The sequence below is a fragment of the Triticum aestivum genome, chromosome 6D (genome assembly GCF_018294505.1).
Source record: "Triticum aestivum cultivar Chinese Spring chromosome 6D, IWGSC CS RefSeq v2.1, whole genome shotgun sequence".
Lineage (NCBI taxonomy): Eukaryota > Viridiplantae > Streptophyta > Magnoliopsida > Poales > Poaceae > Triticum > Triticum aestivum.
In genome coordinates this window covers 16,840,190-16,912,278 of record NC_057811.1, presented here as the reverse complement: position 1 = coordinate 16,912,278, position 72,089 = coordinate 16,840,190, and the positions used below count along the sequence as shown (strand labels likewise).

The 72,089-nt window shown below is 45.4% G+C and overlaps 1 protein-coding gene and 3 pseudogenes across 1 annotated transcript; all 4 read left to right on the top strand.

Moving 5' to 3' along the window:
• Positions 1-13,465: 13,465 nt before the first annotated feature.
• Positions 13,466-16,883, top strand: LOC123140809 (high-affinity nitrate transporter 2.1-like; annotated as a pseudogene).
• Positions 16,884-23,145: 6,262 nt separating this feature from the next.
• On the top strand, positions 23,146-25,166 carry LOC123140808 (high-affinity nitrate transporter 2.1-like). The gene is made up of 3 exons (XM_044560088.1): positions 23,146-24,664; positions 24,951-25,006; positions 25,101-25,166. The coding sequence occupies exons 1-3, from the start codon at positions 23,146-23,148 to the stop codon at positions 25,164-25,166; spliced, it is 1,641 nt and encodes a 546-aa protein (XP_044416023.1).
• Positions 25,167-38,310: 13,144 nt separating this feature from the next.
• LOC123142336 (high-affinity nitrate transporter 2.1-like) lies at positions 38,311-39,813 on the top strand (annotated as a pseudogene).
• A 31,834-nt stretch (positions 39,814-71,647) lies between these two features.
• LOC123140806 (high-affinity nitrate transporter 2.1-like) overlaps positions 71,648-72,089 on the top strand; it is a 4,306-nt pseudogene continuing 3,864 nt past the window's right edge.

The window sequence follows — 72,089 nt, the reverse complement described above, 5'->3', positions numbered from 1 at the left end:
TCTCTCAAGAAAAATGAAATACTTGATAGACTAACCGATGCTTCTAGGGACCACCTAGATAGTTGTGCTGGTTGTGTTTTCAGGGAACAAACTGTTGAACAAGCTGAAGAATTATTGAATAGTATATTGAGGAATGATAATGATTGGACTCTTCCTGAACCATCGCCTAAGCCAACTCCAAAGAAGAGAGGTATTCTATTTCTCAGTCTAGAAGATATGCAAGAGGCAAAGAAATCTATGAAAGAAAAATGTATTAAAGCTGAAGATGTTAATAATTTACCGCCTATTGAAGAAATACATGATCTTAATACCCTGACGTAGGTAGGTATTAGAGGTAATTTCTCTTTAGAGATTTGATGAAGGTGATATTCCTTATACTAAATCTGCTAGTCAATGCTTGGATGAATTTGATAACTTTATTGTTAAACAAGAAAACTTCAATGCATATGTTAGTAGACAATTGAAACAAAATGCTTATATGATTGAACGCTTGAGTGACTATATGTTTAGAACTGTTAATGATCTCAAGGTTGTTAGTAAACATGCTTCCATGGTAAAAACTCAAGTAGAACAAGTCCTCAAAGCACAAAATGATTTACTTAATGAGATGAATCATCATGTTGTTAGAGTTATGACTAGGGGAGGTAGAATGACTCAGGAACCCATGTATCCGGAAGGCCTCCTAAGAGAATTGAGAAAAATTCTCAAAGAATTAATATTGATGCACCTAGTCCATCTAAAAAGAAAAAGAAAGATGATAGGACCTTGAATGCTTCTAGTGAACCTACTATAGACACACCTCAGAATCCAAATGATATTTCTATCTCTGATGCTGAAACTCAATCTAGTGATGAACATGAACCTAGTAATAATGATAATTATGATGTTCATGTCGATGCTCAACCTAGTAATGATAATGATGTGGAGATAGAACCCGCCGTTGATCTTGATAACCCACAACCTAAGAATAAAAGATAAGATAAGAGAGACTTTATTACTAGGAAACATGGCAAAGAAAGAGAACCATGGGTTCAAAAACCCATGCCCTTTCCTCCTAAACCTTCAAAGAATAAAGATGATGAAGAATTTAAGCGCTTTGTTGAAATGCTTAGACCTGTCTTTTTGCGCTTACGCTTGACTTATATTCTAAAAATGTCTCCTTGTGCTAAGTATATGAAAGATATTGTTACCTATAAAAGAAAGATACCTGAAGCTGAAATTTCCACCATGCTTGCTAATTATACATTTAAAGGTCGAATACCAAAGAAACTAGGAGACCCTGGAATACCAACTATACCATGCTCCATTAAAAGAAACTATGTTAAAACTACTTTATGTGATCTTGGAGCCGGTGTTAGTGTTATGCCTTTCTCTTTGTACCGAAGACTTGATTTGAATATGTTGACACCAACTAAAATCTCTTTGCAAATGGCTGATAAATCAACTGCTATACCCATCGGTGTTTGTGAGGATGTACCTGTCGTAGTTGCAAATGTTACTATCTTAACGGACTTTGTTATTCTTGATATACCCGAGGACGACAGTATATCGATCATCCTTGGTAGACCTTTTCTGAATACTGCATGGGGTGTTATTGATTGCAATAAAGGAAATGTCACTTTTCACGTCAATGGTAATGAGCATAGGTATACTTTCCGAAGAAACAACCTCAAGTGAATAGTATCAACTCTATTGGAGAAATTCCAACAATTGTTATTTGAGGTTTTAAATTCCCTATTCCTACTGTAAAAAAGAAATATGATATTCTTATTGTTGGGGACATGCATATCCCCGTTTAGGTAACCTAGTGTTATTCAAAAAGTCTCCGGTTCATGTTAGTCGGAAGAAGTTTGTTAATAAGACTTCATCAACCTTATTAATGGATTCCTTTTGATGAGCATGTGATGGATGAATTTAGGAGACACAACCTTCTGTACCCACCTTTTACTTTCTGTTATTTAGAATTAATAAAGTTGAAATGCCATTATTTTACTATTTTCTCAATTATCCGTGCAATAGAAAAATGACCAGAAAATAAAAGTTCTCCAAATGCCCCGAAAATTTTATATGAATTTTTATGCATTATTTGAATTTTTTTGGCACTAACCACAACGCAGAGGGGTGCACCTGTGAGCCACAAGCTCACGGGGCGCGCCCATCCCCTGGGCGCGCCTAGCAGGCTTGTGGGGCCCACGTAGGCCCCCTCAGTTATTCCAGCCGCCCATGCACTTCGTCTTCCTCCAAAAAAAATCACACCATTGATCAAACCCGTGTTCTTGCTCATCTTGCTGCCATTTTTGATCACCTTGCTCGTAGCTCCATTTGCAAAACTGTTTTGGGGGATTGATCATCGGTATGTGACTCCTCCAATGATCCAATTAGTTTTTATTCTAGTGCTTCATATTGCAAATTTTTGTTGCTGTGGTGACCATGTTCTTGAGTTTGCATGTCAAATTTATATTGTACAAAGTAGTTTTGTTGCATGATATAGCCTCTAGACACTTGTAGGAGTAGTTGCTATCAATTTGGTTGAGTTTTGTTCACTTTTATTTTGAGTCACTAAAAATTTCAGAAATTTTCTGAGGAAGATAATGTTTAGGAAGATGTTCCAAGGTGGTTCCTCGAAGAAGAAATCCGCAAGGCTCCCTATACGGGAGCCAGACCTTGAACCACCGCGGGAAGCTCTAGTGCAACCTTGTGAATGGCCGTTGGATCACTTCATGACTCGTGCAGGTTTCAAATTAAAGTAGAGTTTGATATGTATGTGAACAACGCTTGCCTGAAAGACTTCGTGTCAGATAAGTGCTTGCAGTATTACAACCTTACTAAAATAATGTATATTGGGCCTCCCTGACCATGAGCGGGAATGGAACAAAAATGATGTATCAGGACCATCACACTGCTGCGCATGGAGGATGAGTGGCATCATAACATATGTATGTGCTCACGTGCATAGCATTTACCGATAATGTGGTGAGGCTCAAAAGCATGCTATAGTCGCTAAAATGGGATAACTTTTGAACCTAATATATGAAAATGTTGACAATCCGACTTTTATCTCTTTATGTACAAACTTTGTATCACAGTGTTACCTCAAATTAGTGTTTTAGTCCCACGAATTGAGTGTGTTGCTTTTGAGTTTATGCAACAAAACAACCATAAAAGAAAAAAGATATTTAGTCAGCCAATACAGTGACTCTGAGTTTGCTCCTTCCCTTGATTGTCTCAAAAGCACATAGAGCGCGCGCTACATATGCCTGAGTTGCTCTTAGAGACGAGCTTAGGGTTGGGCTGGGTTGAGACGATACGGGTGAGAACCTATTGGGTGCGTATAGATCCATGAAGACTATGTGTCCACTATTGCGAGCGCTAAGGAGCGGTCGTCTACAGGCGACCCGGCATGAGCAGTAACCCATTAACCATAGCGACTGGAGTTTTTATTCTGGTTTGAACCAATCAGACAAGCAACATATTGATTTAGCTCTTGTTTTCCCTTTCGACAATTTTGGCCGGTTTTTTCGTTTTCTACAGTGTATGGTAGTTTTTTGTTTGGTTCTATTTTCATTATTCCACTTTCTCTCTTCCATTCTTTTTCACCTTCTTTTTATTTTTAAAATACTTTTTTTATTTCATTCTTATAAGTTTTTACCCTTTCTTTTCTATCACTCTGCTTCTTTTTCTCCCCCCCCCCCCCCCCCCCCGCCCAAAAAAATTTCTACCAATTTGGCTATTTATAAGTATGGTTTATAGGAATATCTTTTCAAATATATGGTGAACATTTTTAGTTTTACGCGATGAATACTTTCTAAATACATGATGCACATTTTCTATTATATGATGAATATTTTTCTAATAAATGACAACCATTTTCAATACTCACTAAAACTATTTTGTCAATACATGTTGAAAAAATATTTAATACTATGTCACTTATTTTTTTAAATACATGACGAGCATCTCTATGTATTCTCATTTATTTCACATGTGAAGATTTTTTAATAAATGGTGGACATTTTTTAACATGTGATGATTTTTATACAACATGAAACTTTAACTAAACACGATGAACATTGTTTTAATGCGTGATAAACAATATTGTAATACGTGATGGAAATCTTTCATTTATATGAATATTTATATTTTGTTAAATACATGATGAACATTTCATAAATATATCTTATAATAAAAAACATTGAGCTTTTGTAAAACACGTTAAACTTTTCCACATAATATGGAATATTTATAATATATGATGAACCTTTATTAATTGCACATGAAAATTATTATAAATACATGTCAAACATTTTTATATAAGATGATCAACCACTTAAAAATAGTGTTGACTATTCAAATACACAATGGGCATTCTTAAATATAAGATTAAACAATTTCTACAATACTTGTGATTTTTTTAATTTGACAAACAATTTTATAATACATGACAAACATTTTTTAAATTATACATTGCATTTATTATAATCTTAAAAGGTAAATATTTTAATTTAAAATTTTATTGATTCAAAATCAACGAAACATTAGCTGGAAGTCAAAAATTAAATTGAGACCAAAAATAAGGAAAAATAAAAGGAAAGATTAGAAAATCTTATCGCATTTCCTATTCGCCGCTCTCAGCAGCAAATATACGCAGCTGTGCACAGGCGAGCGAGCGACCGAAGCTGACATGGGAGCCATACATGTGTGGGAACCTTCTGAAAGGTTCTTGATCATTTCGGGAATCCTTTCAAAAGGTTGCGAACTGTTTTTTTGTTTAACTTTTTCATTTTTATTTATTTTCTTTTTTTTTTGTTTTTTCGTACATTTTTTCTTCTCTTTTTATTTCTTTTGTCCTCCCAGTTTTTATATTTTCAAATATTCGGAATTTTAAAATATCTTCAAAATCTTCAAACATTATCCATATTTTCAGAAAAAAATGGATCAAACAAATTGCTCACATTTTCCAGAATTGTGCGTAGTCTTAAAAAAATCAATTATCAAAGTAGTTCCAAAAATTCAAATCATCATCTTCTTCTTCTTCTTCTTCTTCTTCTTCTTCTAAGCCTTTTGTCCCAAACAAGTTGGGATAGGCTAGATATGAAACCCTTTCATGAGGACTTTCCAGGAGATCACCCATCCTAGTACTACTCTCGCCCAAATGGGTTTCATACCCAAAGGAATGGCTAGTTTTTACATTGGCTCGCCAAGCCTATCACAACCCTTATATATGAAACCTTTCTTGAGGACTTCTCAGGAGGTCACCCATCCTAGTACAACTCTCGCTCAAATGGGTTTCATACCCATGGGACTGGCTAGTTTTTACGTTGGCTCGCCAAGCCTATCACAACCCTCCTCCTTTACCCGGGTTTGGGACCGGGTATGCCTAAATCCAAATAATGTTCATAATTTCAAAACAAGTCACAATTCCAAAACCACCCACATATTCCACAACAGTACTCCTGATTTTTCTAAGAAGTTCAAAATTTCAAAATTTGTGGTTTAAATTGCAATAATTAATAAAAACAAAATTTCAAAAAAGACATCTTTTCTAAATAAAATTTTATTGTTTTTCAAGTTCACGATTTACAAAAAGTTCGAAATTTCAAAATTTGTTCATGTTGTTCAAAAAATGCGTGTATTTTCAAATTCTATCCTCCTTTTAAAAAGTGTTCACTATATCCAAGAGATGGTCAAATTTTTACATCGCTCTGTTGCACACAGTATAAGTGCAGGGTGAGCCACTCACTACTACAGTGCCCGCCAACGGGCGAGCCTACTCGGGCCATGTGTGTGCATCAGGACCTTATTTGATGCAAAACAAGTTAAATAGGAGGTCCCAAAGCGCAATTGATATGTCTCGCTCTTTGCGGTAAAAATCATGTCGCTCGCCACGTCGTAGTATTATCACGCTGGCCCATTTTAGGACGGAGGACAACGATCCGTTTGAGACATGAAAATGCCAGGAAGGTTCCTGATCAGTATTGGGGACCTTCTAGAAAGTTCCTGAACCCCTTTTTTCTTTACTGATTTATTTTTTATTCATTTGAATTTTTATTTTTCCATATTATTTGTTTATTTTTTTCCTTGTATTCCTTTTGTTCCATGTTTTCAATTTCTAAACTTCAAGCTAAATCCAATTGTTTTCTAAATTTCATAAATTTTAGCTTTTTATAAATGTAGATTTAGGATTTATGTTCATTTTTTTGAAATTTTCGTTGACATTGCAAAAATAGTTCCAGAAGTCAAAAATTGATCACTTTTTCAAAAAATATTCGGGATTTTTAAGAATTAATCCATTTTTTAAAAGGTTGGTAGCCATTTCAAAAATGGTTTGATAGTATTACTTGTTGCTCGCTATTTGAAAGTTGCTCTTTTTACAAAGTTGTTCGGTATTGAATTTACTAGTATTTTTTAGATTTGGGAACTTTTTTCAAATTCATGAACAATTATTGAAATCAATGAACTTTTTTATTTTGCAAAAAAATGAATGTGCCAACATTTTTAAATTTTGTGAACGTATTTGAGAATTTGAGAAACTTTTTCAAATTCCTAACAAAAATGTGAATTCATGAATATTTTTTTGAAATTACCTTTTTTTTTGAATTCGTGAACAATTCTTGAATTCAAGAAACGTTAAAAAAGAAATTCAGAGGGAGCACCCATCACTTGGCGTGGTTCCAAGGCACCAGAAATGACCGCTAAAGGTCCCCCGTAAAGGGTAATCTCCAGTCTGTAGCATCGCCCGTCCTAAATCCTACTGCACACCTATGCCGGGGTAGCAACCAAACGGGTAGCCCCGCATATTAATGGGCTGGTCCACTTGGGCCTTAAGTGTTGTTTGGTTCCCACGAGTTTTAGAATGGTTATAGAACTAGTTTTTCCATTTTACTTTTAAATTTTTGCTTTTGGCCATTTTATCCCTATGCATAGTTTTTAATTCCATTTATTTTTTAATTTTGAGAATATTTTTTATTTTTGGAAGTTTTCAAATTCATGATCTTTATTTGAATTCACGAAAAATAGAAGCCGAAAATATGAATAGAAACAAAAAAATCTTTAAAAAACTTAAACAAAAAAGTAGCAACTGAATGCAAAGGAAAATGGATAAAAAATCAGAGCCGGAAGCACGGTTTTTTCTTCACTTTTCCCTTTTCGAGAAGCACATTTGTGCTTCTCACGGAAACAAATATGTGACTTGACGAGAAGCAAATAGGTGCTTCTCAGGCAAACACAATTTTTCTCCCTTTCTGAGCTGTGTTTCTCGCGAAAGCAAATCTGTGCCTCCACGAGAAGCAAATTTGTGGTTGTTGTGAAAGCACTGTTTCCTTTCCGATGAGTACAGCCGTGCTTGTGTAAGCAAATATGTGCCTTCACGAGAAAAAAAAAATCTTTGCTTGGAAGCACTTATTTTTCCCCTTTCGCACAATTGTGCTTCTTGCGGAAGCAAATATGTGCCACCACGAGGAAGCAAATATGTGTGCTTTCTCATGAAAGCACATAGTTTTTCTCTTTACGAGAAGCATAGTTCACTTCTCGTGGAACCAAATCTGTGCGTCTATGAGAACCAAGTATGTGCCTCTCGAGGAAGCATTTTTTGCCTTTCCGAGAAAAACATGTGTGCTCCTCGCGGAAGCAAATCTAAGCCTCCACAAGAAGCAAATATGTGCTTCTTGTGGAAGCGTAGTTTTTTTTTTCTTTTTGAGGAGCACAATAGGGATTCTCGCGAAAGCAAATTTGTCATGAAGCACATATTTTTTCCTGTTCCGAGAAGCATAACAATGCTTCTCCGAGAAGGATAGCAATACTTCTCGCGGAAGCAAATCTGTGCCTCCATGAGAAAGAAATCTGTTGTTTTCATGGAAGCATATGTTTTTCTTTTTTTGAGAAGGATAGTCGCGCTTCTCGCGAAAACAACTTTGTGCCTCCACCAGAAGAAAAATCTGAGCTTCTCGTGGAAGCAAAGAATTTTTCCTTTCTGAGAATCACATCTATGCTTCTCGCGGAAGCAAATCTATGCCTACATGAGAAGGAAATTTGTGGTTTTTGTGAAAGCAATTATTTTTTTCTCTTTCCGAGAAGTATACTTATGCTTCTTGCAGAAACAAATATGTGCCTTCACAAGAAGCAAATATGTGCTTCTCGTGGAAGTACAAATTTTCTCCCTTGCTGAGAGCACGTTTGTGCTTGTCGCGGAAGCAAATCTGTGCCTCCACGAGAAGCAAATATGTGCTTGTTGTGGAAGCATACCACGAAAAAGACCATGATTTTTTTTACAAGAACCTAGAAAAAAGGGCAAAAAATTGAAAAGACCTAAAACCCCCCATTTAAAACCAGAAAATGCGTAAAAAAACAGAGGGAGCGCCCAGTGCAACATGTGGCAAGAGCTTGACGTACTAGTTGGCGTGCTCCCAAGGCACCAAAAGTGACCCTTAAAGATCCACCGCAAGGGGTAACCTTCACTCTCTAGCATCGTCCGTCCCAAAACCTATTGCACAACTATGCCAGGTGTAGCAACCAAACCGGCACCCCCACATAGTAATGGGCCTGTCCACTTGGGCCTTAAGTACTTTTTGGGTCCCACTTGTTTTAGAATGGTTACAGAATCAGTTTTTTCATTTCCCCTTGTTTTGCTCGTAGCCATTTTATTACCTTTTCCTGTTTTTATTTTTATTTTACTTTTCGTTTTTTATCTTGTTCGTTTTCATTTTTCTTTAGTGAACATTTTTTACTTTAAGAAATAGTTTTCCAATTCTTCAACTTTCTTTGAATTCATTAATATTTTTTAAATTTCTGAACTGTTTCTTGAATTCCTCAATATATTTATATCTCTCAAACAAAAAAATTCAATTTCTCAAAAAGATATATTTAGTTCATCTTTTATTTCAAATTCTTAAACATTTTTCAAACTTGTGACCATTTTTTGATTTCGCAAACATTTTTCTAATTCAGGACCATCTATATACCAACATTGATAGAATCCATGAACATTTCTAAAATTGTAAAAAATAATTATATTCGATAACTCTCCTAATTCACGAACATTGCTAAAATCTAGAGAGTATTTTAATAGAAAGCAAAGAAAGTAAAAAAAAAGAGCGCAACGTTCATAGGTACAATAGTTGGGTCATGGTGATATGAACAACATCGCTAGCACTATGGTAGTGCTGGTTGCCCACCTATGAACCGCCCTACGCGAGCTTGCGCATGATGCGTGTTTTCTCACTTTCCAATGCATTTGGCACAGATTAGTGGAGGTGCTCGTTGTGGGCCAAGCAGAAGAAGCTGGATTACCGACAGGCTAGGTTGATATCAGAAGGGTGAGAATATGCTTGGTAGAATGTCGACACATTCTCAAATCTCGACATAAGCTAAGATAATCCTATTCTAAAAATTGTCTAAGATAATCTTGGCTAATTATAAAATACGGCTCTAGAGTGAACAGTTCGGCGCCATATTTTAACTATCATTTCAACTTTCAACCTTATTGACACACATATTAACACAGGTGTTGCAAGCATATGTTATCTTTTTTTATACGTCAGACGATATAAATTCATCAGAGCAAGTCCGAGTTAGTTGGAGGCTAGGAATATCCTTTTGCACATTCGATCCATGCTAATTGTAGTTTACATTGTAGGAAAGTACATGTGACAGTGTGAGCACTATTCTTCAAGCTTTGTTGTGGTCAGATGGCTACTATATATGTTCCTCTTCGTGCCAAATGGTCAAACCAATGTATATTACTAGCTAGTATGTTTCCATTGTAGAAATTAATTTCCTTAATATTTGCTAGCTTTTGGTCAAATGGTATTGTAGCTGGCTCTTATTCGGTTTCTTTTCATGGACGTTGATGCTGATATATGCTGAGTCGCTTTCTCATCCGTGTCTTTCCCTCCCAACTACCCGTACGTTCCCACTGCCAGGGAAATTAAAATGCTCCGTGGGCAACTACCGAGCACCTTATTCATAATTTCATTTTTTTGCAGATTCTTTCCAGATGCATTGTACTCCGTCCGAATTAATAGCATAAACCAACCAAAATTGAGCGTTTGTTACCGAAAACCACCATTTTTGAAAAAAAAAACTTGAGGATCCACGCTGCGAAAAACATAGATGGCTCTCTAACCACGGTATGGCGCTCATTGTGACGCGTGGGTCTAGCCATGGTATTTATCCAAACGTTGTATGGAGACGATGAGCAACATATATAATGAGTCTTTTTCTTGAAACAAAACAATTACACATATCATTGATTCAAGACTCTAGATGGTTTCTGCTCGATGTCAACTAATAACTAATCTGCGGACACCAACGTGCCTTTGCATGTGCAACCCTTGCAACTAGTCCATTCTAAATCTTGCATGGCTTTTGCAGTTGGCAAACGACAAAGTACGTCTGGAATATTGCACCGCGGCCGTGCGGGGTCAACTCTATGAAGTTTGAGCCGACGGCAATGAACTTAACGTGTCGCGCTCAAATATATAGCTTATCTCGTATAAGTGGTTCAGCAGCCCGATAAGTTAGTTAATGAACAAGAGCCTGACTTTTGAGGACAGTGATGACGAGGACCCGTCCACCATACAGTTGCATGTGCCGGTGTTTTGGGAGTCAACTCTTGGTACGGTTTTCTCTTCTTTGTTTTGGCGCTCATTTTTCTCCACCTGGGTAATTAATTAGTTACCGCTAGCTACTGCACTTTGGCCGACTAAGGAACAGGCAGTGCCAGTTATTAGTAGTGCTTCTAGCTATACTAGTACACTACTTTTATTTGGTACATATACATGGAAACTACTTCTACACAACGTACGGGAAGCTACCAAATTTTACTTATACTCTGCTAGCTTGGCGACGTGCAACACATGCAACACGTCGTGCTGACTAGTTTCCTGATAATCCTGAAAGGAAATACACAACGATCTTGTTGATCTCTACATAGATCTCAATCGATCGACATGCCAACTATTTAATGCGTCGGAGATCACATGATCTCTACATAGATCTCGATCGATCGACATGCATAACGCCGATGGGTCGATGACGAGGCAGCAACACTGATCCGTACCATTGCATGTGCAACGCCTGGGCTAGTGTTTTTGCTAATGGATGGAGAGTCAACTCTTCCATCTGTCGAACGGCCTTGGTTGTACCTGGACGTGTTATCGTGTAGTACATTGGAGTTATATGTTTGGATTGCAACTCTATAGCTAGCTTCGTGCACACCTTCCCACATACTCCTACATGCTATGCATTTAGTCTACCGATCATATATAAGCTCATCATAGGTACGGTATAAGTAGCTTGGCAACCCAGCTGACAAGTTCAACGTATGGGCACATATCAAGGTCCTTGTGAAATCGCAATTACTTGCAAGTAATTGTCACTTACGCTCCGTTGATTAAAAAACGCACAAGGCACACACATGAAAGAAACAATTAACAAAGAGATTTGTATAGCTAGCCTTTGGTTTCACCAACCGTCCATCATGTACAAATAGCACTGGTTAATTAACTTTGGTCAACTAGTCCCGATCTTAATTTGTTTAGGGCTGTCATAAACCTTAAACTAGCCCTGATCTTGATTAGGTGAGATAATATAGTACTACCTACGTCCTGGTTTATTGATCCTTATTTTTTTTTGTGCCAAATTTTGATCATAAATTTAACTAAAAATGTTCATGCATGTCGCTGAAAATTATATCAATGGAAACTATCTTCAAATACGAGTCTAACGATATAATTTTTGTTGACATGCATTAAGATTTTGTTAGTAAAATATTTGGTCAAAATTTGGCATAAATTACGAAGGGAACAAATAAACTAGGATGGAGGTAGTACATGCCAAGAATATTGCTGCCACCAGCTCCTGCATGTGCAACTGCAACATCAAGGCTAAATATTTCTCCACGGTCAACTCATTGCACGGTTTTCATGACACCATGAAAAAAAGTTTGCCCAAAAGAAAGCTGTAAAGAGTTGGAGCCAAGTAAATTATGGCGCCGACAAATTAGGACGGAATGGTATGTAGCGTGCTCTTAAAGTGTTCAATAAGTAAATTGAGAAGCATCTTTCTTATAGGAAATGTATCACTGATAAAGTCGGTTAGGAAGACGATGTTTAATAAGTACATGAAATTGCAAATCTAAAATAATATTTATTATGGACGCATGCAAAAATTAAATTAAATATGATAGTCACCTACTTTATTTTGCATTGAACTATGTGAGCTTTATTATGAAATCAACATCCGATTACAATCCACCAACAAGCTAGGAGCTAGGAAGCTAGGGCTTATATCTAGCCAACTATCCGTTCTTGCCAAAGTGCTAGCACGCTTCGCACAAATATCAGCAGGAACATTTTTAGATCTCTTAATATGCTGAACAGAAAAAGAAGCAAAAACAGCAGCTAACTCCCCAATTTCCTGAATGATAGGCGCAGCAACAGACCGGATATTGATAGTCATCTACTTTATTTACTCATGTTTGTCACTATTCATTACTGATTTTTTTCCATACTGCCCAAATTAATTTAAGTTTGAACATTTTTGTGAATAGTCTTATGTTTGAACTTGAAACGTTACATGTTTATGTAACATGAACTTAACAACATATTGTATTTTTGTGGAATGTCCTAAAGCTTTTAGAGATAGTTCTGTGCAGATTTTCATTGGCTTTCTTCATAATGTTTCCACTGGAAATTATCCCATAAAATAGGCAGCTAGTAAACACACACACACACACACACACACACACACACACACACACACACACACACAGAGAGAGAGAGAGAGAGAGAGAGAGAGTACCAGTTAGCAGCCTAATGACGCGTTAACTATGGTGTCAGAAGTAATTAATCAGGGATACTGTAACCTACAGACTACAGCTAGCTCTGCAGCTACCTAGAGTCAACTGTTAATTTGTACTTAGCGTAGGATCGAGTGCTTTTCCGGAATATCTCAACCTGCAAGTTTTGCAGTCAGATCGAATAAACCCTACAGCTAGTGTCAACTCTTTTGCACGCTCCTGTACGTACTTGCAACAGTTAATGCCCTGCCACTGCATATAAGTAGCTTGGAAGCCCTGATAAGTTCAACAAGACAGATGCACGATCCTTGTGAATCTCTTCATTAGTTTGACGATCTCACAAATTAAGAAACAGAGGAGAACGTCAAACATATAACTAATGGAGTAATGGTGGGCATTAATTTGAGCAGATCAAAGAAAAATTAATGGAATATTGGAACGATCTAGACAAAAGGAAACGCCTGGAGTATATGCCAAAGAATATGCCAAACTGAAGTGGTTCAAGCATGCTATAAATACATGCATCCTTCTCATCGTTTCGAGCACAAACACAACCATTACAAAGTAGAGAGTTAGCTAGCTAAGCACTTGTCTCTCAGAGCACATTGCAGCCCTGAGAGCTCCAAGGACCAAGGAAGAAGAAGCTTTTCTCCCTCTGCACAAGAGGATATGGAAATGGAGGTCGCCTCCACTCCCACCACCCCAGCGCCCATCAACTTCTTGCTGCCGGTGGACTCTGAGCACAAGGCCAAGTCCATCAAGATTTTCTCCTTCGGCAACCCACACATGCGCGCCTTCCATCTTGGATGGATGTCCTTCTTCACCTGCGTTGTCTCCACCTTCGCTGCCGCGCCGCTCATCCCCATCATTCGCGACAACCTCAACCTCACAAAAGCCGACATCGGCAACGCCGGGGTCGCCTCTGTATCCGGCGCCATCTTCTCAAGGCTGGCCATGGGTGCCATCTGCGATCTTCTAGGCCCGCGATACGGATGTGCATTCCTCGTCATGCTCTCGGCACCAGCGGTGTTTTGCATGTCCGTCATCGATGGTCCTAGCGGATACATCACTATCCGCTTCCTCATTGGAGTCTCACTTGCCACCTTTGTGTCATGCCAGTACTGGGTGAGCACCATGTTTAACAGCAAGATCATCGGGACTGTTGGCGGCTTGACGGCGGGGTGGGGAGACATGGGTGGCGGTGCCACACAACTCATCATGCCTCTCGTCTTCGATGCCATTTTGGCATGTGGTGCAACGCCTTTCACAGCATGGCGCCTCGCCTACTTCGTACCAGGAATGATGTTGGTAGTGATGGGGTTACTCGTGCTCACCATGGGTCAAGACCTTCCTGATGGCAACTTGAGGAGCCTGCAGAAGAATGGAGACATGAACAAGGATAAGTTCTCCAATGTTCTGCGTGGCGCTGTCACCAACTACCGCACGTGGATCTTCGTCTTCATCTATGGCTATTGCATGGGCGTCGAGCTCACCACCAACAACGTGATCGCCGAGTACTACTACGACAGCTTCCACCTCGACCTTCGGGCTGCTGGCACCATAGCCGCGTGCTTTGGCTTGGCCAATGTCTTCGCGCGCCCCATGGGTGGCTACCTCTCCGACCTTGGTGCCCGGTACTTCGGCATGCGCGCCCGCCTCTGGAACATCTGGATCCTCCAGACCGCCGGCGGAGCCTTCTGCCTCTGTCTCGGTCGCGCAACTACCCTTCCCACCTCAATCACATGCATGGTCCTCTACTCTATCTGTGTCGAGGCAGCGTGTGGTGCCGTCTACGGTGTCATCCCCTTCGTCTCTCGGCGCTCCCTCGGCCTCATCTCCGGCATGAGCGGCGCGGGCGGTAATGTGGGCGGCGGCCTTACACAGTTCCTCTTCTTCACGTCGTCGCAGTACTCCACCGGCAAAGGGCTCCAGTACATGGGGATCATGGTCATGGCGTGCACCCTCCCTGTCGCGCTTGTGCACTTCCCGCAGTGGGGATCCATGCTCCTCCCACCCACCGCTGGTGCCACCGAGGAGGAATATTATGCCGCCGAGTGGACGGAGGAGGAGAAGAGCAAGGGCCTCCACAACGCGGGCATTAAGTTTGCCGAGAACAGCGTCTCCGAGCGTGGCAGACGCAACGCCATCCTCGCCGTTCCTGCCACCCCATCTCACGACACGCCCCAGCAAGTATAAGACTCAACGTTTTTTTACCTCCCTACGGTACACGTATATATGCGTATGTATATACACTGCATATGTACGTGTACGTCCCCCTGGGGCCTAGGTGTGTGGTGCCCTATTAAGACGGTGTGATTTTCCACGCCACGTGACTTTGTGGGCGCTTACCCATCCCCTGGAGGAGGGATGTTGTCTGTAATTACAGTCTTGTAATATGTTAGGACATGATGAGATATATGAGAAAATGTATCGTGCCTTCATCTTCCTCGGAACGTGTCTCCTTCATTTTCAACATTGTATTGTACTACTAGTACTTTTGCTAATTAAAAAAAGGAAGATGATGCGACGGTGGCTTACAGATATAAGCTCGCTAGTATAACTTGTGCTTGTGACTTCCTCGGAAGGTACTGGCGCTCCGTACATGTTGTAGCATAACTGTTAGAGTATAACTTGGCCTTGTCCTTGTCCTCCAACTACTTGTCCGATCCGGTAGCATGCAGCTGGCGAGCGACGAAGAGGACATGCAGACAACTAAACATATTTGTTGCTAGCAATCGTTTTCGCAACCTGCTGGTTATGTAGCTAGCTAGAACAATCGGCTACATGCTGAAATAAGACCAGAAAAAGCATGGAGTAGCTAGGGTCAGACTTTAGCTTATCGATGATGATCGATGCAAAAAAGCCAGAAAATAAGCAACCACCCTACTCCGTACCCGATGATCTTGCATGCGTACGGCCGCAATGCCAGGGGCGATTTAGTGTTTATATTTGATGCGAAACATTTATATTCTTCTTCTAGACCCCCAGTCGTATATATCTAGACTAGAGTTGTGCAAGTAGATACTCCCTCGTGTAAAAAACGCTCTTATATTATGAGACGGAGGGAGTGGTAATTGATGAGTTGATGCCAACTAATAGAGGCTTAGGACTTGGGACCACGAATTCGTACGGTCTTTCAAACTCATCAAAAGATGCGTCTACGATCATCTCTTTCGCTTGCGTGTCCTGATACCCAGGCACGTTACAAGGCGCTCATCTAAACCCGGTTGCTTAATGAGCGATTAATTGCTTTGTCTAACTAACGAGCTCTCCAAAACAAAAAAACAAAACAGTTATGAGATCTCAGGCTATAGATCACCCATCAATCGATGTTCGCAGCCAGAATAGCATATCATATACTAGCTCGCATATATAGCAACTACCGTACTCCGATCTTGCATGTGTACGCAGCCGTAGGGTCAACTCTTTGTGCAGAGTCTTCAAACTTCTGTACCGTGGAAGAAGTACTTTAATTAGACGCTACGAATTAGCGCGCAAAAGCAGGATTGACGGTAGCCCACAAGGTATGGAAAATCAGACGTGTGCACAGAAATGCATCAGAATTTGCACAACATATGCTATTACGCAGTCAATGAGTCTCAATGGACTCTTTTCCAAGATATCAGTCGTTTCATCTTGTGAACCAGACGAAGTATAAACCTACGGAGAGAAAAGTGCCACACAAACAAAGGAACTTATACCTGTAACTATAATTAGCGCTCACCAAACTTGCATCAGCTCCTAACTTTCAGGGGGTCAAATCGTAGTGGAGTAGCATACAAGTACACGCTATCTTTGGAGTGAGAAATAACGTTTTTCCTATTTAGCACCGGAGTCAAAATTTTGAAACCTTTAGTGGATTCTGCCTAGAGGTCCAGGCCGAAGGCGGCTGCAGTGAGCGCTAGCGAGGTACGGGACACCCGCAATGCCTTGAGCAGGAACGACCCAGAGCCGGCAACGAAGCGGCAACTTAGAGGAGGAAAAAGGTAGGATAACACTTAGATCTCAATCGGGCGGCTGTGAAGAAACTGATTGACACTGTTTTTTTTTTCTTTTCAGACGCTTGTGGCATAGTCGACGGTCCTGAAAAATAACCATGCTGTGCACTCAACAATCTTGATCATATGTTATATAGCTTGTCAATCCAAAAACATTTTTGGTTTGCATCCCTATAAGTTTCAAGAGGAGACACCCCGTCTCCGCGTAATCTCCGCGTTAGAATCCCCGTATCTAGTTAAGAAAGATACACAAGCTTCGTAAGCGAAAGCAAATGTCCACTAAGTAACTAAACGTCACTTCATGCCGACGCTTAATTTTGTCTTAGCGAAGACACAACGTTTGTCCTCTTTTCGACTGGACAGTCCTGTTCACATAAATTATATTATGTCAGACTACTCGTTCCTGGTGATTGCTAAATTCCACCAATCTTTAAGAGGCAAATTGGAAGGCTCTAACACGCCACTTACAGATTTTGAAAGTAGCCCCTGCGCGCTTCTAGTGATTCAGCAAACTGACCAATAGTGAGAAGTATGTACGATAAATTTAATTTTTGAGTCTAATTTTGGCATACGTGAGATTGAGTTTTTTGAAATTTGGAAAACGCACTTACGGTGGTGGCGTGCCTAACAGACCAACATAAAATGAAAGCTTGGACTCGTGTGCACTGATAGTGATCAATGCATGAATACGGCCATAATCCATGATTTAGAGCTTGTCTTAGAATGAGACCCCTGTCCCACCTCCAAAAGCGGCTTGTCGACGTAGCATACCAATCCGTTAGCTCTTGATGTGGATTTACAGATAGTAGATCATATACAAGATGCAGTCTGAGTGATCATATACAAATGCAACCTGTTGTTGGGATAGGTCTTGATTCTCCGTGTCATCTCCGCGTTTGGACGGTATGCATGGAGGAGTGTCGTAGTAGTAGGGGCAGACCATCCACGTTGCTGCAACGGTCGATGAACCATGAACCTCACATGCGTGTCTTTTGTTGCAAGAAGGGTTTTTTACAAAATCTTATATTTACTAATTGGAAGCACCATACGACGCTCCAGGTTAATCCTAAAAATTAAGAAATTACGTCCATCAGATTAAAACATAATATATTTGTAGCCGTTGATGAAGCATATAGATTGAAAAAAAAGTGCCCCACGCCCTGGTATGGGGATCCTCCCGATTCAAGTCACCAAGGGCTTTCTGATAAGTGTCAAGGCAGCGCCCAAAGCTGGCCCCCGATTTGTGCTGCTGGCTGGTGCTTTTGCCCCTGACAAACTAACGTAGATGAAGCTAGGATGAAGCAGGAGAAGCAAATTCCGGCGGCTGGATGCATACGTATACGATGCACGGGCACACTGATTAATCCTGGAGCGATCCACGTCACCGACTACGTCCATGCTTTTCAGCTGTGCATATGCTTCTGCCTTTCCAAATTGATGCATCTTGCCTCTTTGCTTCATTTTCTAATCTTTCTGATGTTTGCGGCTTGCCGGCACATCACGTTCCGTCCCCATGACCGTTACCAGAAGCTTGCTTGATCGTGGAGGCAACAATCAAGAGGTGGCACAACCTTCACACAAGAAGTCTGCTTTGGTCTTCCGGTAAGCCATTGTGCTATTGTCAATTAAAAGAACACGATCTTGATATTTGCCAATACTGCAAGATTTTAGGACAACAATGCGAATATTCTCAAAAGAAAAACAATGTAAAAATAAATTTACAAGTTGATCTGAAAGGTTTGTTTGTTTGACGAGGTGTTCAATGATCTCTCAATATTAGAACAGAGTGGTGTACATTCATCTGTATGATTTGATAGACATGTATATATGTGCAAACCTTAGTTCAGCTTCCGTTGCAAACACATACATGCATACACCTAAACTGCAATGATATCCAGAAAATTAGCATGCATTGATCGACCTCCATTAATTCTACATCATGATAAAATAACATGAGCCCATAGTCTCTTTTTCTTCGTTTTTTTTGTTTTTCATTACTTAACTGTAGAACCTTTGTTATAATTAGTAGAAAACAGAGAGAAAAGTCTTTTTCAGAGAAAGATAGAATGGTCCCCTTGCTTGCTTAAGAGCATAACTTTTTAATCCGGACCGGACTATCTGCCATAGAAACAGGGAATAGCTAAGTCTGGTGGATCGTCGGACCGGGCAAAAAGGAAAACCGGTAAACCTGGTGGTTTATTAAGCTTCAATGACTGTTCCGCCACATAGCAAAACATGCTCTTAAATATATATCCACTTTCTTTGTACTGAAGTAAAGCATATAATGCTGTTATATGTTTAGCACATATGGAATAGGGGCAAATCCCAATCCGAGTACTGTTTTTTTTACTAGTTTTGGAACCGATTTTTTAAAGGCATTTTGCCAAAAAAAATATTTGTCTTGTTTTCCTGTTTTTTCTTTTCTTTATTTCGTTTTACCATGTTTTTTTCCATTTTAAAATTCATGAATATTTTAGAAATTAGTGATTTTTTTAAAAATCTGGAATATATTTTCAATTCAGAACTGTTTTTCAAATTTTTGAATATTTTTTGAATTCAGGAACTGTTTTTCAATTCGTGCATAGTAACCTAAGTTTGCAAGAATATGTTATTTCTTTTATACTCGCACGATAGGAAGTCAATCAGAGCTTGTACCATTTAGTTGGAGGTTAGGAATATCCTTTTGTACATTCGCACATGCTGATTCTGGTACACATTTGTATGAAGGTACGTGTGGGCACCTTTTTTTCAAACTTTGTTCTGGTCAGATGGCTACAATATATGTTCGTCTTCGTGCCAAATGGTCAAACCATATATAATGCTATGTTTTGTGTGTTCAACGTTGTTTACTTTTTGCTAGCTTTTGGTCAAAAGGTATTATATCACTTACTATTTGGTTTATTTTACATGGATGTTGATGCTGATGCGAGTCGTTCTCCCGTCCGTTTCTTTCCTTCCCAACTACGCGTACGTTCACACCACTAGGGAAATAAAAAAGCTCTGTAGGAAACTACAGAGAGCACCTTATTCATAATTTCATTGTTTTTGCAAGTTTCTTTCTGAAAAACTGCATTGTACTCCCTCCAAATTAAATAGCATAAACCCACCAAAATTGAGACATTCACTACCGAAAACCTTCATTTTAGAAAATAAATATTCAGAAACCTACCTATGGACATTAATCACGTTGCCAAAAAAAACACTGATGACTCTCTATCCACGGTATGGCGCTCATTCTGACGTGTGGGGCTAGCCGGGGCGTTTTTCCAAACGCCATATGGTGGGTACTTTAACTTTAGACGATGATCAACATAATGATTCTTTTTTCTTGAAACAAAACAGTACACAAATCATTGATTCAAGTCTCTAGATGCTTTTGCTCGATGTCAACTAATAACTGATTATGAACAGAAATCTGCGGACACCAACGTATCACTGCATGTGCAACCCTTGCAACTAGTCCATTCTTAATCTTGCACGGCTTTTGTAGTTAGTGAAGGACAAAGTACATTTGGAATAAACCCTCTACGTACGGGTCAACTCTTTGAGGCTTGAACCGACGGCAATGAACCTAACGTGTCGCACTCAAATATATAGCTTATCTCATATAAGTCGTTCAGCAGCCCAGATAGGTTATTTTTTGACGGGGACAGATTGATGCAACTTGATTCTACCAACCGCTTAGTTAATGAACAAGAGCCTGACTTTTGAACACAGTGATGACGACGACCCGTCCACCGTACAGTTGCATGTGCCGGTGTTTTTGGAGCCAACTCTTCGTACGGTTTTCTCTTCTTAGTTTTAGGGCTTGTTTTTCACCACCTGGCTACTTAATTAGGTACCGCTAGTTACTGCACTTTGGCTGATTAACCGTACATGTAAACTTGTCTAACAATTAATAAACCTTAAGCAACAGGCAGTGCAAGTTAGTGGTACTTCTGGTTAATTACATCCTTTGCAGACTTTACTTCAATTTACGTATATGTTCTCATATATTGAAGCTAACAAATTTGACTTCCGCACAACGTACTACGTGGAAGCTAACTAATTTGAGTTACACTCAGCTAGCTAGGCGACGTGCAACACGTCGTGCTGACTAGATCGGAAACAAAATACACATCGATCTTGTCGATCTCTACATAGATCTCGATCGGTCGACATGCCAACTATTTAGCGTGTCGGAGATCAATTATATAGTTTACGCTGATGGATCGATGACGAGGCAGCAACACTGATCTCGTACGGTTGCATGTGCAACGCCTGGGTTAGTGTTTGTGCTGATGGATGGAGAGTCAACTCTTCCATCCATCGAATGGCCTTGGTTGTACCTGGTCGTGTTATTGTGTACTCCCTCCGTTCCTAAATATAAGTCTTTAGAGAAATTTCACTATGAACCACATACGGATGTATGTAGATGCATTTTAGAGTGTAGATTCACTCATTTTGCTTCGTATGTAGTCCATAGTGAAATCTCTACAAAGACTTATATTTAGGAACGGAGGGAGTACATTGGAGTTATACGTTTGGATTGCAACTCTATAGCTAGCTTCATGTATACCTTCCCACATACTCCTACATGCCATGCACTTAGTCTACCGATCATATATAAGCTCATCATAGGTATAAGTAGCTTCGCAACCGAGCTGATAAGTTCAACGTATGGGGACACATATCAAGCTCCTTGTGATCTCTTCAAGTTGCGAAGCTGACAACTAAATCGCCATTACTCGCAAGTACTCACTAGTGTCCAAAAAACGCCTTACATTATGGTACAGAGTGAGTAATTCTCACTTAGGCTCTGTTGATTGAAATGCACAAGGTACACACATGAATGAAAAGAATTAACGAAATAAGATTTATACAGCTACCCTTTGGTTTCAGCAACTGGCCAGCAGATACATATAGCACTGGTTAGTTAACTTTGGTCAACTATCCCGATCTTAACTTGTTTAGTCCTGTGATAAAACGTTAAATCAGACCTGATCTTGATTATAGAGATAGCATAGTACACGCCCCGAATATTACTGCTACCAGCCCCTGCATGTGCAACTGCAACATCGAGGCTAAATATTTCTCCACAGTCAACTCTTTGCACGGTTCTCATAAGACCATGAAAAAATGTTTGCCAAAAGTAAACTATGGCGCCGACAAATTAGGACATAATGGTGTTTAGAGTGCTCTTAAAGTGTTTAATATCTAAATTTAGCAGCATATTTCTAATAGGAAATGTACCACTGATAAAGTCTGTTAGGAAGATGATGTTCAATAAAATACATGAAATTGCAAATCTAAAATAACATTTATTATGGAGGCATGTAAAAAATAAATTAAATATGATAGTCATCTACTTTATGTACTCATGTTTGTCACTATTCATTACTGATTTTTTTCACACCGACCAAATTATTTATTTTTGTGAAAAGTCGAACTTGAAATTTGACATGTTTACATAAGATGAACTTAACCACATATGCATTTCTGTGGAACCTCCTAAAGCTTTTAAAGATAGTTTTCATGCAGATTTTCACTGTCTTTCTTCATAATGTTTCCAATGGAAATTATCCCATTAAATAAGCAGCTAGTAACATGCATTCTATTTTTGACAGACACACACACACACCCAGAGGGGGAGAGAGAGAGAGAGAGAGAGAGAGAGAGAGAGAGAGTAGCACTTAGCAGCCTAATGACGCGTTAACTGTGGTGTCAGAAGTAATTAATCACGGATACTGTAACCTGCAGACTACAGCTAGCTCTGCAGCTACCTAGAGTCAACTCTTAATTTGTACTTAGCATAGGATCAAGTACGTTTCCGGAATATCTCAACCTGCAAGTTTTGCAGTCAGATCGAATAAACCCTACAGCTAGTGTCAACTCTTTTGCACGGCCCTGTACGTACTTGCAGCAGCTAATGCCCTGCCACTGCATATATATTATCTCCATATAAGTAGCTTGGCAGCCCTGATAAGTTCAACAAGACAGATGTAGGATCCTTGTGAATCTCTTCATTAGTTGGACAAACACACAAATTAAGAATCAGAGGAGAACGTCAAACATATAACTAATGGAATAATGGTGTGCATTAATTTGAGGAGCTCAAGGAAAAATGAATGGAATACTAGAACGATCTAGACGAAAGGAAACGTCGGGAGCATATGCCAAAGAATATGCCAAACTGAAGTGGTTCAAGCATGCTATAAATACAGGTATCCTTCTCATCTTTTCGAGCACAAACACAACGATTACAAACTAGAGAGTTAGCTAGCTAAGCACTTGTCTCTCAGAACACATTGCAGCTCTGAGAGCTCCAAGGAGCAAGGAAGAAGAAGCTTTCCTCCCTCAGCACAAGAGGATATGGAAATGGAGGTCGCCTCCACTCCCACCACCCCAGCGCCCATCAACTTCTTGCTGCCGGTGGACTCTGAGCACAAGGCCAAGTCCATCAAGATCTTCTCCTTCGGCAACCCACACATGCGTGCCTTCCATCTCGGATGGATGTCCTTCTTCACCTGCGTTGTCTCCACCTTCGCTGCTGCGCCGCTCATCCCCATCATCCGCGACAACCTCAACCTCACCAAGGCCGACATCGGCAACGCCGGGGTCGCCTCCGTCTCCGGAGCCATCTTCTCAAGGCTGGCCATGGGCGCCATCTGCGACCTCCTTGGCCCACGTTATGGCTGCGCCTTCTTGGTCATGCTCTCCGCGCCAGCGGTGTTTTGCATGTCCGTCATTGATGGCCCCGGTGGATACATCACAATCCGTTTCCTCATTGGTATCTCACTTGCCACTTTCGTCTCCTGCCAGTATTGGGTGAGCACCATGTTCAATAGCAAGATCATCGGGACCGTCGGTGGCTTGACGGCGGGATGGGGAGACATGGGTGGCGGTGCCACACAGCTCATCATGCCTCTCGTCTTCGATGCCATTTTGGCATGTGGTGCAACGCCTTTCACTGCATGGCGCCTCGCATACTTCGTACCAGGAATGATGTTGGTGGTGATGGGATTACTCGTCCTCACCATGGGGCAAGACCTTCCTGATGGCAACTTGAGGAGTCTGCAGAAGAATGGAGACATGAACAAGGATAAGTTCTCCAATGTTCTGCGTGGCGCCGTCACCAACTACCGCACGTGGATCTTCGTCTTCATCTATGGCTACTGCATGGGCGTCGAGCTCACCACCAACAACGTGATCGCTGAGTACTACTACGACAGCTTCCACCTCGACCTTCGGGCCGCTGGCACCATAGCCGCGTGCTTTGGCTTGGCCAATGTCTTCGCACGTCCGATGGGTGGCTACCTCTCCGACCTCGGTGCTCGGTACTTCGGCATGCGTGCCCGGCTCTGGAACATCTGGATCCTCCAGACCGCCGGCGGAGCCTTCTGCCTCTGTCTCGGTCGCGCAACTACCCTTCCCACCTCAATCACATGCATGGTCCTCTACTCCATCTGTGTCGAGGCTGCTTGTGGTGCCGTCTATGGTGTCATCCCCTTCGTCTCTCGGCGCTCTCTCGGCCTCATTTCCGGCATGAGCGGCGCGGGCGGTAATGTGGGCGGCGGGCTCACACAGTTCCTCTTTTTCACGTCGTCGCAATACTCCACAGGCAAAGGGCTCCAGTACATGGGAATCATGGTCATGGCGTGCACCCTCCCAGTCGCGCTCGTGCACTTCCCGCAGTGGGGCTCCATGCTCCTCCCACCCACCGCAGGTGCGACCGAGGAGGACTACTACGCCGCCGAGTGGACCGAGGAGGAGAAGAGCAAGGGCCTACACAACGCGGGCATCAAGTTCGCCGAGAACAGTGTCTCTGAGCGTGGCAGACGCAACGCCATCCTCGCCGTACCTGGTACCCCACCTCACGTAACCCCCCAACACGTATAAGACTCGAGTTTTTTCTACCTCCCTACCGTGCACGTATATATGCATATGTATATACACTGTGTATGTACATGCACGTTCCTCTAGGGTCTAGGTGTTTGATGCCCTATTAAGACGGTGTAATTTTCCACACCACGTGACTTTGTGGGCGCTTACCCAACCCCTTGGAGGCGGTTTGTAGAATGTTTTTAGGGTCTTGTAATATGTTACGAGATGGGATATAAGAAAAAATGTATCGTACCTACACATTCCTCGTGGATCCATTTCCATCGTTGTTTTGTACTTCTGCACATGTTTGATGCTTCAAGCAAGCAACAATGGAAACCGACTGCCTTCAGTCAGTCGACCTCGGGAAACATCATGCTCTGTGGTGGCGCTGCTCTCAGATGAACTAAGAGCTAGCTTCTGAGTTTAAATCTTTTGTAATTCAGCATGTGTACAGATCGGCCAACCTTCCAACTCGTCTTTGTGCAAAGTCTGCTTGCGTATTTTACTGAGAACTGGCTCGATGAGACCCCAGCTTCCTGCTCAGCAGCCTCTTGGCTGTCCGGAAAAGGAATGCATTAGTTGAATAAAGCTCTCAAGTTTCCCGCGGAAATTAAAATAAATGGAAGATGATTCCACGGTGCGTGTGACTTCCTCAGAAGGTACTAGTGCTCCCTGCATGTTGTAGCATAACTGTTCAAGTAGAACTTGCCCTTGTGCGGTAGCATGCAGCTGGCGTCGAAGGCGATGGATGAATAGGACATGCATACAACTACATATTTGTAGAATAGCAATCATTTTCGCAAGCTTCTGGTTATGTAGCTAGCTAGCAAAAGTAGCTAAAAACTGAAATATTAGCATGAAATATACATGAAGTAGGGTCAGACTTTAGGTTATCAATGATGATCGGCGCAGCCCGAATATAAGCAACCACCCTACTCCGTACTAACTCGATGTTCTTGCATGTGTATGGGCCATAATGCTGAAGACTTGTTATTATATTTTCTCTATAATATTCAAGACATTAATATTTTTCTTCTAGACCCCAGTTATATACTATATAGCTAGACTAGAGTCGTTGTAGAGATGGTTGTTGGTGTGTCGATGCCAATTAATGGAGGGTTTAAACTTTAGACTTTAAAGAACCGATGTCTGCAGCACGAATAGCGTAGCACTCCAACTGATTAAACTTCTACAGCAACCACGTACCCAACCGTACAGTTTGATCAAAAGATGCGTTTGTAGCTACGGTCAACTCTTTTGCATGCGTGTCCTGACAGCCATGAAGGCATCTAGACCTGTTTACCAGTAACGAAAGGTTGCTTAAGGCGCGATTAATTGCTGATCCCAGTCTTGATGTCTAACTAATGAGCTCTTCATTTCAAGAAACAGAAACAAAAACTAATGAGATCTCAGGCTATAGATCACCCATCCATCTTTGTTTGCTTCCAGAATATCATAAACAGGATGTACTACCGTACTCAATATCTTGCATGTGTTCGCAGCCACAGGGTCAACTCTTTTCGCAGTCTTCAAACTTCTGTAACGTAGAAGAAGTACTTTAACTAGATGCTACGAATTAGCGTGCAAAAACAGGATCTGCGGTAGATCTCATATATAGTTGCTAGCAATTTATGTAAAATCAGACGTTCCCAGAAAAATGCATCAGAATTTTCACAACACACACTATTACGCAGCCAAAGAGTTTAAATGGACTCTTTTCCAAGATATCATTTGTTTCATCTTGTGAAGCAGACGAGGAAGAAGATGAATAGGGAAAACCGTTAGAGGAAGAAGGAGGTAGGAGACCACTTAGATCTCGATTGGGCGGCTCTGAAGGGACTGATTGCCATTGTTTTCTTTTTCTCGATGCTTGTGGCATATGCGGCCTGAAAAATAACCATGCAGTGCGCTCAACAATCCCGATCATATGTTATGATCATATATAGCTTGTCGATCTAAAAACATTTTAGGTTTGCAGCCCTAAGATTCAACGGACAACACCTCGTCTCCGTGTGATCTCCGCGTTAGAATCCCCGTATAGGTAAGAAAGATATACAAGCTTCGTAAGCAAAAGCGAACGTCCACTAATTAAGTAAACGTCACTTCATGCAAACGCTTGATTGTATCTTAGGGGGGGGGGGGGGGCAACTTTGTCCTCTTTTCGCTGGAAGTGACCATTTCACTTGTACGTGACAGTGACGCCTTGAGATACGGGAGATGTACACCATTAATTTGAAAAGCCCGCTACCGATCGTTTTCACAAACATGGATAGTTACCACGAATTATTTATGTTTGTCAATTTGTCATATGTAAGATTGTTTGAGACACACTTACAACCGCCGCTTCCAAGAACTTGCTTGCCTGCCGACTGAGGACTTTTGGGAGCACTGGTGATGCATGTACGGCCATAATCCACATATGACAAGGCAACTGGTACGCCAATTGCTTTCACCAACGTTTATCAATATATGCTGAGCTATTAGCACCTAAGTAAACTAGCTAAGCAACAAAACATGAAGCAAAACGCTAACATCAATGCATAAAGTACCGTACTACATCGGCCGTACTTGCAAACTCTTTGCATGCTAGCTGCCCATGAGTGATGCTAGCTGCCCATGACTGGAGGTTTAGAATACCCGGTCCATATCAAGCACTGTAGGTGACCAATCTGTACACTTGCTACTGAATGGCGTGGCTGATGTCAGCTCTCTGGACTTGCTTAAGACAAAATGCACTTGTCATGCCGGATCTCGATGCCAGCTAATGAGATTTCAGGTTATACTAGATCACCCACCTTAATTTGAAGCCAGAACATTGCACTCCGTACGCTTCCGTAGCAACCACCGTACGTTTGCTGTGTATAAGATGGAATATTAGAGATTAGCAACCTGTCATTGGCAGCCTAGCAAATTTATTTGGGACAGGTCACAAATCTCCGTGTCATCTCCGCGTTTGAAGACTTTTTTGTTTTATATAAACAAGTTTCTGATCACACTGCGTAATTAGAGCCTGGTAACTTAGAAACGTGAGATACATAAACTAAATCCTACACCAGAAAATCAACGTACGGAGCGGGGTGGTTGCATGCTATGCATCAAATTCCCGTCAAATCCTTCCATAGGGTTCATGACGAGATCATAAGTACCAGGATGGAGTCTACACACACAGTTTATCCAGGTTCGGGCCTCCGAAGAGTAATACCTTACATCTTGCTTCTTGTTATATTCATGGTGAGGGGATACCTCATGCAGAGGATTACAATGGTGTATGGGATATCTAACGATAGTTGGATCTAAGATTGGATGATGAATGAGGACCTAGGACTCCCTTTATTTAGACATGAGAGGTTGTGAAACAGATGAGGAAGAAGATGAATAGAGAAATCAGTTAGTGGAAGAAGGTACGAGACCACATAGATCTCGATTGGATGGCTCTGATGGGACTGATTCCACTTTTTTGTTGTTGCAATGCTTGTGGCATATGCAGTCCTGAAATATAACCATGCAATGCACTCAGCAATCCCGATCATATACTACTCCTATTATATAGCTGGTTGATCTAAAATCATTTTAGTTTTGAAACCCTATAAAATTCAACGGAGGACACCTCGTCTCCGTGTGATCTATGCATTACAATCCCTGTATAGTTAAGAAAGATATACAAGGTTCGTAAGCAAAACCAAACGTCCACTGATCAACGTACTAAATGTCACTTCATGCAAACGCTTGATTGTATCTCAGCGGAGACACAACTTTGTCCTTTTTTTGGCTGGAAGTGGCCTTTTCACCATAGTTCTATCTGTACGAGAAGATGATGCTTAAGACATCGAAGACGTCACAACACTAATTTGAAAAGCCCGTTGCCGATCGTTTTCACAAACATGGATAGTTAGCACGAATTAATTAAGTTGGTCAATTTGGCATATGTAACATTTTATTAAACACACTTACAACCGTGCTTCCAAGAACTTGCTTGCCTGTCGAATGAGGACTTTCGAGAGCACCGGTGATGCATGTACGGCCAGAATCCACATATGACAAGGCAACCGGTACACCAATTGCTTTCACCAACGTTTGTCAATACTAAGCTATGCCACCTAAGTAAACTAGGTAAGCAGCAAAACGCGAAGCAAAACGCCCCTCCTGTCGCTAACACCAATGCATATAGTACGGGCATTAGGTTGCTGATGATGATGCAGGTACCGTACTACACTGGCCGTACTTGCAACTAGCTGGAGCAAACTCTTTCCATGCTAGCTGCCCAAGAGTGATGGTAGCTGCCCATGACTGGAGGTTTAGAATACCCGGTCCATGTCAACCACCGTATGTGACCAATCCGTACTCTTGCTCCTGTAGGGCAGTGCCTAATGTCAACTCTCTAGAGTCTGGACTCCTAAAGACAAAATGTATTTGTCATGCCAGATCTCGATGCCAGCTAATGAGAGCTCAGGCTATAGATCACCCAACTTAATTTGAAGCCAGAATATTGCACTCCGTACGCTTCCGTGGCAACCACCGTACGTTTGCTATGTATAAGATGGAAGATAGAGACTAGCAACCTGTCATTGGAAGCCTAGCAAAATTTATTTGGGATAGGTCACGAATCTCCGTGTCATCTCCGCGTTTGAACATTTTTTGTTTTCTATAAACATGTTTCTGATCGCATTGCATAATCAAAGCCTATTAACTTGGAAACACGAGATACATAAACAAAGTCCTACGCCACAAAATCATTGCGTACGGAGCGGGGTGGTTGCATGCTACGTGCATCAAAATTCTAACTTCGTAACCTAAAGTTTGATTGTATCCTTATATGATTATCCACATCCACATCGGAGTATGGTGTAATTTGTCTCTGGCATATTTGCTTACTAGAGAAGTAAACCAGTTGAGAGGCCAGTCACTCGCTGACAAATTTGTAGCACTCCTGCCAACCAGCAGATGGTTGGATCTCTCTGAGGAGGTTACATATGTCCTCCTTGTCGGCTTCGACCTTGCCAGCAATGTGAGAAAGGACAACTTGTACTACTACATGTACGACATATCGAGGCACTTCCACAGTTCAATACGACACAGTTGGCTATAAGCACATAGAAATCAAGGTTGGACGACAAAAGATCGTGAACCACCGGTAGAGAGCTGACCATCCGACCCGACCTGCGTCCATTCGAGAGTGTAGAAGGCGATCTCCATATACCAAGGCTGAAAAGCAACCCCTTCTATCCCGTATTGCCTCTCTCTCGGGCGGCGCCCACCCCGCCGCAGCAAATGCCCCCCTTTTCCCAGGTCCATTTCCTTCGCTGTCTTTAGTCAGTATCGCTAAGCCAGAGCTCCTTGCGGCTCGGTGGTGATGAGTCCACAATGTCCCTCGCGCTCCTCCTTATGGCCCGCCTAGCGTAAAACCTAGCTCTCACTGTGAATTTTCCCCAATCATCATATCAGATGATGTGTCTTCACTAGGCTAGTGATCAAGCTCCAACACTGGGCCCCGATGCTGTGGCTAGGGGGTTGCAAGGTACTCCATGCCTACTGGCGGGCTGACGATTGCTGCCATAAGCTTGTCCCTGCCCAAATCCAGCCGATACTGGTTAGGGATGTCAGTGTGGACGATTCTTCACTAGATTCTCCATGGTCACATGACTACTATCGTGCCACGGTGTAGAAGGAGAACCTTATCATCGTACATCTACTCGACCACACCCATGAAGTCATGTGGTGGAGTTGGGGCTCACGACCTTGGACGGGCGGGCGGTGGCCCTGGAAGGTTTGTACTCCAGCAAGCATCCGTGAAGTGATTGTTGGCGACTCCCCTTGTCCATGTAGTTGGCTATGGGAACTATAGTGGGGTCCTGATGAGGGTGGTACCTGTGGCAGCGGATAAGCTCTGATATCGATCTGGAGACCATGATTTAGCATGGTGGGCCCATCCTCGTGGTGAGCCCTAGTGGCTTCGGAGGTGTGAGGAAGGTGGCGAGCAAAAGTTTCGTTCTTTGGCGTTGGCATCGTTGAAGCATTCAAGCGTTGCATTCTTCTCAGGGGCGTCACCTTAGATTTCCTCCCTCCCACTCTTCAATGCCTGAGTGAAAACCGATGTCTGTTCTGGCAGACGCGATGATGGTGGCGCTTTGAGTCTTGACTCTATTAGGAGTGTCATTAGTTTGTATATCTCCTCTAGTCGTGTGGCATAGGCTTGGATCGTTACCTAGAGCAACCTTTGCTATGGCATGTAGTGGTCACGCTTACCTACTATCTATTACACGTGGCCATGTTGGCTTACCTGTTGGTCCTGCATGCTTGCCTGTAGGGTCGGTGCTCCTCTGTATAGAGTGAGAGGGTAGCTAGATGGCATTCTCTAGTGGCAGTCTTGTGGAGACGTTAAGCTAAAGTATGGTGGTTTCTTTCAGGAGACACGGGTTGGTGAGCCGTCGGTGGCCGTGGGTACTTCTAATTGTGGTCCATCCACTCATGCAACTTTGCTCAGCGGCAAGATGGTCAAATTCATTCGTGCACCAAGTGCTTCATGGCAGTGCTCGCCTTGTGTATTCTAGATTTTTTTATCAGCCTAAAGAGGATTTTCTCAACAACGTGGGTCATTTGTTTGTTTTCTCTATATAGTAGGGGAAAATCCTACTCTCTCAAGTATTGCAAACCTCTATTGGTGCAACGGTGGCCGAAGGCATCCTCATCATTCAATACTTGGGCAACATACCGTGATAAAATCTCTTCACCATTCATGGGGGTATAGACTGCCTTGCAGTTCTCCAAGTCTGTGTGATCATTGGCTTGCTTTTTATGAGTAAGTCTCAACTCGGGGGGGATTGCAAGGCGCATTAATGCCTAAAAAATACCGCATCAAGTCAAGGTCCTTCAATGGGAAGGACTAAACGAGTTGGTCAGTGAAACGACGGCACCATTTCAATAGGAACAAGTGAGTCATGAGTACCATGCACGTGGTAATTGTTGAAGTTTGGAGACATAGCTTGGGCAACGAGCATCTTCAAAGCCATCCAGTTGATGCATATAGGCCGCCTTAGCATGTCAAAAAGTATTGTTGATGTCAATTTGATGAAGCCACGCAAGACATCAAGGGCTTGGACAAGTCGGACATTCATTGGTCTGATGACCAGACTTAAAGTATCAAGATTGTCGCCATCAAAGCATAGAGAAAACCCTTTGGAAAAAGAATTTTAGTTATTTACGTTATCATCGGCCTTCTCTTTCACCTTGAATACCAATTTTCTACTGACGACATTACGTTATGCAGTCGAGGGAAGAGCGTCCAAGTGTTGTCCTTCTCGAGAGCAGGGAACTAAGCAACATCTGCAACCATGGTTGATCATTCATATTGGAGCAAGAGGAGGTAGGTTTCATGAGATATGGACGACGACACGGGTCGTAGAGAACCCTGCCGTTAGTAGGCACCTAAGGATTGGCGATGTTATTACAGAGGTAGGCAGTCACACGGTGTATCACGGTCGGCCAAGGAAGTCAGCAGGCGATGACTTCTATTTCTCTCCTCCAAGCTCTCATTTTCCGCAGGTAGAAACATTAAAAACCATATGTTGCAATTGTTGGTATCATGTTGGGAGGCGGTACCACCATCGTACTTTCTATACTGCACTTTCCCGCGGCTCTATTGCTTTGAGAGTGTCGATCATGCTCGACCCTCCTCTATAATTGATATGATTGACATCGGTTAAGTCGACAATCGAAGGCCTCTGGATTTTTTGTTGCCGCTGAGATGCTTGGAGTTGGTTCTTGGTCGATCGTCAGGATGTTCACCACCCTTGGTCCGAAGCAGTGGGCACACATGGTGCACATCGGAGGTGAGGTGATTCGTGTGTCGTTTAAGCCTCCAATTCCTAGTAATTTAATTTTTTTAAAGGGTTTTCCATGCAAAATCAGCATTACATTAACTTTTGTCTCTAGCACCTTCATCCAGGACACTTGCTTGAGGAAAGCCGGCCCTCGCGGTGCGCCCATATGGCCAGACTTGATGATGGTCCTTTTGCCACATACTCTCCTTTGTGTATGGCAAGGTCGAACAGAAACACTAGTGCAAGTTGCAGCCTGGCTACCTTCGTGTTGCAGTACTACTTGGCTACTTTTGTTGGAGTACTCCTACTTTCTTCAATTTTGCTCAATGATCGAGCATACAACTAAACTAGTTCTTGAGCCAACTGAACAAACTGGAAAACGGAGAATTAAACCTGCTGGCACCACCGACCGTGCTCTTGCATGTGCAACCGCCGCAACTAGCAAGTTGTTAATTTGTACGATTTTTGTAGTTAGATCAAATAAGAGAATAAGCCTCCAATATGCAGTGTCAATTCTTTGAACGGCTCTGTACCTGCAACAACTGTGCAGGTGCAGTCCCATTCAAATACTCCATCAGTTCATAAAAATAAGTCTTTTTAGAGATTCCACTATAGAGACTATATTCTGATGTATATAGACGCTTTTTTAGAGTATATGTTCACTTATTTTGCTTCGTATGTAGTCTATAGTTAAATTTCTTAAAAGACTTATATTTAAAAACGAAGAGAGTATATAACTTATCCCATATAAGTGGTTGAGCAGCGTAGAGATAGGCTCGACGGCGGAGGACAGAGAGACGCAACTTAACGCCGCCAACTAATAATTTGTCTATGAACGATGAAGACGCAGTCAGCCACCGTTCAGTTGCATCCATGTGCTGGTGCTTTTCAAGAGCCAACTGATGATCTTGTACGGTGCACCTACAATTATAAACGTCCACTTGATCAATAGCTCTCACTTTCACCGCCAGGATATTTTAGTTACCACTTACTCAATTTGTGTTCCCTAAACTCTTTTGGCGATTGGCTTACTGTACGTAAGTAAAATCCACGGCAAGTTACTGCTAAGGACACCCTTTTTTTTGCTAGTTAGTGACACTTTTACATCGTCGTTTTACAATCCGCCGGCATGGACTGAACTATCGGCTATAAAACCCGGAATTGGTATGCTTGGTGGATCGTCGGACCGGACAAACCGTAAGCCTGTTGGTTTATTATAAGGTTCAAGGACTGTTCCGCCACATAGCAAAACATCACCCAACTCTTTTTCTGCAAGGAGGACCCAAAGTTTCAACCAGATAATAAAGTGTTCAACTTGCTATCAAATATATATCCACTTCTTTTTGTACTGAAGTAACACACATATAATGTTGTTCTCGTATCTTTAGCACATATCGAATATGGGCAAATCTAATTTGCTGCCCGAGCACTGTTTCTTTGACCAGTTTTGGAACCAAATTTCTTTCCAAAAAATAATATTTTCGCCTTTTGCTGATTTTAATCCATTTGTCCTGTTTTTTTATTTATTTCTTTTTACCATGTTTGTTATATTTTTTCCATTTTAAAATTCATGAATATTAAAAAAACAGTGAACCTTTTTAAAAATCAGGAATACTTAAGTTCAGAAATGTTTTTCAAATTCCTGAATATTTTTTAATTCAGGATCTCTTTTGTAAATTTGTGGCTTACATATTAATCCAAGTGTTGCAAGAATATGTTATATCTTTTTATACTTCACGCGTTGAAGAGTCATCAGAGCAAGTCCCAGCTAGTTGGAGGTTAGGAATATCCTTTTGTATATTCGCACATGCTGATTCTGGTTTACATTTGTCGTACGTACGTGTGACGGTGTGAGCACTATTCTTCAAACTTTGTCGTGGCCAGATGGCTACTATATATGTTCCTCTTCGTGCCAAATGGTCAAACTATATATACTGCTATATTTTGTGTGTAGAACTTTGTTTCCTTTTTTTTGCTAGCATTGGGTCAAAAGGTATTATAGCACTTCCCCGGCATAAAAAGGTATTATAGCACTTAGTATTTGGTTTCTTTTACATGGACGTTGATGCTGATGCGAGTCGTTCTCCTGTCCGTTTCTTTCCTTCACAACTACCCATACGTTCCCACCGCTAGGGAAATTAAAAGGCACTGTAGGCAACTACAGAGCACCTTATTCATAATATTTTCGCAAGTTTTGTCTGCAAAACCTGCATTGTACTTCGTCCAAATTAATAGCATAAACCCATCAAAATTGAGACGTTCATAACCGAAAACCATCATTCTAGAAAAGAAATCTTCAGAAAACCACATATATCCACTTCAATCACGTAGCGAAAAAGCAAAAAACCACTGATGGCACTCTGCCCGCGCTACAGCGCTCATTCCGACGCGTGGAGCTGGCCGGGGTATTTGTGCAAACGTTGTATGCTGTGTACTTTAACTTCAGATTTAGACGATGAGCATCATAATGAGTTTTCTTTCTTGAAACAAAACAACACACATATCATTCATTATTATGTCAACTAATAACTAATAACTGATTATTATGGTTCTGCTCGATGTCAACTAATAACTGATTATTATGTATCGCCGAAAACTGCCGACACCAACGTACCTTTGCATGTACAACCCTTGCAACTAGTCCATTATTAATCTTGAACGGCTTTTGTAGGTAGCGAAGGACAAAGTACGTTTGGAATACTGCACCATGGCCAGATCGAATAAACCCTCTATACGTACGGGGTCAACTCTCTGAGGTCTGAACCGACGGCAGTGAACTTAACGTGTCCCGCTCAAATATATAGCTTATCTCGTAGTATAAGTGGTTCAGCAGCCCAGATAGGTTATTTTTTGACGGGGGGCAGATCGATGCAGCTTGATTCTGCCAACCGCTTAGTTAATGAACAAGAGCCTGACTTTTGAACACAGTGATGACGACGACGCATCCACCGTACAGTTACATGTGCCGGTGATTTCGGAGTCAACTCTTTGTAGGGCCGGGGTTTCTCTTCTCAATTTTAGAGCATGTACAATGATTGACAAGATATCTTATCTTAAATCTTGTATGTAATTTAGAGATGACAAAAAAAACATGTCTACAATGGGTCATTTCTTAGCCTTGTCTACAATAATTAGCTATTCATAAAAACATGGTGAGACATATTATGCTAGGAGATCATTTCTTAAATAAGAGAAGACAAACCTTTCTTTATAATTTCTTTCTCCTTCACTTCATCATTTATTTTACATGGCACTCCTAAGATAGCACCATTGTACATGCCCTTAGCGCTTGTTTTTCATCACCTGGCTAACAATTAGTTAAGGCTGGTCATAGTGGGGAGTAACATATACTAGTATCATGCATATGATACTAGTGTATGATAATACATCCATAGTGCATAGTATCATAAAGTAATATTATAGGTGGTCTCATTTATTGCCATGTATGACACATAGTAGCATAACATTTATTATGTTACGGTATCTACCTATGTTACTATGACCCTCTCTCTCTTCTTTAATTTTCTGTCACGTAAGCATGTTTGCGAGTCCCAAGTACATGATACTAGTTATGTTACCCCCACTATGGCCAGCCTAACGCTAGCGACTGCACTTTTGCCGATTAACCATGCATTTAATAAACCATAAGCAACAGGCAGTGCCAGTTATTAGTAGTGCTTCTAGCTAATTACTAGTACTACTTTAATTTGGTATACATATACATTGAAACTAACAAATTGGACTTCCACACAACTCTCGGGAAGCTACCAAATTTGACTTATACTCTGCTAGCTTGGCGACGTGCAACACATGCAACACGTCGTGCTGACTAGATCGGCGAGCTTGTCCTGATAATCCTGAAACGAAATACACAACGATCTTGTCGATCTCTACATAGATCTCGATCGGTCGACATGACAACTATTTAATTAGCGCGTCGGAGATCAATTTATATAGTTTACGTTGATGGATCGATGACGAGGAAGCAACACTGATCCGTACTGTTGCATGTGCAACGCCTGGGCAAGTGTTTGAGCAGTCTTGGTTGTACCTGGTCGTGTTATCGTGTACATTGGAGTTATCGTGTACATTGGAACAGTCTTGGTTGTACCTGCTCGTGTTATCGTGTACATTGGAGTTATACGTTTGGATGGCAACTATGTAGCTAGCTTTGTGTACACCTTCTCACATACTTCTTAACTTCTAAGTATAAGCCTTTTTTTGAGATTTCAATACAAACTACATACAAATGTATATAGACGTATTTCAGAGTGTAGGTTAATATATTTTGCTTCATATGTAGTTCATATTGGAATCTCGAAAATGACTTATATTTATGAAACGGAGGGTGTACATTTTATGCACTTAGTCTAATGATGATATATAAGATTTTCATAGATATAAGTAGCTTGGCAACCCAGTTGATAAGTTCAACGTATGGGGACACAGATCGAGCTCCTTGTGATATCTTAAGTAGCCAAGCTGACAACTAAGTCGCCATTACTTGCAAGTAATTCTCAGTTAGGCTCTGTTGATGCAGAAACGCAGAAGGTACACACATGAATGAAACAATTAACGAAATGAGATTTGCACAGCGCTAGCCTTTGGTTTCACCAACCGTTAAGCAGGTACATAAAGCATTGGTTAATTAACCTTGGTCAATTAGTCTGGATCTTAATTTTTTTAGGGCTGTCATAAACCTTAAATTAGCCCTGATCTTGATTAGGTGAGATAATATAGTACACGCCCAGAATATTACTGCCACCAGCTCCTGCATGTGCAACTGCAACATCGAGTCAAAAATTTCTCCACAGTCAACGCTTTGGACGGTTTTCATTAACACAAGGAAAAAAAAGTTTGCCAAAAAGGAAACTGTTCACTGCTGGAGCAAAATAAATTTTTCATGCGGTTTTTCACTGCTTTCTTCATAATGTTTTAATTTGAAATTATCCATAAAATAAGCAGCTAGTAACATGCATTCTACTTTTGACACGGAGGGAGTATCAATTTAGCAACCTAATGACGCGTTAAATGTGGAGTCAGAAGTAATTAATCTTGGATGCTGTAACCTGCAGACTACAGCTAGCTCTGCAGCTACCTAAAGTCAACTTTTAGTTTGTACTTAGTGTACAATCAAGTTCGCTTCAGGAATATCTCAACCTGCAAGTTTTGCAGTCAGATCGAATAAACCCTACCGCTAGTGTCAACTCTTTTGCACGGTCCTGTACGAACTTGCAACAGTTAATGTACTGGCACTGCATATATATTATCTCATATAAGTAGCTTGGCATCCCTGATAAGTTCAACAAAGACAGATGTACGATCCTTGTGAATCTCTTCGTTAGTTGGAGAACCTCACAAATTAAGAAACAGAGGACAACGTCAAACATATAACTAATGGAGTAATGGTGTGCATTAATTTGAGCAACTCAAGGAAAATGAATACTGGAACGATCTAGACGAAAGGATATGCCAAAGAATATGCCAAACTGAAGTGGTTGAAGCATGCTATAAATACATGTATCCTTCTCATTGTTTCGAGCACAAACACAACCATTACAAACTAGAGAGTTAGCTAGCTAAGCACTTGTCTCGCGGAGCACATTGCATCTCTGAGAGCTCCAAGGAGCAAGGAAGAAGAAGCTTTCCTCCCTCAGCACAAGAGGATATGGAAATGGAGGTCGCCTCCACTCCCACCACCCCACCACCCATCAACTTCTTGCGAGTATTTAACAAGAAACTGCCACATTTCGCGAAACCGTGCCTACAAAGTATCACTTTACAAATTTGTGTCAAAAACTACCACTTTTTGACTAATCTTTGACTAAAAACTACCATGTCGGGAAAGTGCCCATCAACTCCCACCACCCCAGCGCCCATCAACTTCTTGCTGCCAGTGGACTCGGAGCACAAGGCCAAGTCTATCAAGATCTTCTCCTTCGGAAACCCACATATGCGCGCCTTCCATCTTGGATGGATGTCATTCTTCACCTGCGTTGTCTCCACCTTCGCTGCTGCGCCCCTCGTCCCCATCATTCGTGACAACCTCAACCTTACCAAGCCCGACATCGGCAACGCCGGGGTCGCCTCTGTATCAGGCGCCATCTTCTCAAGGCCTCCTTGGCCCGCATTACGGCTACGCCTTCTTGGTCATGCTCTCCGCACCAGCGGTGTTCTGCATGTCCGTCATCGATGGTCCTAGCGGATACATCACCATCCGCTTCCTCATTGGTGTCTCACTTGCCACTTTTGTATCATGTCAGTACCGGATCAGTACCATGTTCAATAGCAAGATCATCGTGACAGTTGGCGGCTTGACGGCAGGATGGGGTGACATGGGTGGTGGTGCCACACAACTCATCATGCCTCTCGTCTTTGATGGCATCTTAGCAAGTGGTGCAACATCTTTCACGGCATGGCGCATCGCCTACTTTGTGCCAGGAATGATGTTGGTGGTGATGGGCCTACTTGTGCTCACCATGGGACAAGACCTTCCTGATGGCAACTTGAGGAGCCTGCAGAAAAATGGAGACATGAACAAGGACAAGTTCTCAAATGTTCTGAGTGGCGCCGTCACCAACTACCGAACGTGGATCTTCATATTCATCTATGGCTACTGCATGGGTGTCGAGCTCACCACCAACAATGTGATCGCCGAGTTCTACTACGATAGCTTCCACCTTGATCTCCGGTCTGCTGGCATCATAGCGGCATGCTTCGGATTGGCTAACATCTTTGCACGCCCCATGGGCGGATACCTCTCCGATCTTGGTGCCCGCTACTTTGGCATGCGTGCCCGCCTCTGGAACATATGGATCCTCCAAACCGCTGGCGGAGCCTTCTGCCTCTGTCTCGGTCGCGCAACTACCCTTCCCACCTCAATCACATGCATGGTCCTCTACTCCATCTGCGTCGAGGCTGCATGTGGTGCCGTTTACGGTGTCATCCCCTTTGTCTCCCGTCGCTCCCTCAGCCTCATCTCTGGGATGAGCGGTGCTGGGGTAATGTGGGCGGCGGGCTCACACAGTTCCTCTTCTTCACGTCGTCCCAGTACTCCACTGGCAAAGGGCTTCACTACATGGGCATCATGGTCATGGCATGCACGCTCCCTGTCACACTCGTGCATTTCCCACAGTGGGGCTCCATGCTCCTCCTTCCCACGGCTGGAGCCACTGAGGAGGAGTATTACGCCGCCGAGTGGACGGAGGAGGAGAAGAGCAAGGGCCTCCACAGCGCGGGTGTCAAAATCGCCGAGAACAACGTCTCTGAGCGTGGCCGACGCAACGCTATCCTCGCGTTGCCTACCACCCCACCCCATGGCACGCCCCAGCATGTATAAGCCTGTCCCTACTGTGCACGTGTATATGCATACGTATATACACTGTATATATACGTGTACGTCCCCCGGGGTCTAGCCGTCTAGGTGTGTGGTGCCCTATTAGGACGGTGTGATTTTACGCACGCCAAGTGACTTTGTGGGCACTTACCCAACCCCTTTGAGGAGGGCTTTAGTCTATAGTAGAGGCTTGTAATATGTTACGAGAAGTGATATATGAGAAAATGTATCATGCCTGCGCATTTCTTGTGTGTCTCCTTCATTTTTATGGTTTTAGCTAATAGGGCATAAGAGCATCTACAGGCAGACATTTGGTCTCTCAAGCGCGCCGGTGAATAATGCCCGGACAGGTCTTGGATTTTATCATTTGCAATCAAAAACCCTATTTACAAAACACCAAATACATGCAAACACATGCACGTCGATCATTTTAGATTTGGATGTCAGTTTCAGTGTAGACAACCCCAACTGACAGTCCATGTTGAGCCAGTGGGGTTGTTCGTACATAAATTTCGAGTGTATGACCAGATTTGTGTTGGCCCATCGAGGTTGGGGGTTTAGTCCCACCTCTCCACGCGAGGAGTGAGATGACCGGCTCAAATAGCCGCGTCGTCCAAAAATGAGAAGTATCGGTCATCATTGAAACCTTTCTAAAGCTTATTGACTGTCATCATCAATTTTCTCTGCTTACAACTAGAGAAGATTCATAATCATTGTGAATATCTCTCACAAAAGGAGCATTGACTCTTTTTTGCTTCTTAGGTGCAGTGTGTAGTCTGGCAGTAGAGGGCATGGTCCGGCGCATGGGCGGCGGCGGAGGTAGCGTCCGGCGCAGAGGAGCAGATGATTTGGTCACCTTCTGTTGGGGTCAAGCTGTCAATTTTGACCTGGCGGACGTGTCCGGTCGCGCCTGGACCACCCCATATCCTCACTAGATTTGGGCTGGATATGAGATGCGCTGGTCAGTCCATGCGTTTGAGACTGCTTTGAGACACCTGTTTGAGTCGCTTTATTGGTTACTGACCGGACCGTCTGCCTGTAGATGGTCTAATTGTTTAAGTAAAACTTTTTTTTAGAACGAAGACGCCAAATGCGTCCGGTTTTAACTTAATAAAGCCCCAACAGGCAATGTATCCAGACACAAATCTTAGTACAGCACCAAAAGCCATTCAGGCCCTCGCAAGCATGAAATCGATGAAGTTACGACGAAAGCCAAAAGCCAAACAGGCTGCTAGCAGTTTTACAAGGCAAAGGCCCGTATAGAGCACGCAGGCTCGTCAAGCAGCAAAAGGCACCATGTCCTAGACCGTGGTCGGAGGCTCCCTAGCCAACACATACACCTGCTTCAGACGTTCTTCGGCAGTCTTGAATAATTCAGCATCCTTGCGCCTCCCCAACGGACTCCACTGCTGCAAGAAAAGGTTGCAGTTGTAGATAATGTTAGCCGAATGTGTTGGAAAACATCCCTCGATAGTAAGCTTGTTCCTAGTTAACCAGAAAGCCCAGAGGAGTGCCCCTACGCAGCTCCACATAACACGCTTTACAGGCCCCTGAATCGCATCTAATAGGTGAGTTAGCTCTGTCGCAGATCTAGGGTCCCACTGGACGCCTGCCGCGGTCCGGACTGCGCTCCACGCAAACCGCGCTAGTGAGCACAGAAAGAAGACGTGATTGGCCTCTTCTGGTGCGCCGCAAAGCGCGCAAAGGCCGGTGGCAGGGCCATTGCGTTTGGCCACGTTCAGGGAGGTGGGCAGTTTGTTGCGGAACATTTGCCAGAGGAAGAGTTTGATCTTCAAAGGCAGCCGCGCTTTCCACAACCCTTTGATCACCAGCTGCGCCGGCCCTTGGCACATCTTGTGATATAACGACTTAACCGTGAACTTGCCCGAGTTGGTAAGCGCCCAGCTCACCGTGTCTGGCTGGCCCGATAGGCCTATAGGGCTAATCATCTGAAGCAATGCCGCTCGGCTAGTTTGCTCTTGCCCACTAAGTTCCTGTTTAAAGTGTATTTCCGGTGGGGATGACGCCAACGCATCCGCCACCGCCATTGCCGGGTCGACGGCAATGTCATACAGGTCATGAAATTCGGCCCAAAGGGGCTGGGCATCAATCCAGTGATCTATCCAAAAGCGAGCGGACCGGCCATTCCCAATCGAGAATTTTTCCCCCATGGCAAATGCTGGTTTGATCGCCTGCAGGTCGTTCTAGAAGGGGGATCCCCTCGTCCTCCCTTCGAAAAAATTCCCGTTTGGGAAGTATTTTACCCTTAGGAGATCGACCCACAACCCCGCGGCCCCCTGGGAAATCTTCCAGATCCATTTACACATCAACGCAATGTTGAGGATCCTTGTGTTGGTGATCCCTAGGCCCCCCAAGGCTTTGGGTCGACACACCCAAGCCCACTTGACCATATGGTATTTACGGTTAGGTCCCGTTCCTTCCCAAAAGAACTTGGATCGGGGTGTGTCCATCTTTGCATGGACCCCTTCTGCGAGCAGGAAGAGGCCCATGGCAAACATGGGCAAGGAGGAGAGGCTCGAGTTTGTGAGGACGAGTCTTGCTGCTTTCGAAAGAAATTTCCCCGTCCAAGGGCAAACTCTTCCCCTCACCTTGGCACAAAGAGGTTCCCAATCCTCTATAGTGGGCCGTTTGGTGTCCACCGGGAGGCCGAGGTACGTGAACGAAATTTACCCACTTTGCAATTGAGCAAATCCGCTATGCGCTTTCCCTCCTCCGGCTCTACCCCCATGGAGAGCACCTCACATTTATGGAAGTTAATTTTGAGCCCGACATGAGCTCAAAACTAAGGAGAATCGCCTTGACCGTTGCAATGCATGTTGGTCCAGACGAAACAATAGTAACGTGTCATCCGTGTACTGCAAGTGAGTCACTCTCCCTGGAATGAGGTGGCCTACCGACCCTTTGATATGGCCAGCCGCGGCCGCCTTCCGGAGCATAGCGGACAGCGCATCCACGACAAAGTTGAACAAAAGCGGAGACATCGGGTCACCCTGCCTGAGCCCGCGTTTGTTCCGGAAGAAGTGCCCTACTTCTCCGTTCACCGAGACTGCAGTCTGGCCACCCGAGACCAACTGCATTACTCGGTGAACCCATACAGCCGAAAAACTGCGGCTAAGAAGCACCTGACGCAGGAAATCCCAATTTACCCGGTCCTAAGCCTTCTCGAAGTCTAGCTTCAACAGAATGGCCGGTTCCTTCATGCGTTTGAGTTCGTGTACAATTTCCTGCAGGGCTAGTGGACCCTCCAGTATATTGCGACCACGGATAAACGCGGATTGGTTGCGATGAATTGTGTGGTGGGCAATCGGTCCTAGGCGCGTGGCACACGCTTTTGCACATATTTTGAAAGGGACATTAATGAGTGCGATAGGGCGAAATTGTCTAATGTTGTCGGCCCCGTGGACCTTCAGAATAAGCGATAAGACACCAAAATTAAGACGCGCTATATCTACCGTCCCTCGCATAAACCCGTTGCAAATCGCAAAGATTGGGCCTCTGAGAATTGGCCAGAAACGCTTGAACATGACCACCGGCCACCCATCCGGGCCCGGAGCCGTGTCCGATTTCATGTCCAGCAAGGCATCATCAATTTCTTTAGGGAGAAAAGCGAGTCCCAACTCGTAATTCTCATAGTCCAGAACGCGTTGGGAGGCTTCCCACACGTCCGTGCGAAGGCCAGCCCTCTGGGCCTCGCATGACCCCATCAAATTGATGTAGAAGTCATAAATGTGGCGCATGATGTCCTCTTGACGCAACAAGAACCCTTGTTCCGATTGCAGCCTGAGGATTGCGGACTTCCTATGACGACCGTTGGCGTAGGCGTGGAAATACTTGGTATTGTTATCACCTTTAAGTGTCCATTTTAGACACCCACGACGGCGCCAATACTCTTCCTCCACGCGTAGTAACATCTCGACCTGCCCCTCAAGGGCGTAGCGGTGAGCCCATTCCTGCTCCGAGAAGGTTCGAGCATTAGCCTCAGCATCAATCCTCGCTATCTCCTCGAGGATCGCCGCCCTGAGCACTTTGTCGTCCTATGACGCCCCCGATTTGACCGTACACTAATCATGCACGCAAACGTGTACGATCAAGATCAGGGACTCACGGGAAGATATCACAACACAACTCTAAAACATAAATAAGTCATACAAGCATCATAATACAAGCCAGGGGCCTCGAGGGCTCGAATACAAGTGCTCGATCATAGACGAGTCAGCGGAAGCAACAATATCTGAGTACAGACATAAGTTAAACAAGTTAGCCTTAAGAAGGCTAGCACAAAAGTAACAACGATCGAAAAGGCAAGGCCTCCTGCCTGGGACCTCCTAACTACTCCTCGAAGCCGAACTCCATGTAGAATCATCCTCGGGATCTCTAGCTCCTGGACTCCAGCATCTGGTTGCGACAACCAGGTAGAATGGAAAGGGGGAAAAGAGGGAGAAAAGCAACCGTGAGTACTCATCCAAAGTACTCGCAAGCAAGGAGCTACACTACATATACATGGGCATATGTGTAAAGGGCCATATCGGTGGACTGAACTGCAGAATGCCAGAATAAGAGGGGGATAGCTAATCCTGTCGAAGACTACGCTTCTGGCCACCTCCATCTTGCAGCATGTAGGAGAGAGTAGATGGTAAGTTCACCAAGTAACATCGTATAGCATAATCCTACCCGGCGATCCCCTCCTCGTCGCCCTGTTAGAGAGCGATCACCGGGTTGTATCTGGCACTTGGAAGGGTGTGTTTTATTAAGTATCCAGTTCTAGTTGTCATAAGGTCAAGGTACAACTCCGGGTCGTCCTTTTACCGAGGGACACGGCTATTCGAATAGATAAACTTCCCTGCAGGGGTGCACCACATAACCCAACACGCTCGATCCCATTTGGCCGGACACACTTTTCTGGGTCATGCCCGGCCGCGGAAGATCAACACGTCGCAGCCCCACCTAGGCTCAACAGAGAGGTCAACACGCCGGTCTAAATCCTATGCGCGCAGGGGTCTGGGCCCATCGCCCATTGCACACTTGCACGTTGCGTGCACGGCCGGAAGCAGACCTAGCCTAGCAGGCGTTCCAGTCCAATCCGGCGCGCGCCGCTCCGTCGCTGACGTCAAGAAGAGCTTCGGCTGATACCACGACGTCGAGTGCCCATAACTGTTCCCGCGTAGTTGGTTAGTGCGTATAGACCAAATGGCCAGACTCAGATCAAATACCAAGATCTCGTTAAGCGTGTTAAGTATCCGCGAATGCCGACCAGGGCCAGGCCCACCTCTCTCCTAGGTGGTCTCAACCTGCCCTGTCGCTCCGCCACAAAGTAACAGTCGGGGGCCGTCAGGAATCCAGGCCCACCTCTACTGGGATGGAGCCACCTGTCCTTTCAGCCCCCTTATCAGAATCACTTGCGGGTACTCAACGAGTCGACCCGACTTTAGTCACCACATGTGTCATGTATATAAAGTATATAGTATATACCTGTGATCACCTCCCGCAGTGATCACGGCCCAGTAGTAGCATGGCAGACGGACAAGAATGTAGGGCCACTGATGGAATAAACTAGCATCCTATTCTAAGCAGTAGGATAGCAGGTAAGGGTAACAACTGTAGCAACAATGAGAGACTATGCAACAGAATAGGGTTAACCAAAAGCAGTAACATGCTACACTACTCTAATGCAAGCAGTATAGAGAAGAATAGGCGATATCTGGTGATCAAGGGGGGGCTTGCCTGGTTGCTCAGACAAGAAGGAGGGGTCGTCGGTGACGTAGTCGACCACAGGGGCATCAGCATCGTCATGGGGTCTACCGAAGAGAAGAGGGGGGAGAAACCGTAAATACATAGCAAGCAAGTGCATAACAGGACAACAGGCAGAGCTAGACGTGTTCTAACGCGGTATGAGGTGATACCAGTGAAGGGGGAAACATCCGGGAAAGTATCCCCGGTGTTTCACGTTTTTGGACAGATGAACCGGAGGTGAAATGTTGCAGGTTCGATATGTTAGGGATGTGTGGCGGGCGAACGGGCTGCGTATCCGGATTCGTCTCGTCGATCTGAGCAACTTTCATGTAGAAAGTATTTTCATCCGAGATACGGATTAAAAGATATGATTTTCAAAAGAATTTATTAATTTCGGGAATTTAATTAATTATTTAATTTAATTCGAAACTGGATTTATGACATCAGCATGATGTCATGCTGACGTCAGCAGTCAACAGGGGTTGACTGGTCAACCTGACCAGTGGGTCCCACTGGTCAGTGCCACATTTTAATTAACCTAATCAGGATTAATTAGGGGTGGGCCCCACTGTCATTGACTACTTAATTAGCTAATTAGGTTAATTAGGTAACTAATGTTTAATTAGTTTAATTAGTTGTTTAGTTTAACTAATCAAAATTAATTAAGTTAATTAATTAATTATTCTTATTATTATTATTTATTTATATTTTTTTAATTCCTTTTTTTAAAACGTTCTCAGGGGGGCGTGGGCCCTGGCTGTCATAGGGCCAAGGGCTTAACGGGCACTGGGCGATGGATCGGGCACGGGGCGCAGGGCGCAGCGGGCGGGGACGCATGGACCCGGGCGATCCCGGCTGGCTTAGCCAGTGGTGAGGCCAGGCAAGGGCGTCGGCGAGGTGAACGGGGCTGGCGCGTGGCCCGGCGCCGGCGACCGTGGCCGGAGCCGGGCAGGGTGGCGGGTGGCGCGGTTGGCGGAGCAAGCGCAGAACCCGGGCGAGGGTGAGGAAGCAGGGGACGTGGTGGTCGCCGGGGAGGGGAGAGGGCGCGGTGGGCGCCGGAGTAGGCGACGGGCGCGCGCGGGGAGCAAGGGCGTCGAGCGGCGCGGTGTAGACAAGCACAGCGCGGGCGCGCGAGTAGGACGAGCGGCCGGAGCGGCGAGATCCGCGGTGGTGATGTGGGATAGGCGAGCGGGCGCGTCTGTGGTCGTGCGGGCGCGGCGTCCGCGGCGACGGCGACCAGCGTGGTGCGGTACACGGGATAGAGAGGAGGGGAGTGGAGGCCGGGGGCCTCACCGGCGGCTGCAGGGGATTGGCAGTGGGCTCGGGGAGAAGGACGACGAAGGGGCGGCGTCCGGGTCGATGGCGGCGCGGGCGGAGAGGAAGGAGGCCGGGAGGGGCCGGCGAGGATGAGGCATTCGGCGAGCGGCGACCGGGTCCGGCGACGGCGCCAGGGCGACCGGGGCGGCCAGATCCAGAACGGGGAGGAGGAGGTCGTCGCCGGCGAGTTGAGGGCCGGCGCGCGCCTGGCGACGGTGGAGCGCCGGGGTAGGAAGAGGGCGCCGGGCGCCGCGGTGGCTGCCTCGATCCAAAAGGGGATCGAGGAGAGTGGGGGGGGGAGAGGAGTGGGGCGAGTGGGGTGGGTTAGGGTTACGGTGGGAGGGGGAGTGGGTTAGTAGGTGGGCTGGCCGGTCGGGCCAGGTGGGTCGGCCAGCTGGGCCGTCTGGTCCAGTTGGCCAGGGGGGCTTTCTCTGTTTTTTATCTTTTTCTTATTTTCTTTTTTATTGTTTTATTTATTTTAGTTTGCAAAACAGTTTTTACAAAAATACAACCCCTACTCCTAAATTAGCATAATAACATAGGCCACCTACTCCAAAAAGTTTGGTGATTATATAAACTAGATTAACATTTGTTTAGTATTTAAAAGCATTTAAATAATTGTTTTGCTGCTGTTTTTACTTACTATAGTGCAGCTAAATACTTTACAATAGTGTGGTTTCTTCACCAATATTTAATATGGACTATTTGGCTCACTCCGAACATTTTAGTTTTAATATTTGTAAACTTTTATTATTTGCTTTTATTTAAATTTTGAATTTGTTTCGGTTCTGAACTATACAGTAAACGGGGTGACGTGGCATCGTTAACGTGGGATTACTGTAGCTTAATTATCCGGGCGTCACACGTCCCTCCCTAGGTTGGCGCCCCACCCCTTGAGGCTTGCCCGGAGCCGGCCCCCAACGGCATTCCAGAACTCCATCGGGCCCCTCTGAGGCCCAACCTAGTTTACACACGCCCACCATTTGTCCTTAAAGACTTCCTCGAAGCCTGGCGTTTCGAACCAGGCCGTCTCGAAGAAGAAACGTGGGCTTCGACGCAGTCTGTTCTCCCCTAGTAGTAGACTAGCGGGACATGATCAGATCCAATGCGGGTTTCTGCGATCAACGAACAGAGGGGTACCCAATTTCACATTCCGGAGACATGAACACCCAGTCCAACACTGAGCGGACCGGGTCAAGTTGTTTGTTTGTCCATGTGAATCTCGCGCCCGATCTGGCCACCTCCCTAAGGGCCATGGAGGCGATGGCAGTGTTAAACATGGTCACCCGAGGCCAGTTTATATTACTGTTATTTTTGTCGGCTCCCGAACGGATCATGTTGAAATCCCCTCACACGAGGATAGGGATCGCAGCCGAAGTCACTGCGGTGACTTTTGCTTGGAGTTCTCCCAAAAACTCCGCCGATCGCGAGTGATCTGCCGGGCCATATACCTGTATCACAACTAGCTCGCGGAGAGATGCACAAATGCGAAAGTGAGCCGCAATGAAGAAAAGCCCTACATCCCAAGAGATAAGATCGTACACAGCGCGACACAAACCCATGAGCATGCCACCCGAGTGCCCAACCGCAGGTACATGCTGCCACACAAAATGCTCAAGCGGATCGATAGAGAGCAACTCATGGAAACGGAAATCCGCCTTGATCGTTTCCTGTAAACCTACGATATCAACGTCCTCCTTGCGCATGTATTCCTTCAGCTGGGTTCGCCGCCCAGCGTGGCTGAAGCCACGAATATTCCAAAACAAGGCCCGCATCTAGATCACGCGGTTACGGAGCCAGACACCTCTCGAGGTGACCGCTTTTGCCACGCGCCTCGCCTTGCCCCTGCTAGGCGAGGGAGAGGGGGCAACCCCTGTTGCCTGACCCCCCTCCCTCCCCTCTTCGGGCACCACAGAGAGAGCAGCGGCATCCCCTTGGCAAACAAGAAGGAAAAAAACTGTTCAAGTACAACTTGTCCTTATTCTTGAACTTGTCGGGTAGCAGCTGTAGTATCAATTTTCATCGATGTCGAGAAACTTTCAATCTATTTATCTTTAATCATAACAGTATAAAGAATAACAGAGGTAATAAAAATTACAACCATGCCTATGGACCATCTAGCGACGACTACAAGCACTAGAGCGAGCCGAAGGCGCGCCATTGTCATCGCCCCTCTCTCACTGGAGCCGGGCAAACCTTGTTGTAGTAGACAATCGGGAAGTCGTCGTGCTAAAGCCTCATAGGACCAGCGCACCAGATCAGCAACCATCGCCGATGAAGAAAATCGTAGATCAGAAGGATCAAACCTGTAAACAGTCAGATGAAGACGAACGAAGATCGGATACTAACAGATCCACCGAAGACCAGTACCAACCAAATCCGACGAAGACACACCTCCACACGTCCTTCGACGATGTTAGACGCACCATCGGGACAGGGATAGAACGTGAAAGACATTATTCCTACTAAGAGACACACTGCCGCTACACAGCCCCAACCATGACGCCAAATCTTACAAGAACAAGAACACCCCGGCGGGAGGGGGGCCGAGATCCGACTCACCCGATGGCCCAGAGGCCATCAAGATGGGACCGACCGGCGGCGGTGTCGACGGTAGGAGAAGGGATTTTCTTGTGGAGGAGGAAAGAAACACGTAACAACGATTTAAAATAAGTCTTCCATCGATATATTTGTAGATATTATCAGCAAGAGTTGGTTTTCGCAACCTGCTGCTCCTGGGTTGGCCTGTTTTCAAAAAAACAAAAAAACAAGATCAACCCGGGCTAGACTAGCCTGTTGACATTTTTTTATAGAAAAAACTCCGTGAGTGTCAAACGCTCAAACCGAAAGTTGAACCCTGATGTGCTGGCTGCGAACTCCTGCGCCTGCCAACTAAACTACCGCCCAGTTCTCCTCTTGTCGCATGGCTATACTAGGTGGCATGCATGAGTGGGCGCCAGCTAATGGGAGGTAAGACTTTATGACCGGCCCATGTTTGCAGCTAGAATACTACTTCCTCTGTCCCATAATATAAAAATGTTTTTAACACTACACTTATGTCAAAAACCTTCTTATATTATGGGACCGAGGGAGTATTTCCTTAAACTTGTAGCGCCCGCAACCACGTACTGTGCGGTTATTTTAACGATCAGAAGATGCTGTACACTGGCTATGTGTTTGCATTTATAGGTCAACTCTTTTTGCATGCATGCGTGTCCTGACAGCCATGCACGTTACAAGGCGCTCGTCTTTCACTTCATCGGTCAGACATCTAGGTAAACTTGTACTACGCAAATAAGTCGTTTGCTTAATGCACGATTAATTGCCGATCGGCCTTGATGTCAAACTAGTGAGATCTCAGGCTATAGATCACCGGTGGATGTTACTTTGCCTCACATGCGCTCGAAGCCGTACGGTCAACTCTTTGCTCACAGTTTGAAGCTTCTGTAACGTCGAAACAGGTTTTGGCCTCGCTTTATAGACAAAGCATCAACCGAAGAAGTATACAGCCGAAAGATGCAAGAAGGTAAGGAAGCAATGCAGAACGATCCGACAACGCTACCAGCAAAGAACAACAGAAAAACTAAACACCCTGATGTTACGACCTAGTACATCTAACCTCCACGACAACGCCCTCAAGAGAGAAAACGACGCAGGGCATCGCCACTGCCAAGTTCACACCGGACATAGGTCTTCACCCGAAGCCCTGACATGGTGAGAAGGACCACAATGACGTCTTCAAGAAGATCGCGGCATCCTCGGGTGTTGCCATCATCAGCGCCAAGGCATGGAGCTTTCGCTCAGCAACTCACCCGTGCCACTACGAGGCTGCCAGGAGGAGCGCGACGATGACATAACCCCAGCTCTAGATCGGGACGCTGCCCCTCCAGTGGAGGGACACGTTCGAGCTACCTCACGCAACACCTCCCATTGCTCACACAACCCGGGAGGTGAGCCACCACCACCGCAAAGGTGCCCGCCGAAGAGCAACCATGCGGACCGCCATCCAGGGCTGCCGCACCGGTATAGTTCTCGCTAGATACCATGTGCCGCGCACATCACAACACACTCAACCACGGTAGGAGGAGTGACGGCTGTCCATCTACTCCTAGCTCGGTATCTATCCCCGAGTGTGGGTAGGCGCTTCCACCATTGGAGGCAACCACACCTGCGTCCCCAGCCAGTGCCCGGTGGACTGAGGGGACACAACTCCGAGACTACCGACAACCACCGGTGAGCTAGCCCCGAACCCATGGCCAGGCGAGCTCACATGAGGCCATGCCCGTGGTCACCGGCGTCGATCCGCGCACCGATCCAACGCTGACACGACCACCACCATCGAGAACCGTACCCAAGAGAACAACATGAGCACCACTCGCGGGCACCTCCCGGTCTGAGCCCGAACTCTCCAACCCCGCGCCATGACCTGGACCGCCCGAGCACGAACCCTAGATCTAAACCTGCCGCTGGCACACATCCAGGAGAAGGAAATTGCCACTGCCACCCCTCGCCACCTACAGACATGCAGCAGCCATGACGTTGTAGCACCTCTAGGCGCGCACCACCGCTTTTCCCCAACCTATCCCAAACGCCACGTAGGGCCGAGCCCACCATGGCAAGACCAGCCACCACGCTCTAGGGACCGAGCCGTGGCAGCCATCCGAGGCAATCTAGGCCCACGCCACCTGCCGGCCAAACTGGCCGCAGTGAACATGCGCACACCACAAGCAGTGCCTTCCCCGGCCCTTGTCACGAAGAACAGCCGCCACGCAGCTCTAGCACGCCATCCCCATCGCCACAGCCGACATCGTGCGCCCCACCACCACCAACGTCATCCGATGACCGACCGGAGCAGCGGAGGCCACCAAGGGCCCCACGCGCTGCCACGCCGCAGCGCCCGATGACCGCGCCCGGGACGAAGAGGCCACGCCATGCCAACCCCTGACATCGCCGGAACGAAGAGGCCCCGCCGCCGGCCGCTTCGTCCCGGCACAAATTAAACTACCCCTGCTGGTAGTGGGGTACACGCCGAACGTGAAGTTATCCCTGTAACGAGAAAAAGCCATGGCAACAACGCACTCAACATTCTCGATCATATGTTAGATAGCTTCTCCGATTATTTCGCATCAAAAAATGAAAATTTTAGGTTTGCAGCCGTGCAAGATTCGACGGGAGACACCACATCTCGGTGTGATCTCTGCGTTAACAAAAATCCCCGTATAGTACTAATAGCTTAGAAAGATATGAACAAGCGAAAGCAAACGTGGATTAATTAACTAAACGTCAAGTCATGCCAACGTTTAAGCGTGTGTTAGCAAGGGCACAGCTTTGTCCTCTTTTCCATGAAAGTGACCTTTAGAAACGGTAGACGTCACGTCACAATATCAATTTGAAACTCCTCCTGGCCGATCGTATCACTAATTTATCAGCGTCGGTCAATTTGGCATACTATGTATACTTGATATCGTTTGAATGAAACGCACTTGCTCCTAGAACTTGCTTGGCAGCTGTATCCGTCCCACAATGTAAGATTGTTTTTCAAGCTAAAATTGATCTTATATTGTCCGACGAAGAGAGTAGGTACTTACCATGGAGCTCGGACCTTGGAGCACGGGTGATGCATATGCACGTACGGCCGGAATACATGTGTGACAACCGTTGCAGCAATCGGTTTCACCAACGTTTGTCAATGCTGAGTTACTGGCCGTACGCTTGCAGCCACTAGCTTTTTTTTCTTGTTTTTTGCGAGTAGCTTGCAGCCACTAGCTCTAGTCAACTCTTGGCATGCGGGGTAAAAAGTCACGGTAAATCCAAGAGTGGTTCGTAGGCGGCCTCGACCGGACGAGTAGGATGCCGACGCGGTGCGGCCGTATCAACCGCCGTAGTACGGACGGGGCCAATGTCAACTCTCTGGACTTGCTTGGGACAAAATGCACTTGTCATGCATGCCGGATCTCGATGCGTGCCAGCTAATTAGTGAGAGCTCAGGCTATGGATCGCCCGCCTTTGACGCCAGAATATTGCACTTGCACTCGATCCGTACGCCGCCGTAGCAGCCACCGTACGCTTGCTGCTCTGACAAATCAAATCAGATCAAATGGGACACGTCACCCAGTTTTTCTTCTGTCTTTTTTCGGTCGCACCACGTAAAACAAAAACCCTACGCCACAAGTAGGGAGCGGGGCGGTTGCATGCTGCTCCTATACGCGTCCAAATTTTGGATGCATATATACCATCATCGTCGGTGAAGCCTGGCCGTATCCGGATATTTTATCCGCATCCACATCGGAGTACGGTTTGATTTGTCTCCACAAGTTTGCTTACTGGACAAGTAAACAAGTTGAGAGGCCAGTCGCTCATTGACCAATTTTGTAGTGCTCCTGCTAACCACCAGGAGGTTGGAACTCTCCGAGGAGGTACGTAATTCGTCGCTCTTTGTCGCCTTCCACTTTGCCAGCTTTGTGAATAAGGACAAGTTGTACTCCTACATGTACGGCAGATCGAGGCAGTTGCACAGCTGAATGTGACACCGTTGGCTGTACGCACGTAGAATCAAGGTTTTTTTTCCCCACGAAATACACCTACTATATGAGTATAAAAGTTCACCCAAAATACAAATCACCCAAACATAATAAAATTATATCGAGGTCACTGGACCACTGGACAACCACTACTAGTGTCACAACGAGCCGTCAGTGCGCCATTGTTGCTTCTGTCACATCGAGGCTGGCCTGACTTTGTTGGCTTGAATTTGTCGACGATAGTTGAGAAGTCTTACTGCACATGCCCATAAGAACCAGCGCCCTTGAGCTATAGTTGTCGCCGTTGAACCCTTGAGTCAATTTGACTCTAGCAGACATGACAATGAACCCTAAACTCACCGCCACCAAGAAGACGGCGATAATCTGCACTGAAGCTTTGTCGACTCCTACTCGGCGGACGGATTCGAGGAGGATTGAAGCCTGGAAGGCCAACCCAACCAGAGTGTAGATGACAATCTCCATGTACCGAGGCCAAAATGCACCCCTGCGTCGCCTCACGCTTGGGCGGCTCCCTCCCCTCCACCGCTGAAGCTCCCCCTTCCCTGGGTGCTTTCCCTCGCCGCCATTATACGGTGTCCTTGGGGCAAAGCTTCGTGCGTCTCTTGGTGGCGGCAAGGTTGCAACGCCCCTTTCGCGCTTCCTCACAGTCCCTTTAGCCAAACCCTAGCTCTTGCCGGGAATGCATCCACAATCATTAGATGATGTGTCTTCGTCGGCTTGTGGTCAAGCTCCGGCCTAGGTTCCAGATGTCGTGTCTTGGGGGTTGCGGCCACTCCATGCCTAGTGGTGCACCGATGACTGTCGCCATAAGGTCATCACCGACCAAATCCAGTCGAGATAGCCTAGGGAAATCATCGTCGACGAAATCTCACCCTGCTCACAATTTCACATTTTTACACGGTTGTTCCAGCAAAATCAGCATTATATTGACTTTAATCTCTAGTTTCTTCCTCTTAGGACCCTTGCTTAAGGAAAGAAAGTGGAGAAGAAAGCCGGCTCTCCCGGCCGACCCATAGCCATGCTTGATGATACAGTGCTAGGCCTGTTGCCACATGCCACATACTCTCCTATGTGTACGGCAAGATCGAACACAAAAACTACTGCAAATTTGCTGCCTGGCCAGGGTCGTGTTGGCCTGTTGGGTGCCACTTGGCGACCTTGTTGGAGCACTACTTTCAACTTTGCTCAGTGATCGAACAGCCTGCAAAACTAGTTTTCGTAACAAGAGGCACAAATCATGCGTGTCTCTGGCTAAACTAGTTCTTGATATGGCAACTCAACGAACTCTTGCATGTGCAACCGACGCCAACTAATTACTCCCTCCGTTCCTAAATACTTGTATTTCTAGGCATTTCAAATGAATATCACATACGGATGTATGTAGACATATTTTAGAGTGTAGATTCACTCATTTTACTCCGTATGTAGTCACTTGTTGAAATGCCTAGAAAGACAAGTATTTAGGAACGGAGGGAGTAGTTCTTAATTTGCATGGTTTTTGTTTTGTTTTATTTGCGCTGTAGTAGTAGTGGTAGCACCCTCTCCGATCCATATATATAGTTACCGAAAAAGGGTTTCCCCCCGCTTTGTATACAAAGCAACCAACCGAGCCATACAAGGATAGGTGCTGGGGCGGAAGCAGCACAGTCACGCCCAAAAGGAAACGACAGAGAAAGAGCAAAAGAAACAAATGCCGACAACGGCGGATCAACAAAAACGAAGAAGCCTCGCGATCGCTGCGCCCACCAGGATCTCCCACTACACTAGTAGAAAAAGGGTCATCTGTCCCGGTTGGTAAGGGCCTTTTGTCCCGGTTTTTTAACCGGGACTAAAGGGTTGTTACTAATGCCCTAGCCCTTTAGTCCCGGTTCTTACACGAACCGGGACAGATGGGCCTCCACGTGGCCGGTGCGGCGAGCCCAGGCAGGAGGGCCTTTGGTCCCGGTTGGTGGCACTAACCGGGACCAATAGGCATCCACGCGTCAGCATTTCAGGGGCTGGGGTTTTTGTTTTTTTTGGGGGGGGGGGTTTGGGGTTTTGAGGGGTTAATTTAGGTGTTTCATATATTGTGTTAGCTAGCTAATTAATAGAGAGAAGTGTCCTCTCTTATCTCCATGCTTGGTCGACGCTACGTACTATATACGTATAGAGAGGACTAGACACGCTAGCTAGTAAGCAAATGAAGGAAACAGAAGATCGTCATGAACATATGCATACAGAGAGAAGTGATATCGACCACCTCTCCTTCTCCGAGAGATTGGTCGAACAACAAGTTCTCGTATATCTATCCGACACTACCGGCTACGTATATACAATAATTATCTCTTACCATATAATCAGCTAATTATATATGAACACAGGGTCCACATAATATTCTCCGTTTTCAGCGATCACGTGGTCAAGGAAGAATACCGCCAATTCCTCTTGAATTGCTCGCATACGATCTGGTGCTAGGAGTTCATCCCGCATCCGAAAGATCTAATTTGAAGAAGGGTGTCAATACATACATACATACATACATATATATATATATATATATATATATATATATATATATATATATATATATATATATATATATATATATATATATATATGAATAAATGAAACTCAACACAAATGATGGTAATAAAATAAAATTGTGAATATTATTGCTTACGCACTTCATATTGTTCGTCAGAGTAGCCCCGCTCACAGGTCGTGTGGCGGATCGACTCGCAAACGTAGTATCCACAGAAATCATTCCCTTGTTCCTGCCAAAACCACTTTACAAGAAATAGAGGTCAATCAAACTGATAAGCAAGCATGCTAAATGGTATTGATGAAACTAGCGCTTGAATCACTAGGAGATGCGCGGAACATGCTACTATAGTACTTACTTTCGGGTGTCTAAATTGCAGCTTCTTCGGCAGTCCCGGAGCTTTTTTGGTGAATTTTCTCCAAACCCTGCCAGACAAAGAAAACAATTACTTGATATCAGGAAATGAACAAAGTTGCTGATATGGTGGATAATGATCGATTTAACTTACTTCTCGAGCATTTGAGTCATGTTCGCATAGTCCTGGGGATCTTTTCGTCTCGAGTCTAAGACGGTTACTACTCCCTGCTCAAGCTTAATCTCTAGGAGAATATAGTGGAAGCTGCGCACGCATGCATAAGTCATCAATTACATTACTATAACCTGGACTAATAAGGGAAACCGAATATGCACAAGACAGTAACACTCACTCGAAGTTGTAAGGAAAGAGTATTATATCTTTGTTTTCATTTATTACCAACGATCGTAGCAAGTTGGCATCGGTATTTTCGGCATGATCTTTAACCTCAGTTGCATCTATGAGATTTGTGTTAATGAATCCAATATCACCGATTTGTCTTTTCTTCAATTCGGCAATCTTAAATCTGCATAATATAGTGAGGATAATTATAAATACATGCAATGAAAGAGCCGACCTATATAAAGAGACTTAATGACAGAAGTAGTACTACTTACAGACAGTAGCAAGTGACCGTTGATTTATCGAGGGCCTTTTGATTGAAAAACTGGAAGAACTCCTCAAATGGAACATTCAACACTTCAATTCCAACGAGGTCATGCTCCTCTTTAACTCTCAGCGTCAAAGTATCCCTCCCCCCAGACTCTCTGCAGGTTTTCATGTACCAATCATGTAATCTTCGCATCATCGTTGTTAGAGATCATTCATCTTTGACGAGAGGCTTCCCGTAATGGTATTTGTGTTCGTCCACCTTCAAGAAATCATAATGTACATCGTCGGGCAGGTAATCTCCAAGATTGCTATAACCGGGCACCATCCTCGGATCATTAGCGACGGTGTCGCTAGACACCTTGAGCGGGGGGCACGATTGGTTCGCTTGTTCGCCGAGCTGGGCAATTTTTTTCCCAGCTTGTCGTTCTTTTAACCTTTGATCACTGACAGTACTTCCCGACCGCTCCGCTTCTACAAATGTCTTTGCAATAATGCGCTCATAGTTGCCTTTCGACGGAGACTTTCGTGGTTTTGTCAGGGCAGCCAGAGTGCGCTTCGCTTTCACCGGATCTACCTTCTCCTCCGGAGGTGGATGTTTCTTTGCTTTCACCCCTTCAAATAAGTTCGTCACTTCGGCTCGCACGATCTTCGTGGTTTCCTCCTCGGTCCTCTCGTATGGTAACTTCTCTGGAGTCTTCAGAGAAGGACCGAATCTGTATTGCCTCCCGCCTCTGGCTGTACTGCTAGACGCCGGCAGAGCAGACGGAGCGGCTGCGGCTGTCTTCTTTCCTTTCTTATGAGGCGGAGGAGAAGGACTACGACGCGACGGAGCAGCCGGAGCGGCGGCGGGTCTCTTCCGCCCTTGCTGACGAGGCGGAGAAGGAGGAGGCTGGCTGCTCGGGCGCGTCGGCGCAGGCGGAGAAGGAGGCGGAGTGCCACCACACGCCGGAGAAGGAGGTTGATTGCCCTGATCACTCGCCGGAGGAGGAGGCGGGGGAGGAGGCGGAGTGCCGCCACGCGCCGGAGAAGGAGGCTGAGTGCCCTGATCACTCGCCGGAGGAGGAGGCGGAGGAGGAGGCGGAGTGCCCTTACTCGCCGGAGGCGTTCAGTTCGGAAGGTTGATGAGCTCCTTCCGCCATAGGCATGGAGTCTTCAGAGCAGAACCCAGCCGAGTCTCCCCTTCACCGGTAGGGTGGTCAAGCTGGAGGTCCTCAAATCCCTCCGTTATTTCGTCCACCGTCACCCTAGCATATCCTTCTGGAATCGGACGACAGTGAAAAGTTGCGCCGGGTTCAGGAGGTCGAACAGAGCCGACAGCCGCCTTGACTTTGGAGTTCTCCCATTGCGTCATAAGGTGGCAATGTTGAGACTTCGTGATAGCATCCACGGGGTAGCTAGCAGGAGCCGTCAAGACATGCTCCGGCTGAAGCAGCTCGGTGGAAGCCACACTGCTTCTCCGCTGAGATGGCGGGGTAGCTTCGGGGGTAGTTTCGGCAGGTCGATTGCTGTGAGCTACGTCTCGTTCCTCTAGCGCTTGAACCCTTTCGTGCAACTTTTGAATTTGGGTCTGCTCCACTTTTTTCCTCCTCTCCTGGCATTTGTAACCGCCTGCGTCCGGAAAACCAGCCTTCCACGGAACGGAGCCTGGCGTGCCTCGTGTCCGTCCAGGGTGCTCAGGATTCCCGAGGGCCATTGTGAGCTCGTCGTTCTCTCTGTCTGGAACGAACGTCCCTTGGTGCGCTGCATCGATATAGTGCTGAAGCCTCTTGACTGGTATTCTCATTTGCTCGTCCGTCCAAACGCACCTCCCTGATACAGGGTCCAAGGTTCCACCAGCCCCGAAGAACCTAGTCCGGCAACGGTCTGGCCAGTTCATCGTCTCTGGTTCGATCCCTTTATCAAGCAGATCATTCTCATCCTTGGCCCACTTAGGCCGGGCTTTGAGGTAGCCACCTGACCCCGTGCGATGGTGAAGCTTCTTCTTCGCAGCATTTTTCTTGTTTGTCGCTGACAACTTCTTGCTCTTTTCCGATGTCTTGTGGGCCACAAATGCGGGCCAGTGATCTCTGATCTTCTCATATTTGCCGATGAATTCTGGTGTCTCTTCTTTGTCGACAAACGTTTTCAGCTCATTCTTCCACCTCCTGAATAGGTCTGCCATCTTCTTAAGAGCATGAGACTTGATTCATTGCTCTTTAACTGGCTTCTCCGGATCCTCCTCTGGCGGTAGGGTGAAATTTGCCTTCAGCTCAGTCCAAAGATCATCTTTCTGCATATCATTGACATAAGACACCTCAGGGTCTTCCTTCTTAGGCTTATACCATTGGTGGATGCTGATCGGGATCTTGTCCCTAACAAGAACCCCGCACTGAGCAGCAAATGCTTCCTTTGTCCAGATGGGTTCAATCGGTTGGCCGTCGCGCGCGATTGCCGTGATCTCAAACCTTTCATCCGAGCGCAACTTTCTCTTCGGGCCTCGTCTCTTTACCGAAGTTGTGCTCGATCCGGAGGGCTAGAAAAAAGAAGAAAGATGAGAGTTAATTGATATGTGTACATACCAAAACAATGAATGCATCGATTAGCTAGTCAGCACAGGCTTAACTAATATATTTACCTGGCCGGTCACCGGAGCCGTCACCACGGGCTCCTTCTTGCACCAGCATCGGGTCACCGGAGCCATCATAATCATGTCTTTCCTCCTCCACTCTTCGATCACCGTAGCCTGCTTCTTCACCCTGTTCTTCCAGACCATCATTGTCGTTAAGATACGACAAGACATCACCTCCGGCTAAGATTATGTCTCCCAACACCTCTTCTGCTTCCTCGTCCCGTCCGTGCTCCATTGTTTCTGCAAATATTACAACATGGCAATTATTACACAAACATGACAACAGGTGGATATATTAGTGCAAACATAGACCTAGCTTATTCCGGGTTTGGGGTGGCCTCGGCAACGCTTCAAGGGTAGGGGCGCGGCGGGAGGGGGTAGGAGACCGACATCATATTTTTCTAGGGTTTGGGTGTCCTCGAGAGTTTTGGTCGAGCGAGAGGGCCGGGGGGTGCTCCCGTGGTATAAGTTATCACGGTCAAAGTTATCCGGGAGGGGGTTATATCGACAACGACGACATACATACATGGGAAAAATAATGTTATCGGGGAGGGGGTAGGTCGACCCCCTCCCCCCCTCGTGTTGAAGTTATCGGGACACGGGGTATATCGACAATGACATATCCGATAAAAAATAAGAAGACGAAGAAGAAATAAAAAGAGGAGAAGAAGATATTAATAGAGGAGAAGATTGAAGAAAAAAAAGAAGAAAAAATAAGAGGAGAAGAAGAAAGGAATAGAGGAGAAGAAGAGAACTTCTTCTTCTTATTTTCCTTTTTCCTCTCATTCTTTTTCTTCTTCTTCCTTTCCTAGCTAGATATATAAAACTTTTCTAAAAATGTAACTTTTGCATACATAAAACTTTTTCTTCTTCCTTCTTCTTTCTATTCCTTCTTCCTAAATATATAAAACTTTTCTAAAAATGAAACTAACCTAAAATGTACTAAATCAGAGAACATATATAGATAAAACTTTTCTAAAAATCTAAATTTTGCATATATGTATGTTTAAAACATCATTACAATTGAAAAAATACATACATACATACATAAAACATGTAAAAAAATACAAACATACATATATGAACATACATAAAAAAAATACATATATCTAAAAAATACGTACATATATATATGAAAATCTAAAAACATGTAAAAAAATAGCATGGCGGCGGGGCCAGCAGAGGCGCGGTGCTCACAGAGGGAGGAGCGCGCGGCGGGCGGCGTCGGGGCAAGCAGGGGAGCGGGGAGTGGCGCGGAGACGGCGTCGGGGTAGGGGCGGCGCATGTCGGGGCAGGGATGGCGCGCGGCGACGACGTCAGGCGATGGCGACGGCGGGGCGGGTCGGGGGCGCGGCAGGGGCAGCGCGCGTCGGGGCAGGGACGGCGCGCGGCGACGACGTCGGGCGAGGGCGCGACGACGGTGAGGGCGCGGGCGACGTCGAGGGCGCGGGCGAGCTCGAGCAGCCTGGCGGCGTCGTCGGAGGGATCGAAGAACTGACGAAATTTTCACAAGTGTTGGCTTATATAGCAAACCCATTGGTACCGGTTTGTGCCGGTACCGGTTGGTGGCACAAACCGGTACCAATGCCACCTTTAGTCCCGGTTGGTGCCACCAACCGGGACCACGGCCTTTGGTCCCGGTTGGTGGCACCAACCGATACTAAAGGGGTGCATTGGTAGTTGGTGCCACCAACCGGGACCAAAGGCCTTGTGCTGCTGCGCCCGCGTCGAAAGTTTACTCCCACCTCGCTAGTTGAGAGGGGCGCGCAGTGGTTTATAAGCCCCACTGCCGCTCCCCTCTCGAGCTCCTCTCCATTGCAGGCTTACGGTCCTAATTGTCACTGCTATGCCTGATGGGCCTATTGGGCCTTCTGCGGGCCTGAATCCTGGCCCATCGATGGGTTTCTAGTCATATTCAGGCCGTGGTGGCCTAGTAGGTGGCATATTTTTTATTTTTTGCCTGTTTTTTGTTTTCTTTTTTGTTTTATTTATTTTGTTTTGTTTCTACTTACAACAAAAAACTTATTTATTTTATTTTATTTTGTTTCTAATTACTTATTTATTTTACTTTATGATAATTCTTTTTGCTATTAAAGTTTCTAACAAAAAAAGTTCTTTATGAAAGTTTTTTTGCTTTCAATGATTTTGAACAGAAAATACTTCGATAATTTTAGTTGCATCAATTTTATATAATTTTAGTTTCAATAATACTAGAGGTTGCTTATAATGTTTTGAACAGAAAATACTTTGATAATTTTAGTTTCATAAATTTTATTTATATTATTAAAGTTTATTTTATTTTGTTTCTACTTATATATTTTATTAAAGTTTATATTATTTTGTTTCTAATTACTTATTTATTTTATTTGTTATTTTTCATGCACCATTTTTCATGTATTTACTGATTATTTTGAGCTATAAGACCCTAAAATTGAAAAGCATTTCAAATGAACTCTGAAAAGGTTGAAAGTTGGCATGGTGTCATCATTTCATCCACATAGCATGTGCAAGAAAGTTGAGAGGGTTACGGCAAAAACTGGATGCACTTCGTGTACAAAACGGACAATCTCTTTCGAAGTATCAGGATTTCATACGGAAACTCGTCTGTTACAAAGGGAATTAATTTTTAAAACTTATTTGAACTCCTGACTTTTTGTGTGTTCAAAATGCACCATTCAAAGCCACATCATCAATTTTCAACCCTTTCTGACTTCATTTGTTATTTTTCATGCATTTATTGATTATTTTGAGCTATAAGACCCTGAAATTGAAAAGCATTTCAATTGAACTCTGAAAAGGTTGAAAGTTGGCATGGTATCATCATTTCATCCACATAGCATGTGCAAGAAAGTTGAGTGGGTTATGGCAAAAACTGGATGCACTTCGTGTACAAAACGGACAATGGTATCATACTGTTACAAAGTTGGCATGGTATCATCATAATAGTTGCGGGAGAAAGTCTTCACTTTCTCTTCGCTTGTGTCATTTGCTTATTGCGCCGTAACCATGGATAATCTTCATCGTTTATCAGGATGCTTGGGTCAGCCTTGACTTTGAAGGGAGGAATTTCATGAAACTTTTCATAATCTTCAGACATGTCTGTCTTGCCCTCCACTCCCACGATGTCCCTTTTTCCTGAAAGAACTATGTGGCGCTTTGGCTCATCGTATGATGTTTTCGCTTCCTTATCTTTTCTTTTTCTCGGTTTGGTACACATGTCCTTCACATAGATAACGTGTGCCACATCATTGGCTAGGACGAACGGTTCGTCAGTGTACCCAAGATTTTTCAGATCCACTGTTGTCATTCCGTACTGTGGGTCTACCTGTACCCCGCTTCCTGACGGATTGACTCGTTTGCACTTAAACAATGGGACGTGAAAATCATGTCCGTAGTCAAGTTCCCATATGTCCACTATGTAACCATAATATGTGTCCTTTCCCCTCCCGGTTGCTGCATCAAAGCGGACACCGCTGTTTTGGTTGGTGCTCTTTTGATCTTGGGCGATCGTGTAAAATGTATTCCCATTTATCTCTTATCCTTTGTAAGTCAATACAGTCAAAGATGGTCCCCTGGACAACGAGTACAACTCATCACAAACAGTGTTGTCACCTCTAAGACGTGTTTCGAACCAACTGCTGAAAGTCCTGATGTGTTCACATGTAATCCAGTCGTCGCACTGCTCCGGGTGTTTGGAGCGCACACTGTTCTTGTGTTCATCGACATACGGGGTCACCAAGGTAAAGTTCTGTAGAACTGTGTAGTGTGCTTGAGACCAAGAATGCCCGTCCGTGCATATTATTGAGTCTGCTCCTAGCGTGCCTTTTCCAGTCAGTCTCCCCTCATACCGCGATTTAGGGAGACCTACCTTCTTAAGGCCAGGAATGAAGTCAACACAAAACCCAATGACATCCTCTGTTCGATGGCCCATGGAGATGCTTCCTTCTGGCCTAGCACGGTTACAGACATATTTCTTTAGGACTCCCATGAACCTCTCAAAGGGGAACATATTGTGTAGAAATACGGGCCCCAGAATAACAATCTCGTCGACTAGATGAACTAGGACGTGCGTCATGATATTGAAGAAGGATGGTGGAAACACCAGCTCGAAACTGACAAGACATTGCGCCACATCACTCCTTAGCCTTGGTATGATTTCTGGATCGATCACCTTCTGAGAGATTGCATTGAGGAATGCACATAGCTTCACAATGGCTAATCGGTCGTTTTCCGGTAGAAGTCCCCTCAATGCAACCGGAAGCAGTTGCGTCATAATCACGTGGCAGTCATGAGACTTTAGGTTCTGGAACTTTTTCTCTGGCATATTTATTATTCCCTTTATATTTGACGAGAAGCCAGTCGGGACCTTCATACTGAGCAGGCATTAAAAGAAGATTTCTTTCTCTTATTTCGTAAGAGCGTAGCTCGCAGGACCTTCATACTGCTTCGGAGGCATGCCGTCTTTTTCGTGCAAACGTTGCAGGTCCTCCCGTGCCTCGGGTGTATCTTTTGTCTTCCCATACACGCCCAAGAAGCCTAGCAGGTTCACGCAAAGGTTCTTCGTCACGTGCATCACGTCGATTGAAGAGCGGACCTCTAGGTCTTTCCAATAGGGTAGGTCCCAAAATATAGATTTCTTCTTCCATATGGGTGCGTGTCCCTCAGCGTCATTCGGAACAGCTAGTCCGCCGGGACCCTTTCCAAAAATTATGTGTAAATCATTGACCATAGCAAGTACGTGATCACCGGTACGCATGGCGGGCTTCTTCCGGTGATCTGCCTCGCCTTTGAAATGCTTGCCTTTCTTTCGACATTGATGGTTGGTCGGAAGAAATCGATGATGGCCCAGGTACACATTCTTCCTGCAATTGTCCAGGTATATACTTTCAGTGTCATCTAAACAGTGCGTGCATGCGTGGTATCCCTTGTTTGTCTGTCCTGAAAGGTTACTGAGAGCGGGCCAATCGTTGATGGTTACAAACAGCAACGCCTGCAGGTTAAATTCCTCCTGTTTGTGCTCATCCCACGTACGTACACCGTTCCCATTCCACAGCTGTAAAAGTTCTTCAACTAATGGCCTTAGGTACACATCAATGTCTTTGCCGGGTTGCTTAGGCCTTGGATGAGAACTGGCATCATAATGAACTTCCGCTTCATGCACATCCAAGGAGGAAGGTTATACATACATAGAGTCACGGGCCAGGTGCTGTGATTTCTGCTCTGCTCCCCGAAAGAATTAATGCCATCCGCGCTTAAACCAAACCATACGTTCCTTGGGTCACCTGCAAACTCAGCCCAGTACTTTCTCTCGATTTTTCTCCACTGCGACCCGTCAGCGGGTGCTCTCAACTTCCCGTCTTTCTTACGGTCCTCACTGTGCCATCGCATCAACTTTGCATGCTCTTCGTTTCTGAACAGACGTTTCAACCGTGGTATTATAGGAGCATACCAAATCACCTTCGCAGGAACCCTCTTCCTGGGGGGCTCGCCGTCAACATCACCAGGGTCATCTCGTCTGATCTTATACCGCAATGCACCGCATACCGGGCATGCGTTCAGATCCTTGTACGCACCGCGGTAGAGGATGCAGTCATTAGGGCATGCATGTATCTTCTGCACCTCCAATCCTAGAGGGCATACGACCTTCTTTGCTGCGTATGTACTGTCGGGCAATTCGTTATCCTTTGGAAGCTTCTTCTTCAATATTTTCAATAGCTTCTCAAATCCTTTATCAGGCACAGCATTCTCTGCCTTCCACTGCAGCAATTCCAGTACGGTACCGAGCTTTGTGTTGCCATCTTCGCAATTGGGGTACAACCCTTTTTTGTGATCCTCTAACATGCGATCAAACTTCAGCTTCTCCTTTTGACTTTCGCATTGCGTCCTTGCATCGACAATGACCCGGCGGAGATCATCATCATCGGGCACTGGTTCCTCTTGATCTTAAGCAGCTTCCCCCGTTGCAGCATCATTGGGCACATCGTCTGGTTCCTCTTGATCTTCAGCAGCTTCCCCCGTTGCAGCATCACCGTATTCAGGGGGCACATAGTTGTCATCGTCCTCTTCTTCTTCGCCGTCTTCCATCATAACCCCTATTTCTCCGTGCCTCGTCCAAACATTATAGTGTGGCATGAAACCCTTGTAAAGCAGGTGGGTGTGAAGGATTTTCCGGTCAGAGTAAGACTTCGTATTCCCACATTTAGGGCATGGACAACACATAAAACCATTCTGCTTGTTTGCCTCAGCCACTTCGAGAAAATCATGCACGCCCTTAATGTACTCGGAGGTGTGTCTATCATCGTACATCCATTGCCGGTTCATCTGCGTGCATTATATATAATTAAGTGTGTCAAAAACCATTACAGAACATCATGAATAGATAATTAAGTGACCAAATTAATAGAAGTTCATCATCACATTAAAACCAAAGTACATACATAGTTCTCATCTAACAACATATAGCTCTCCAGAGCATCTAATTAATTAAACCATACATTGAAACTATGTAAAACATTTCAATGCGAAAACAAATGCGATCATAATCGCAAGCAAGGTAACAATTGATCCAACGGCATAATGATATCAAGCCTCGGTATGAATGGCATATTTTCTAATCTTTCTAATCTTCAAGCGCATTGCATCCATCTTGATCTTGTGATCATCGACGACATCCGCAACATGCAACTCCAATATCATCTTCTCCTCCTCAATTTTTTTATTTTTTCCTTCAAGAAATTGTTTTCTTATTCAACTAAATTTAACCTCTTGACAATAGGGTCGGTTGGAATTTCCGGTTCACATACCTCCTAGATAAGTAAAATCTATGTCACGTTGGTCGGCATAATTTTCATAAACAATAAATGAACCAATAGTTATAAAGATAATATATACCACATCTGAATCATGGACAGGACGAGGGCCGACGGGGGCGGATACCAAAACCATCGCACTATATAATAACAAGCAATAAAATAGTAAGAAAATTAGACAAGTATCTATCTAAAGTAAGAATTTTTTTCTTTCAGAAAGAAGATAAGAACAAGAGGCTCACCACGGTGGTGCCGGCGACGAGATCGGCGCGGGCGATCGACGGCGGCGAAGACGGGAATGGGACGTGACGGGCCGCTAAACCTGGACAAATCTCGAGGAAAATGGAGCTTTGAGGTCGAGCTTCGAGACGAGAAAGCTTAACTAGTGTGGCTCGGGCATTTCATCGAACACCTCATGTGCATAGGAGGTGAGGTAGAGCACCACAAAGCCCTCCCCTCACCGGCCAGAGAAAAACAGAGCACTGGAGTGCTCTGATCGCGGGCGAGGGGTATATATAGGCACCTCATTGGTCCCGGTTCGTGGCATGAACCGGGACTAAAGGGCAGCCTGTGGTCCCGGTTCAAGCCACCAACCGGGACCAATGGTGGTGGGCCAGGAGCGAGGCCCATTGGTCCCGGTTCGTCCCACCAACCGGGACCAAAGGAGCCAGACGAACCGGGACCAATGCCCCCACGAGGCCCGGCAGGCCCCTGGCCTCACGAACCGGGACTAGTGCCCCCATGGGTCCCGGTTCTGGATTGAACCGGGACTAATGGGCTGACCCGGCCTGAACCAAAGCCCACTTTTCTACTAGTGCTAGGCTCCAAGACTCCGAAGTGCCGGCACCTATCAACACCTCCAAGAAGGATCGCGACGATGACGACGCTGCAGCCATGGGTTTCCCCCGGTACACGACGAGGTGAGAGGAAGGGTAGCCCCCGACGCCCTCCCGGAAGGTCAGGTGGCACCCACAAGCGCCACCGCGCCGGTGTCGGCCAAGCCGACAGGGGTTTCCCCCGATCCCAACCCGCACCTCGGGCTCTCCGGAGCCAGCCACCAAACCAACCACCACCCAACGCCAACACGGTCAAGAGGCCCCCACGCCGTCTCACCACGGCAACGCGGAGTGAGGATAGCACGACGAAGAATCAAAGCCGGGACTAGGGCATTAGCACCGTTGGCATTCGGGAGGGCCCCACCTCCACCGTCCGCGACGGTAGCCGTCCGGACGCAATAGCAGGAGCACACCAGGCCCGCGGGCCCACAGGCCCGGCCGAGCCCTCGTGGGCTCGTAAAGCTCCCGCCTTCGCGCTGCAGCCGGCACGCCGTCGGCGCCGCCGCCCCGTATCCGAGCCGCTCCTCCTCACCGCGCCGCAGACAACGAGGCCACGCCGGGGAGCCGGCCCGCTAGGACCCAGAGGGGCCCGCCGGGCCCAGATCTGGGCCGGGGGCGCGACGACGGCCACCCAGCACCACCACGCCGCCACGCCGCCAAGGAGCGGCGCCGACACCACGCTTGCCGCCGGCCGCCACCGCAGGGCCGCCGGACCGCAGCAAGGCCGAGCAGCACTGCCGCCGCCTCCCAGCCCCGGGAAGGGAGCACGCGCGCGCGGGGACAAGATGGCCCGCCGCCGCCGACACCACCCGGGCCAGCGCCGGCGACGGCGGGGGGAGAGACGGGGGAGAAGGGGCCCGAGGAAGAGGAGCTCGAGCTCCGCCCCGGCCACCTCCCGGGGAGGCGGCGCGAGGGGACGAAGGGGGCGCGAGGCCGACGGCCAGCGGCGGGGGGGGGGGGGGGGGGGCGGCGGGAGGGAAGGACGGGGAAACCCTAGTCGCGGGAGCCCTCGGGTCTGGATCATCCATATATATAGTTGTATTACTAAAACAGCAACAACGAATGGATCGGAGGGAACACTTGATTTTGCAGCCAGATTGAATCGAGTAGACCCTTCAAATATGTAGGTAATCTGACAGTATAAGCCGTTGAGCAGCCCGGAGATAAGCTCAACGGCGGGGGACAGATCGACGCAAGTTGATGCCGCCAACTTGATTTGTTAATGAAGGAAGGCCCTGACTTTTGACCACTCACGCCGATGAAGTTCGAGACGCGGCCAGCCACCGTACAGTTTCATCCATGCATGTGCTGGTGTTTTTCAAGGGTCAACTGATCTTGTACGGTGCACCATATATATACACACACACATATATATAATATCCACTTGATAGGTACGGTAGGTATCGTTTTCAACTAATTAATATATTAGTAACAGTACTACTAATTATAATCACCACTACTCAACTTGTGTCCCTTAAACTCTCGGCGGCCCTGTTACTACTGGTAGTGACACTTTTACGTCGTCGTTTTACGATTTGTCAGACAGCGGCCGTCCCTCTTGGGTTAACTATAGAATGGTCTGATCTACGGCTGTAAGAAAAGCTCGAGGCTCATGAGCTACTTGAGATTGACTCGTATTTTAGCTCGACTCGAAATTGACTTGATAGGAAATGAGCTGACTATGATCGAGAAACAACCTGATCTTGAGCCAGTATTGGTTCGCTCGGTTTTACGTCGATAGCTCAATATCATATAAGTATATTAAATATTTCCATGTTTATTACAAAGAAATGATTAGTTTATTACCATATATGTTGTGTGCCAATTTTTCTCCACTTTACTTACTAACAAATATGGAAGCTTAATTAAGAGCGAAGAAAGTTTAGCCTCAATATGGTGCGTGGTCAGCCGTATGTTGAATATCTTGTTATTTTTGCCAAAGTTTGTGAGCAGATGTACCTTTGTTTTCTTCACTTGCTAATTCGTCCATGATATCTTATCTTAAATTGAGAAAGAATAAGTCAAAATTTATAGTGATTTTTATGTTGTGGCCTATCTTATGTAAAATTTGCATCAATTATTCATAAAAAAATCATCTTATTTAGTTCAAAACTAGGTCAAGATCGATTTGAGATAGTTACAAGCTGAGCACGAGTCACTTTCTACAGCTCGATCTTGAGTTTTGCTCAATTTAAACTTACTCGGATTTTAGTATGAGTTGAGCTGAGCCTAGTCCAACTCGCACAAACTCGACTCGTTTGCTGCCCTAGTCTTGTTCTTACATACGTGCGTGCTCTGGAATTTAACGTGCATGCATGTGCACTGACTGCCTGAGGCTAACAAATTTGACTTTCACACCGGGAATCGCGCACGGAAAACACGTCGTGGACTTTCCCGTAGCTACACGACATGCAGGCGGCAGCACACGTCCTGCTGACTCGGCTGCTTAACCTGCTCTGACAAATTAAGGTGAAACAAGATACGTATCTCGTCGATCTCCTGATATACATCTGCTCCTACGTGTAAGGATCGACCGAGCTTGCTCGAGGGTCGATGGTGAGGTAGCAACACAACACCGACCCGTACATGTCACGCCTGGCCTAATGTTTGTCCACACAGCTAGATTACAGAGTCAACTCCTGGATGCACCTCACGGTTGTGTTAGTACTACCTGGTCGTACACATAGGAGTTGCACGTTTGGATTGCAACTCTTGTACACACTTGCACATGAAATCCATGCAATGGGTAATCATCCCGACCATGCACACGTTTATCACATATACGTAGGTTGGCAACCCTGATAAGCACAACGAATTTCTCAGGTTATTGCCAGCCAATCTAACAAGTCGATCGCCAATTCGCCATTACTTGCCAGTAATTTACATGAACTCCTTGCAAAGCTTTCGCTTTCTTCCTCTAAACTTGGTCAATAGGTCCTCCCATAAACTTATTTAGTGCTGCCGCAAGCTTAGATCTTGTATTGCGAGGTGATAGTACAGCATAACCACAGAATATTACTACTGCTATCACGGCTAGCTCCTGCATGTGCCAGTGCAATAGGCTAATCAACATTTGTTCACCGTCAACTCATTGCACGGTTTTCAGTAACACAATTATACAGAGATAGGGGACCGACTAATTAATACTACTAGGAAGTATCGGAAAAACGATTTGTGGTCAGCCGATTCGTCAGCACCGACAGATGGAAATCCAACAGCTCCGGGGCCTTCTTCTTCCTCCGATCCAGCACTTAGTGTGTCTCTCCTGCTTCCTTTCGTGCCGCCTGCTGCCACGGTCATAAATGCCTGCCCTTGCCGCACCCGACGGTGGCGCTACTGTGCCAGTCTCGCGTCCCCGCATCGCCACCCCACCGCCATGCTAGCGGCATGCCCGACCATCCCTCTAAACCGGTGCACCACCAGATTTTCCAGAGGAGCCTGCACGCCCCCGCACTCTAAACAGTCAACCTTGGATCTCACCTCCGCCGGCTCAATGTCGGCTACAGCTAGTTCGGAGCTGAGGCCTTGCCGGCGTCCCCGGGCGTCACTACGCTCGCCCCGGCGCTGCCCCCAAATTCTAAAACCACGCAACTTTTTGTTTGCAAGGAAAAATCAGGTGACTTACCTCCGGCTAATCTGCAGGGAATCCTGTACTGTAGCTAACATTAACAGTTACCTAGAGTCAACTCTTGATCAATACTAGCACTACATCTTTGCAAAAAGAGAGAACACTTACTAGTTTGCAATTAGCGTATTATCAAGTATTACCTCCATCCTAAATTAATTGTCTTAAATTTGTCTAGATATGGATGTACTTGGCACTAAAACATACTCCCTCCGTCCCGTAATATAAGAGCGTTTTTTACACTAGTTTTTGACACTAGTATAGTGTAAAAAACGCTCTTATATTACGGGACGGAGGGAGTATCAAACATAAATAATTCTAGATGGAGGGAATACGTTTTAGTAATACGTCAACCTGCAAGTTTTGCAATCAGATCGAAAAAACCTCATACTGTCAACTCTTTGCACTGTCAGTAGGTACGTACTTGCAACAATTAGTGCCCTGCGTTGCATATATATTATCTCCATATAAGTAGCTCGGCAGCTCTGATAGGTTCAACAAAGCCAGTTATACGATAGTTGCAATAACTGCTTATTAAAGCTACAATGTTAATTAAGGAGCAGAAAAGCGTCAAACATATCACTAACAGTGTGCATTACTTTGAGCAGATTCAGAAAATGGTGTGAAACGAGACAAAGGGGACCCAGGCAGCATATGCCAACGAATATGCCAAACCGAAGCTGCAGCTGGTCTATAAATACATGCCTCCTTCTAGTCTCTCGAGCATACACTCAAACCATCCCAACTTTGATGCCTTGAGCTTCCTCGGTACTTAGCTAGTTCTTGCCTCCTACTCCACAGTTCAGCTGAGCTCCAAGGAGCAAGCAAAGGAATAGCCTTCCGGCCTCGACACAAGAGGAAATGGAGATGGAGGTCGGCTCCCCGGATGCCACCGGCGCAGCCCCCATCAACTTCGCGCTGCCGGTGGACTCTGAGCACAAGGCCAAGTCCATCAAGATCTTCTCCTTCGGCAACCCACACATGCGCGCCTTCCATCTCGGATGGATGTCCTTCTTCACATGTGTCGTCTCCACCTTCGCCGCCGCGCCGCTCATCCCCATCATCCGCGACAACCTCAACCTCACCAAGGCCGACATCGGCAACGCCGGGGTCGCCTCCGTCTCCGGCGCCATCTTCTCAAGGCTAGCCATGGGCGCCATCTGCGACCTTCTCGGCCCGCGTTATGGTTGTGCCTTCCTCGTCATGCTCTCCGCACCAGCGGTGTTCTGCATGTCAGTCATCGATGGTCCCGGAGGATACATCACTATCCGCTTCCTCATTGGTGTCTCTCTTGCCACCTTTG

Coding starts and splice junctions, on each gene's coding strand:
- LOC123140808 (XM_044560088.1), top strand. CDS start 23,146: ATGGAAATGGAGGTCGCCTCCACTCCCACCACCCCAGCGCCCATCAAC. Junction 24,665..24,950: donor ACCTCACGTAACCCCCCAAC/ACGTATAAGACT, acceptor TCGTTGTTTTGT/ACTTCTGCACATGTTTGATG. Junction 25,007..25,100: donor ATGGAAACCGACTGCCTTCA/GTCAGTCGACCT, acceptor TTTGTAATTCAG/CATGTGTACAGATCGGCCAA.